General features: G+C 44.1%; 2 protein-coding genes across 8 annotated transcripts; one reads left to right on the forward strand and one right to left on the reverse strand.

Annotated features, from left to right (window-relative positions):
• The first annotated feature begins 7,257 nt into the window (after positions 1-7,257).
• bsdc1 (BSD domain containing 1) lies at positions 7,258-50,790 on the forward strand. 7 transcript variants are annotated; one of them, XM_072246930.1, is made up of 11 exons: positions 7,258-7,294; positions 11,106-11,169; positions 18,514-18,645; positions 23,417-23,584; positions 26,903-26,957; positions 29,057-29,172; positions 30,834-30,902; positions 32,172-32,253; positions 35,553-36,071; positions 41,850-41,953; positions 48,406-50,790. In XM_072246930.1, the coding sequence occupies exons 1-11, from the start codon at positions 7,284-7,286 to the stop codon at positions 48,436-48,438; spliced, it is 1,353 nt and encodes a 450-aa protein (XP_072103031.1). In that variant the 5' UTR covers positions 7,258-7,283; the 3' UTR covers positions 48,439-50,790. The 7 variants fall into 7 exon arrangements, with proteins under 7 accessions (XP_072103031.1, XP_072103033.1, XP_072103030.1 ...); XM_072246929.1 differs by lacking the exon at positions 7,258-7,294 and adding an exon at positions 7,886-7,956; XM_072246926.1 differs by lacking the exon at positions 7,258-7,294 and adding an exon at positions 9,933-10,198.
• A 2,460-nt stretch (positions 50,791-53,250) lies between these two features.
• LOC140189887 (testis-specific serine/threonine-protein kinase 3-like) lies at positions 53,251-60,692 on the reverse strand. The gene is made up of 2 exons (XM_072246226.1): positions 60,548-60,692; positions 53,251-53,918 (listed from the first exon to the last, which is right to left on the reverse strand). Exons 1-2 carry the CDS (start codon positions 60,690-60,692, stop codon positions 53,251-53,253), a joined length of 813 nt encoding a protein of 270 aa, XP_072102327.1.
• Between the last annotated feature and the right edge of the window lie 11,397 nt (positions 60,693-72,089).

Here is a 72,089-nt window from a genome sequence, read left to right on the forward strand (position 1 = left end):
ATGGGCTGAGTCCTGAGGACAGAGCAGACGGACTGGTGGCAGGTAGTGAGTGGACCAGACCAGGGATAAACCAGCCCGAATATGTCATGACCCGTCTCCAGGCACGTCTGTCCAGGATAGCAGCAGATAAAGTGACCATGACACTGTCCATGTGGAGACACACTAACCTTCACATGGGGATCACACTCCATTGGGCTGTGTAGAACAATAGACAGACTGAAGGTGGGAGGCACAGACACGGGGCATCTCGGTCTGGGTGTCCCTGAGGTGAGAGGGACAGACGGACGGGGCAACTCAGATGGGGTGTTCCTGAGGTGAGAGGGACAGATGGACGGAGCAGCCCAGACTGGGTGTTCCTGAGGGGAGAGGATCAGACAGATGGGGTGGCTCAAACTAGATGTTCCTGAGGTTAGAGCCTCAGAAACGGGTGTATCTGAGGGGGGAGGCTCAGACAGATGAGGCAGCTCAGTCTAGGTGTCTCTGAGAGGGAGGCTCAGAAATGGACATGGCAGCTCAGTCTAGACGCCCCTGAGATGAGGCTCAGAAATGGGTGACCCTGAGGGGATTGGCAGCTTAGAAATAGACATTCCTGAGATGCTGTGGAGCATCAGAACAGTTGGCATGAACATCAGCGCAGTCTGTAACCTTGTTTTATCGCAGGTGTTACTGTGATGGCGATAACCTGACTGGCAGACCACAGTACGTGTGCTTGCAACACTGTGTGTCCGACAGAGTGATCAGCAGCACTGGGGCTCCACAGGGGACTGTCTTGTCTCCCTTTCTCTTCACCATTTACACCTCGGACTTCAACTACTGCACAGAGTCTTGTCATGTTCAGCAGATTTCAGATGACTCTGCCATAGTTGAATGCATCAGCAAGGGAGATGAGACTGAGTACAGGGCTACGGTAGGAAACTTTGTCACATGGTGTGAGCAGAATTATCTGCAGCTTAATGTGAAAAAGACTAAGGAGCTGGTGGTAGACCTGAGGAGAGCTAAGGTACCAGTGACCCCTGTCTCCATCCAGGGGGTCAGTGTGGACATGGTGGAGGATTACAAATACCTGGGGATATGAATTGACAATAAACTGGATTGGTCTAGGAACACTGAGGCTGTCTACAAGAAGGGTTAGAGCCGTCTCTATTTCCTGAGGAGACTGAGGTCCTTTAACATCTGCCGGACGATGCTGAGGATGTTCTATGAGCCTGTGGTGGCCAGTGCGATCATGTTTGCAGTTGTGTGCTGGGGCAGCAGGCTGAGGGTAGCAGACACCAACAGAATCAACAAACTCATTCGTAAGGCCAGTGATGTTGTGGGGATGGAACTGGACTCTCACGGTGGTGTCTGAAAAGGGGATGCTGTCTAAGTTGCATGCCGTCTTGGACAATGTCTCCCATCCACTACATAATGTACTGGTTGGGCACAGGAGTACATTCAGCCAGAGACTCATTCCACTGAACTGCAGTATAGAGCGTCATAGGAAGTCATTCCTGCCTGTGGTCATCAAACTTTACAACTCCTCCCTTGGAGGGTCAGACACCCTGAGCCAATAGGCTGGTCCTGGATTTATTTCATAACTTACTGGCATAATTTACATATTACTATTTAACTATTTATGGTTCTATTACTATTTATTATTTATGGTGCAACTGTAACGAAAACCAATTTTCCCCGGGATCAATAAAGTATGACTATGACTATGACTAAGGAGAGTGGGGGAAATTTGTCTACCGTAAGGAGAAATCAATATTCATGCCAAACAAATCCACCTCCCTTTGAGCCAGTGAATTTTCACCTTAATGTTTAGCTTCACCGAGGCTCCTTGCTGCCACACTTGTTCTGTGGGCCATCAGTATCGACTCTCTGAAGATTGGCTCTTTTTGGCCAAGGTCTGGCACCTGGATGGCGAGGACCTCAGGAGCAGGGGTTCCCAAACCTTTTTGGATGCTGTGGGCCCCTACCATTGACTGAGGGGTGTTTGAACCCCAGGCTGGGAGACCCTGTGCAGGAGGCAGCCTGGTGAATTGTTCATGCAGCATCTGGAGAGGCATGCGGTTGTGACTTTTTAGACTGTTCTTTAACAAATACTGGCCTCACCGTCACTGAGAATGGAGCTGGCTTGCAGTTCTTTCTCGTGTTACCGGTTTGATTATCTGCCACCATTTACAACTAGATGTGGCACTGCTGGAGAGCTACACTCTAATTTATTGTTTCCTCCTTCGCAGGTCTGTTGCACACTAATTTTGCATTTTACCATGCATGCAGCCCTGTACTGCAGCTGGGCCCTTCACTTTCTGTCCTGCTTGGCTCAGCTTTAGATGTGTTTGCTCATTGAAGTTGGGTTCAGTGGATTGAGGGGTGTTTCTGGCTGTGACGTTACAGATGCTAGTGTACAGTACTGCTGATGCTGGCCCAATTCTCAGCTACACAGATGCTCTGAGTCCTTCCCATTCACCTCGAGTGTATCTACTTCACTGGCACAGTGGTTACGGGGACCCAGTAGATTGGAAAGTGTCCTTTTGTGCAGTTCTCTGTTTCTTTATTTGTCAATCTTGTGAAAAATCCTGGATTGTTTTGCTAAGCTAAAGTTCAAAGTACATATGTTATCAAAGTATGTATACATTATACAACCCTGACTCCAGCCTCCTCATGGGCAGGCCCAAAACAATGAAACCCAGAAGGACTCATCAAAAACAAGACCATCAAACACCCGATATGCAGAGAGAACAACACCAAATTGTGCATCAATAAAAGTAAGCAAAAGGAAGTAAATGAATAAATGTTACTGTAGTTTGAGGGTAAGAATTTGCCATTCACACTTTCACTGAACTGTTGTTGAATTCAGAGAATAAACAGCCAACCATATGAATCCTGATGAAGGGTCTTGGCCTGAAACATCGACTGTTTATTCATTTCCATAGATACTACCTGACCTGCTGAGTTCCTCTAGCATTTTATGTCTGTTACTTGGCCTGAAACATTGACTATGTATTCCTCTCCATAGACGCTGCCCGACCTGCTGAGTTCTTCAAGCAATTGTGTGTGCTGCTCTGGATTTCCAACATTTGCAGAATCTCTTGTCATTATGAATTATTATTATGTTTAAAATGTTATTTCATACCACTGTAATGGACCAATGAAAGATGACTGCTTCACCCATTACCCACAGGGGATTTCCACAAGGAAGGAAATCAAACACAGGATAAGAATTTACCTTCTTCCTTCGTTCAATCTGATGTGTTCAGATCTGAACTGGATAGAGCTGTAAAGCTGATAAATTATTCTGGACTGGGTCACTTTACTGATAATCCCTTTCACAGCTGAATTCTTCCTGACTGGGGCACTTTGCTGATAATCCCTTTCACAGCTGAAATTTAGTGGTTATAATAATCATGAGAAAGTACCTCTAGACCAGGAGTTCCCAACCAATACCATTTAGCAAGGGGTTAATGGATCCCAGGTTGGGGATCCCTGTTCTACTTCAACTCTGTTTCATTTTACCTTATGGTTTTGGTCTTATTGAAACAATTCCAATTCAATTTACCAGAGTTTGATGTGGTTTATTTCACTGTCAGCCTAGAACTTTTTACATAACCAGTCCAATATCTTCAAATATTTAATCCAATAATGGAAATACAAACACAGATCTGATCTGAAGTTACTGAGGTCTGTGACTTATACACAGAAATGTGGAGGCGATCAAAACCAGTCTGACTTACTGGCATCAATAGGAGTTAGGGGCAAGAGTCCGACATCTGTCCCTGAAACCTGCTGCACCATGCATCAAGATTCAAGATCGTTTAATGTTATTTCCTGTACACAAGTGTAAAGAAGATCAAAATCATTGTTACTCTGGGTCTGATGCAGCACAAAACACTAAAAGATAAAGAACACAATAATAAAGACACCAGATAGCTTATAGGCATTGATTGATTGTATGTACATAAAGTGACACTAGGTACAGGAGTGTCTGTACATAAGGTGACTGACAGGAAATGATACAATAGTGGTGGTTGGGGGTGTGGAGGGTTGGGTTAGTGGGTGGAGGTGTTGATAAATCTTGCTGCTTGGGGGAAAGCAACTGTTTTTGAGTCTGGTGGTCCTGGCGTAGATTCTACAAAGCCTCCTCCCTGATGGGAGTGGGACAAACAGTCTATGAGCAGGGTGAGTGGGATCCTTCCTTCCTTGATGGTGGGTAGGCTGGTGCTGTGATACTTCGGGCAGGTTTGACCTCCCCTCCACCCCAGTGCAGCTTGTGTGCCAAGTGGAGATGCAGCTTGCTCGAAAACTCTCTACCGTAGAATGATGTGAGTATAGATGTGCATATGATGGTACGACAGTACTCTCCTCCTGCATATTTCATGTTCCTAAATTCCCTTAACACCCAGAAAAACATACGTCTATATCTTAAATTAACTCACTGACTGAGCCTCAGCAGCCTCTGGAGTAGAGTAGTTGAAATATATACCATCCTGAAGAAATTCCTTCCCAAATCCCATCCCTTATGCCTATTCCTTATTCAGATGTACCATGGAGAGCGTTCTGACTGGTTACATCACCATCTGGTACAGCGGCTCTAACCTACAGGAACAGAAAAAGCTGCAAGAGGGTTGCAAACTCAGCCAGCTCTACCATGGGCACTAGCCTCCCCAGCTTCAAAGACATCTTCAAAAGATAATGCCTTTAGAAAGTGGCATCTCTCATTAAGGACCACCACCACCTAACACATGCCCTCTTCCCATTGCTACCATCAGGGAGGAGGTACAGGAGCCTGAAGACCCCTCTTCTCATCACTACCATCAGGGAGGAGGTACAGGAGCCTGAAGACCCCTCTTCTCATCACTACCATCAGGGAGGATATCTCTGTCATCATATTTTTGAATGGTCCATGAACCCAAGATCACTGTCTCACAATTTTGCTCTTTTTTTGCACGATTCACTGTAATTTATGGTAAATTTTATTACTGCACTGTACTGCAGCTGTAAAACAAATTACATGACATATGTCAGTGATGAGAAAGCTGATTCGGATTCTGACTGTGACCCCAGTGCTAAACTCTCAATACCCTCTCTGCAGGTTATGTTATGTAAGAGTTTCCTATGTTTCAGAGAGATCACCCCTCATCTTGTTAAACTCTAGAAAATATCCACTTAGTCCACTTCCTCTCTCCTCAGGAGGTAAGCACAGTACCTCTTCTGTGGTGTGTAAACTGCGTCTAAAGTCTGGAAGTGAGTGTGACTGTTTCGGTTTAAAACGGAAAGGTTATTGTAGTCCACGGGCCGTGATCGTACATTTTCAACTCAAAGAGAAAACTAGTGCGGACACGACCCAACCTGCAAGCTGCCTTTTCCGGAAGTTCCCTTCTCTTTAATGGCACTATAGGGCTATTTAAAGAAAAACTTCACGCCATCTTAGAGGTTTCTTCTTCAGGCAGTTTAACTAATCAACCATTGCAGTTGGCTCTGCCACCCCCTCTATCTGTTATCTCCATCACTGCACTGCACTATAAAAACTAAACCACTTTCTATAATGGTTGTTACATGCTAGTGTTTGTATATTCATACACATTCCTTTCCACATACACATATGCTTCCCTACTGTCATGGATTCTTGATTACCTGACTGGCAGACCACAGTACGTGTGCTTGCAACACTGTGTGTCTGACAGAGTGATCAGCAGCACTGGGGCTCCACAGGGGACTGTCTTGTCTACCTTTCTCTTCACCATTTACACCTCGGACTTCAACTACTGCACAGAGTCTTGTCATCTTAAGAAGTTTTCTGATGTCTCTGCCATAGTTGGATGCATCAGCAAGGGAGATGAGGCTGAGTGCAGGGCTACAGTAGGAAACTTTGTCACATGATGTGAGCAGAATTATCTGCAGCTTAATGTGAAAAAGACTAAGGAGCTGGTGGTGGACCTGAGGAGGGCTCGACAGAGATGGTGATAGACAAGAGCTCGACAGAGATGGTGATAGATAGAGCTCGACAGGGATGGTGATAGAGCTCGACAGAGATGGTGATAGACAAGTGCTCGACAGAGATGGTGATAGAGTTCGACAGAGATGGTGATAGAGCTTGACAGAGATGGTGATAGGCAAGAGCTCGACAGAGATGGTGATAGAGCTCGACAGGGATGGTGATAGACAAGAGCTCGACAGAGATGATGATAGATAGAGCTTGACAGAGATGGTGATAGAGCTCGACAGAGATGGTGATAGACAAGTGCTCGACAGAGATGGTGATAGACAAGTGCTCGACAGAGATGGTGATAGAGTTCGACAGAGATGGTGATAGAGCTTGACAGAGATGGTGATAGGCAAGAGCTCGACAGAGATGGTGATAGAGCTCGACAGGGATGGTGATAGACAAGAGCTCGACAGAGATGATGATAGATAGAGCTTGACAGAGATGGTGATAGAGCTCGACAGAGATGGTGATAGACAAGTGCTCGACAGAGATGGTGATAGAGTTCGACAGAGATGGTGATAGACAAGAGCTCGACAGAGATGGTGACAGAGTTCGACAGAGTTGGTGATAGACAAGAGCTTGACAGATATGGTGACAGAGCTGGGCAGAGATGGTGATAGATAGACACTTATGTAGTTTCAGCTTTTAAATTGAGTGTTACAGTTGAGGTGGTGTCAGATTCTGTAAAATCTTCTTCTACAACTTTATGGAAGCCAGGGTGATGTCTAGGGTGCATGTGGCTGGATGAACTGGGTGGAGAGAGTGCCAGTGTGGGTGATGCCAGGTCAGGACGTGGGGGTGGTGGTAGAGTACCTGGTAGGCACTGCTGGTGCTTGGCCAAAATCATCTTCTCGTAGGTAAGCAGGATTCAATGGAAAAACCAGGGCACGGGGTGAGGGCAGTGGGTCTGTCAAGATCATAGCAGGGCGTGTGTTTAAAGCTCAAAGCAAAAATTATTATCAGAGGACGTAAATGTTACCATATATTGAGATTTATAATCTTTCAGACATTTACAGGAAAAAAACGAAATAAAATAGAAATAATGCAAACTATACATAAACAACGACTGACAAGCATCCAATGCGCAAAGGAAGATGAACTGTGCACATAAAATATACACAATTACCTATTCTGCCTAATTTACATATATCAACATAATTTACGTACAGTACACGAAAAACAAAATACGGTGACGTCCAGTACCTAGGACTATGCGCAGGCGCAATCCGGCCTGAATTGAAACTCCGGGGGGGGGGGGGAGCACGTGACGTGGGGTAAAAGGTCAAGTTGTCAATGACATCATCTAGGGAAGATGGCGGACGGGTGAGTGAAAAACGTCAGAAGTCGGGGAATTCCCCCTCCGTCTGAGGGAGGAGGGTAGGAAGGGAGGGATAGGTAGGGTTGGATATTGAGGGGAAAGACGGGAGGGGAATAGAAGGGAGGTAGTTGTGTGGGAGGGTTATGGAAAGCGGGTAAGGAAGGAGGGTTTGGACGGAGGGAGTGGAAGGAGAGTTCTGGAGTGAGGGGGACGATGGAGGGTTCTGAGGTGAGGGGTACGACGGAGAGTTCTGGCGTGGGGGGATGAGGGAGAGTTCTGGAGCGAGGGGAACGAGGGAGGGTTCTGGAATGAGGGGGGCGAGGGAGGGTTCTGGAGTGAGGGGGCGAGGGAGGCTTCTGGATTGGGAGTGCGAGGGAGGGTTCTGGAGTTGGAGGGAGGTTCTGGAGTGAGGGGGAGAGGGAGGGAAAGAGGGGTTCTAGAGCGATGTGGTCAAGGGAGGATTCTAGAGTAAGAGGGTATGAGGGAGGGGTTCTGGAGTGAGGAGGATGAGGAAAGAGAGTGATGTAAGTGATGTAACAGAGCGGGTGAATTAAATCATAAATTTTGTTAGAAAATTATATGGGTAATGACTGAAAGGTTCTCGTCTTCAGATGGAGAATCTGCAAGTGATTGGAGGTCTGGCAAGTGAGAAGCTTTTAAAAATGAGGTGAGGGTGTTCAGAAACACCATGTTGCTGTTAGAATGAAAGGCAAGGCTGGGCTGAGTCAGGACTCCTGTTTGAGGAGGTGGCCTGGAAAATGAGCATGCTTATCAGAGATTGACAGCTGGGATGAAGCGAATCCCTTCTGGAGTACAAGAGATGTAGGAATTCACTTGACAGGGAAATCGGAAGGTCACAGGGAGTACGTGAGATTGCTTTGACAAATAAAATAAAGGAGAATCCTGTGAGATTTAAAAAATTATATTACGAGCAACAGGGTTACTGGAAATTTTGGAATTGGAATTTATTTATTATCGTCATACGTGCTGAGAAACGGTGAAAAACATACTATTTGGGCAGACTGGGCCATACATGCGTACATCAAGATAGTAAGAAGGATTTAGCTCAGTAGTTACAGAGAAATTGTAGTGCTGTTAAACAATATACTTCTATGGCCTTGACTAGTTAAACTGGGAGATCTCTAACGTATGAGGTCTGTTCAAGGCTCTGAAAGTAGCAAGATGTAGTCTGGTGATTAGTGCTTGTAATCTGCCGGACAGGAGGGGGAAGAAGATAGAATGACCAAGTCAGGAGGGAAGAACTGACCCCTGTAGGATCAATCTGGTTGTTTATGTGTGGTGCCACAGAAGACTGGCAAAGTTTGAAGTGAATATTTTTCATCTGTAGTTCTATGGAGAGGGTCATGGAAGCTGAACAATTGCTGGAAGGAATAGCAGTGTACTGGAACGTATTCCCATTACAAGAGAGGAGGTGCTGGTGCTCTTAAAGCACAGTTAGTGGAGAAATCTATGGGCCTTATCAATTGTACCCTATCCCTTTCTGAGAAGCTAGGGAAGACATTTGAGGGGCCCTGGCAGAGGTAATGGGATTATCTTTAGCCACAGGTGGGGTACCAGAGAATTGGAGGGTGACGAAAGCTGTGGCTTTATTTAAGAGCCTCAGGACCACACTAGGGAACTACAACTGCTGAGTCTAATGTCAGTGGTGGGGAAGGAACACTTTGTGATGTTAAACAGTAGGATTCATTTGCGGTAACATTTAACAAAAATAATCTCCCTTTATAATAAACATTCGATATTATTTTTATGAACAGATTGTGGATGGTGTTGACCAGCTCAGCATTTAATACTATTTTCAAATTTGTTTTGAGAAAGTGTGAAAGTCTTTGTTGTAAAAGAGACAGGATTGCAACTAGAGAAGTGGATCTGATTGCTTTCAAGTGAGCTGTTGAATCCACTGTTTCTTTGCTTTCAGCAATCTTCTTTAAGCCCTTGAGCACTTGTTTGCAGGAATAACAGAACAGGTTGTAACAGAACCTTATAACTTAAACACTGTTTACATTTAACAATCGTGTTGTCCTTGTGTGTAAAACCATGTGCAAGCTCCCCTTCAAAACACATGCCACCTTTCCATGTAAATACATTGCATTTGGTTATCACTGGGAATAAATCCTATTATTCCCAAGACAGCCGAATGTGGGATTACTTTACCAGAAAGAATTAGCTTTTCATGTGTCAGCTTTGTAAGGGCAAGTTTAATCGGGCCTTGCTGGCAGTGCTTACTCCTGAAAAATACAGAAATTGAAAAAAAAATTGGATTTCCACTTTGTTTGATGTTGGTGTGCTGCGGAAATCTGTGGTCTGTAGTTTTCACAGCATCACCTTGAGCGTAATTAGAATCCGGATACTTGCCTGTCTGTGTTGGTTTCACATTGTCACCGTGCTGCTGGTTATTTGCTGTTTGTCCGCAGTAGTGTTCAATATCACTCTTGATACTCTTGTACCTTCAATAAGAGTGAGAGAGACTTCCACTTATACCTTAATGCTAGGTGCAAAACATAAAAAAGTGCTGGTCTGAGTGGTTAAAAAACGCATTCAAGATGCTACAGCTTCTGTGGTGAGGAATAAACAGTTGACGTTTCAGGCCAAGACCTTTCATCAGTACTGGAAAGGAAGAGGGCGATTTGATCTGCTGAGTTCCTCCAGCATTTTATGTGTGTTGCTCAAGATTACTCACCACCAGGTTCAGGAACAATTAATACCACTCACCCCATCACTGATCTGTTCTCACAGCCTCAGGACTCGCACCACCTGGTTCAGAAACAGTTTTTACCCCTCAGCCATCATGCTCTTGAACCGAAGGGGATAATTTCACTCAACTTCACTCACCCATCATTGAAATGTTCCCGTAGCCTACGGACTCACTTTCAAGGACTCTTCATCTCATGGTCTCGATATTTATTGCTTATTATTTATTACTATTTATTTTTGTATTTGCACAGTTTGTTTCAGGGCAGTAGTTTCAGTGCAGTGCTGCCTTTTGCGCTCTGGTTGAATGCCCAAGTTGGTGCGATTTTTCATTGATTCTGTTATGGTTAGTATTCTATTATGGATTTATTGAGTATGCCCACAAGAAAACGAATCTCAGGGTTGTGTATGGTGACATATATGTACTTTGATCACCTGCAGAACCTTCTGTCTCAAGTTTAAAATTGCATTGATTTGATGCTTAAATGTCTTTGTTACAAGTTTTTTTCATTTTTAAGGTATAATGAAATGTTTTCTGATGATTTGAAAGTTTTTGCTGTGATTTTTTAAAATCTTGAAGTCTCTAAGACTCTGAAGAGCTGTCCATAACTCCTTACGAACTGGGTGTATGGTCAGCAATTTGAATACTGTATAACATGGGGAATGCCCTGTCCTGGCACTGTACGCAGGTGCACAATCAGATTTCTGTTTTGTTTTTGCTTTGCTCTCAGTTTTAACTTGGTCTTGCTGTTCATGGATGCACAGTTAGTGATTTGATTCTGGATTTTCACCATTACTTTGGGTTTTGGTTCAGAATGCTAAAATAGTTTTGACTTTACTGTTTTCCCTTAGTATTACTTGGATTCTTTAACTTCCCTACGTAGTTTTGCCAAGATTCTGAATCTGGTAAATGAGGGTTCTAGCTGCAAGTTTCTCTCTTGTTCTGTAGTGCATTTCTAAAATATACATGACGTGCATTTTTTCATGTCGTGGTTCAAAATTCAGTTTCCAAAAGAAAATGTGATATAGGATATTGCAAAACACAGGAAAACATGTTATCTTTTATTTTACTTAAAATTTGAATTAGAGGACTCTCTTCCCTTGCAGGGAATCCGGTGGGAGTTGGTGGGGCAGCTGGATACAAGAAAGTCTCCAATCGGTCAAAGAAAAGGTAAGTGAAGAAGCCTCTTTAATGTTATAATAAATATGGTTGTAAGAACTGTAAAGATTGTTTTTTTCCCTGCTGGCGGTTTGATGTTTATCTTTAGAAGCTTTTTGTAATGATGCCTGGCTCCGGGTTGTACACCTAATGGGGTTTTTTCCCCACTCTTTCTGCTTAGTGGGTTTTTTATTATCACCAAAATTTTTCAATCCTTAAAATAATGTTTTTTTTTCCTTGAGACACTAAGTGTTGTTTACTTTGATGTACTCATGTTATTTTTCAATAATATAATAAAAAGATTTAAAAAGAAAGATTTTTTTTAATATATAAGTTTATGAAAGAAGGTAAATGCGTGTAAACTTTTGACCATTCATAGATTGGTTTTATTTGTCACGTGTACATTAAAGCTTCAAAGCATCCAGTGAAATGTATTGTTAGTGCCAAATTAACTCGGTGAGGATTGTGCTGGGCGGTTCACAAGTGTTGCCGTGCTTTCAGCACCAATGTAGCATGCCCACAATTCACTAACCCTAACCCGTATGTCTTTGGACTGTGGGAGGAAACTGGAGCACTTGGGGAAACCCACAGGGAGAAGACACAAACTCCTTACAGACCTTCACCTGGATCGGTGATTGCTGGCTGGCTGCTGAAAGCAATGTGCTGCTGCTACACTACCATGTCACCCTTGGAAGAAGCTTTTTTAATAAGGCATTTTTCTTCTGGTGGTCTCAGTCTTAGAATAAGGTTGGAAGAAAGCAATGAAGGTCATGCTGTCAGCAAATGTGTGAATGATCTTTCAACAGCTGCCAGTTGTGCTCCAGCGATTTGCTGGAGTCATCATTGCATGTGTGCGTGTGGCCTGTCAAATCCAAATTGGCTGTGTGCTTGAATATTATCCACAAACTGGCCTTTTATCAGGGCTAATCCAGATCATTTTTAACTATCATTGGTGAAATCAGATCCAACATTTTATTTGCTTTAAAAGGCCTTTACTTTTTCAGCTGTGAATTTAGAATATAAGAATTAGGAGCAGAGATGGGTCTCGCCTCCTTGAGCTTCTGTTATTCATGGTTTTTCATCAAAGCTATTTTCCTTCCCTCTTAATTTTTGACTCCTCTTCAATCCGTGATCTATTGATCTCAGTTTGGAGTGAAATGGATGACAACTCTCCACTGTATTCCACAGATTCACACTGTCTGAGTGGAGAAGTTTCTCCTCATTCTGTGTTCAGTCAGGCAAACATCCTCCCCATTCTGGACAGAGAAAATGTGGGAAGCACTGAGCAGGTCACACAACACTGCAAATGTTTCAGGTGATGACCATGTGTCACAACAAATAATTAGTCTATATACTACTAAAACTCTCATGCTCTGTCTGTTTGTCCAATTAGTGCAAATGGTGCATTACAGTGGCACTTTTTTGGCTAAATAGAATTAAAATGTGCTAACTTACAGAATGCAGGCAAAGTTCAGGGTTATATATTCATATAAAATTGCTCATTCGCCAAAATGAACAGTTCTCCTTTTAACCTGAGACCCGATCGGCCATCATGGAAATCGGGACGCAACAGCCCGACGCATGCGCACGGCAGTCTCAGCAGCGACACCTACCGGAGCAAAAGGGCAGGGCAGCTCTGTTTCGCAGGGTCACATTCTGCTAATCACCATCAGCATGTGCAGGATTGGGACAGGCCTAACTGCCACCCATCGATAAGAGATAATTAAATCTTATTGTAATGACATACTTCGAGACACCCATAAAACCCTCTGCTGCAGTCAAAAGACAGCAGTGACTATATCACGTCCGTTTAGGAGAGCGCCAACCACATCATCAAGAATAATCAGTATCCTTTGGTGTTACTGCTTCATATCTTCTATCCAGCATTAAGGTTAAAAAAAATGGTCAGCCTAATTATGCTGCGTGGAAAGGGAAGGGGGACATTATGGTCAAGAGGTGATGCCAAATGTCATTGGGAAGCAGCAAGGAGAGGGAGAGAACAAGAATCAAATGAGGCCAGGGCCGCACGACTCCAGGATCAAAGAGTCAGGACAAAAAAAGATGAGAGAAGAAGAGACAGAGGAGGAGAGGCATGCACATCTCCAGGATCAGAGACAAACAACAAACAGAAGAAGAGCTGAAGAGACGTGATGAAAAGGCTGCATGTCTCCAGAATGACAACGAGAGGCACAAGGGTGGCAGATAAACCAGAAATAATGCCATCAAAAGTGTCCTTCATTAAATGAGGATCGGCTGTATTTGCTTTGCTACGCGTCATTCTTCTTTAATAAACTGATGTTTTCTACTTCAGTTTCCAAAGCAAAGCGATACAAATAGCATTCAGGAAAATTTAATCTTCATTCTGGTCACATCAGACTGCACTACCCTTCTCTCAAAGGGTGCCCCAACGGGTCACCCCGTTGTCTAATTGTAACTAAAGGTCTTTGACCCAAATATGAACAAATTCCTTCTCCAGAGATGCTGCTTCACCTGTGCATCTCCATTTTCTGTTTTCATTTCAGATTTCCAACATCTGCCTTTCTTCTTAAATTTTCATCTTTTTTCTAGTCTGAGGAGGAAGAATCTCTTCTACAATTAAGTTGCCAATAATGTGTATTAGGGTTAGGGATTGTATTAAAAGTTATATACAGCTGAAAATGTTTGCTTATGCAATATAAATATTAGTTTTTGTAAACCATTAGTACTGATAGTAAAAATCAAAGCAGGAGCACTTCCAAATGCAGTGTAGAATAGGGAGGAGAGGCCTTCATTTTCTCAAGCTCTGAACAGTGACTCCACCAAACAAGGCATTGTAATAGGCTCTGCGTACAATCTTTATTGATCAAAGTGCGAGTTGTAGCCTTGGCCCTTAGGCTTGCAATAAAGATGTCTCTATATAAATTATACATGAACTTTTAAAATTTTTAGTACAGGCTGAGTACCCCTTGTCAGAAATGCTTTAGGGATGGAAGGGTTTTGGATTTTGGATTATATAATCAGATAGCTTGGGAATGCCATTATTTATGACTCAGAATTTATGTGCAACTGGTAAGCAGTCCTTGTCTTACACTTGTTCATTACACATATGTACTTAACAATAAAAGCTTTTAGATACCATTTATAGAATGAAAATATAAATTCTGCAGACTAACAAAAGCAGTGGTGTCAGGAGAATTCCTGAATCAACTGTTGAACAACAACAAATAATGGCAGACCTGCAGCGTCCACATACGATGTTTGTGTTTTGATTAAAAGATTACAGTGCACTATACAGTTGCAAGAAAAAGTTTGAACCCTTTGCAATTACCCGTTTTTCAGCATTAATTACTTATAAAATGTCTGATCTTCATCTAAGTCACAATAATAGATAAACACAATCTGCCGAAACTAGTAACAAAACAATTGCACTACTTCTCATCAATACTGAATACACCATTTAAACAATCACAGTCTGGGTTCAAAAAAGTGTAAACCTCTGGGGTAATACTTTCTACACAATCTATTTGGAGTCAGGTGTTCTAATCAGTGAGATGAGATTAGAGGTGTAGATTATAAGGGTGCCGTGCCCTATAAAAAGACACACAAAGTCAGGTAATTAACAGAGCCTGCTCTTCTCAAGAAAGATCTGTTTTTGTGCACCGTGCCTCAATCAAAATAACTTTCAGAGGACCTTAGAAGAAGAATTGTAGAGATGCATGAAGCTTGAAAAGGCTATGAAATCATTTCTGAAGATCTGAGTGTTCATCAGTCCACAGTAAGAGAAATTGTCTATAAATGGAGGAAATTCAATAGTTAAATATTTCAATGGTTTCATTTAATATCAGAGAAATGTATGCAGTATACATCCTGAAATTCTTTTTCTTTGAAGACATCCATGAAAACAGAAGAGTGTCGTAAAGAATGAAACATTTAATACGTTAGAACCTCAAAGCCCCCTTGCACACAAGCAGCAGCAAAGCAACGACCCTCTCTACCCCCCCACTTGTTTCAGCATCCGCCAAGCATGCAATAGCAAAACCCCCAATAAAGACCATGATCTGCAGTACACCAAAAACGAATCATTCACCAGATAATTCAACATACCACAGGCTCCACCTCTTCCCAATAAAGGGACAGAGACGTGCCACACAGTGAGGGGAGACACAAAAAAACAACTCGCTGATTTACGGTGTAAAAATTGTGTGTCGTGCCGCTTTTTTTCCCCTGAGTTCTCCAATTGGAGAATCTATGAACTCCGAAAGTGCGCTTGTCTTCTAGGCCACTTCTTTGGAATCTCAGAAAGTGCCTGGTCTTGAGCCCCTGGGAGTGGGTCCCACCACTGCAAAGTGTAACTCCAGGTCAGAGTATTCAACTGAACCCCATCCACCCTGACAAGGAAAAAGAGAGACATCAAAGATAGAAATTCAGCAATTTCCATAGATGAGCTTGAGGGAGTCGCTGTTGAGTGCTATTGTAACTCTGTCCCGGATTCAACTCTCGTTTTCTACTCTCTCTGGGCGTGGGCACCATGCAAAGATCACACTAAGAGCACAATGTGCAATGCTGAAGGTGGTGAAAAAGAACCAAAGAGTAACGGCAAAAGACCTGCAGAAATCTCTAGAATTTACTGAAGTCTCTTTTCATATGTCCACTATAAGAAAAGTACTGAACAAGAATGGTGTTCGTGGAAGGACACCACAGAGGAAATGACTGCTCTCCAAAAAACACATTGCTGCATGTCTCAAGTTTGCAAAAGACCACCAGGATGTTCCACAGTAATTCTGGAACAAGCAACACTCACAACACACTGGAGGAACTCAGCAGGTCGGGCAGCATCCGTGGAAATGATCAGTGAATGTTTTGGGCGGGAACCCTTAGTCTGGAACAATGTTCTGTAGACAGATGAGATAAAAGTTGAACTTTTTGGCAGAAATGCACACCGCTATGTCTGGAGGAAAAAGAGCACTGCACACCAACACCAAAACCTCATCCCAGCTGTGAAGCATGGTGGAAGGAGCATCAATGTTTGCGGCTGCTTTGCTGCTTGGACAGCTTGCAATTATTGAGGGAACAATCAATTCAAAACTATATCAAGGCATTTTACAGAAGATTGACAGGGTAGCGGTCCATCACCTGAAGCTTAATAGAAGTTGGATGATGCAGTAAGACAGTGAAACATGAGAGTAAATCAACAACAGAATGGTTGAAAAAGAAGAACATTTGTATTTTGAAATGACCAAGTCAGAGTCCAGATCTTAACCCAATTGAGATGTTGTGGCATGACCTGAAGAGGGCTGTTCATGCAAGGTATCCCAGAAATATTGATGAACTGAAGTGGTTTTGGATGGAGGAATGGTCTAAAATTTCTCTGCTATTGTGCAAGTCTGATCAGCAGCTACAGGAAACATATAAAGACATGAAGAGTGCAGTTGTTTGTGTATTATTAGTTTACTCAGATTGTGTTTGTCTGTAATTGTGACTTCGATGAAGATCAGACCACATTTTGTGAGTAATTAATGCAGAAAACCTGGCAATTGCAAAGGGTTCACAAACTTTTGCTTTATGTAGTGATTTTCTATTTTTCATCAGAATCAGGTTTATTATCACTGGCATGTGTCACGAAATTTGTTAACTTAGTAGCAGCACAATGCAATACATGATAACATAAAAAGGAAAAAAATCAGAAAATCGTTGACAGTAAGTATGTACATTAAATGGATTAAAAATAGACTATAACGCCCTGGTTAAGATTTTTACTGCTGTGCTGTAGCTATTTCATTTTAGCAGTTCTGTAAGAGCAGTCTGTTCTGCTTTCAACCTGTTTGGGTTTGATCTGAGATAAACAGCTTTGTTGTTCAACTTCAAAATGTTGTGTTAGCGAATCAAGATGGGGGAATTGGGTGAAGGTTCTAGAGAATTCTGGGCAGAGAGGTGTTTGTGACGAACACTGGTGGGGGTTGAGGTCTATTTGGTGGGAGCTGGGAGAAGACAGGAGGGAAGATGGTTGAGGAAGCCACCATCCCTGTTGCACAAGGTGAAAGGCTTGCAGGAGAAAGGACCAGTATTCTCGTGCGGCAGCCCATTTGTTTGAGATGGATTTTGAGCAACATTCCGAAGGTCGTGTGTGCTTTCATGCAGACTGAGGGTCCAGCACATGAGTTAAAGACAACTTCAAGATGAGTTTCAACTTATGTGCACATTTGACTGTTTAATTATGATGGGCCCCATTATTTTTTTCTTTTTTTTAATAACTGGTTAAACTAACATTCTTAAATATACTTTCTTTATAATTGTACACAGTGTACAGCCTGTTATTTCTTGCCGACGGCCGATTGCATGGGAGCAGTGAGTTACACAGCATTCACACTAGTCGGGGTTCGGGTGGGCGAGACATCCCAACCACAACCCAGGTCATACCTGTCCTAGACATACGGAGTCTGGGAAAGGTGGTTTTCTCACCGCTGAGTCTGATGGCTGTTAGCGAGGAGCTAACGAGCTGCATCTCTAGAGATTTCCAGTTAAAAAGGGTTTCAAGTGCAAAAACAGAAAGCATTTATGGGTTCAGTGCCCATTTAGGAATCGTATGGCAGAGTGGAAAAAGCTATTCCTGAATTGTTGAGTGTGTGCCTTCAGGCTCTCGTACCTCCTTCCTGGCGGTAACAATGAGAAGAGGGCATACCCTGGGTGGTGGGGGTCCTTTATAATGGACGTTGCCTTTCTGAGGCACAGCTCCTCAAAGATGTCTTGGATACTCTGGAGGCTAGTACCCAAAATGGAGCTGACTAATTTTATAACTTACTGCAGCTTCTTTCAGTTCTATGCAGTAGCCTCTCTCCCCCCCCCCCCCCCCCCACCATCAGACAGTGATGCAGCCTGTCAGAGTACTCTCCATGGGACATCTATAGAAATTTCATTAAATATGTGAGGTCACTTCTCAGAACTCTCTATGAAGTGCAGAGACTTATGTGACACCTGGGAACATTCCTAGTGCCTTGTGGAATTTTCCATTTGTGAGTTCAAAAAAATGGAGGATTTTGCAGATTTTCGAATAAGGGGTACTCAACCTTTAGTATGAACTGGTTTTGGATTTCAGTCCGAGGCAAATGACAGCATGCTGACTGCATTTCATCCCAATCTCATTTTCTAAAACTGAATATCTGTCTGTAATCTAGCTCTGTTTATTGTGGAATTAAGTGGAATAGATTATTTGTAGGCTGAGGAAAGAAAGTGGAAAACAAACTACTTGGCATGTATCTGATATTCAGAATATCATGGGTGACGGGTGCAGACCCAATAGTCTGATCACAAGAAGCTGAGCTAGTTTAAAAAAGTCTTTAGGAATTTAATGTTTACATCTTTCACTTCTTACTCTGGCAGTCAACTGAAGCACTGGAATTTATGAAGCGGGACCTGGCAGAATTCTCACACGTAGTGCAACATGATACAGCTTGTACGATTGCTGCCACTGCCAATGCAGTGAAGGAAAAGCTGAGTGTGAGTGTACAACCCGTAAGTTATTGAACACCAATTCTGAAGCCTCCATCTTGAAACCAGAAAAATCTGTTCCATCTACTCCATAGCAACCTGGGAATTTAAATTTGAGGAATTAAATTTGGATTTTCATTTTAAAAGCTGATACCATCATTATAATGTAAATCCCTCTTGGTTTATTGATGCTCTTCAGATGCAGGAACATAGAACAATACTGACCATTTGACCCACAATGTTGTGATGACCCTTTAACCTACTCCAGAGTCAATCTAACCATTTCCTGTTATATAGCCCATACCCCTCCATTTTCTTTATATCCATGTGCCCAACAATGCATCCTCTAAGTGTTTCGATTATATCAGCCTCTACTACAACTCCAGGAACTTGCCACTCTTAACATAAAGTCTATAGTGCTGTGCAAAAAGTATTAGGCGTATATACTGTACCTATAAAAAGTATTCACCCTCGCCCCCCAGAAGTTTTCATGTTTTGGCTTTTTATGACATTGATCAACAGAAAAAGACTCTTGTGTCAAAGTGAAAACAGATTTGTACAAAGTAATCTAAATTAATTACAAATATAAAACACAAAATAATTGATTGCTTGAGTATTTATCCCTTTTAATATGACACACAAAATCATCACTGATGCAGCCAAATGGTTTTAAAAGTCGCACAATTAGTTAAATGGAGATCTGGTTTTGGAGACCTGTTTGCAGTCAAGATGCTTCAGTTAATTGCAGTAAAAATACTGAAGGTCCAACTGCTGGTGAGTCATTATCCTGGCAAACACAAGACCATGAAGACAAAAGAACACTCCAAGCAATGCCGCGAAAAGGTTATTGAAAAACACAAGTCAGGAGATGGAAGTGGCAAAGAGAAAGCTGCTGTTGGGGAAAAAAAGCCTATGAAATCTCGGCTGGAATTAGCCAGAAGACATGTGGGAGACTCTGAAGTCAGCTGGAAGAAGGTTCTATGGTCTGGTGAAACCAAAATTGGGCTTTTTGGCCATCAGATTAAATGCTACGTTTGGCGTAAGCCAAACACCGTACATCATCAAAAACACACCATTCCTACTGTGAAGCATGGTAGTGGCTGCGTCATGCTCTGGCAGTGCTTCACTGCAACAGGCCGTGGAAGGCTTGTGAAGGTAGAGGGCAAAATGAATGCTGCAAAATACAGAGAAATCCTGAAGGAAAACCTGATGCAATCTGCAAGAGGACTGCGACTTAGGAGAAGATTTGTTTTCCAGCAGGACAATGACCCCCAAGCATAAACCTAAAGCTACATTAGAATGGCTTAAAAACAACAAAGTTAATATCCAAGTGAGTCCAGACCTCAATCCTATTGAGAATTTGTGGTTGGACTTGAAAAGGGCTGTTCACTCATGATCCCCATGCAATCTGACAGAGTTTGAGTAGTTTTGTAAAGAAGAATGGGGAAAAATTGCAGAGTCCAGATGTGCAAAAATGATGGAGGCCTCTCCACACAGACTCTAGCCTATAATTGCTCCAAAGGTGCATCTACTAAATACTGTCTTGGAAGCTGTGAGTAATTATGCAATCAGTTATTTTATGTTTAACAATTGAAATAAATTTAGACCAATTTGTAGAAATTCGTTTTCACTTTGGCATGAAAGAGTTTTTATCAGTGTCAAAAAAACCGAATTAAATCCACTGTGATTCAATGTTGTTAAACAGTGGTCCCCAACCTCCGGGCCGTGAGGGAACGATATGATTTGGCGATATGAAATGATATGAGTCAGCTGCACCTTTCCTCATTCCCTGTCATGCACTGTTGAACTTGAACATCCCCCCCTCCCCACCCCCCGTTGGCCGGTCCACAAGAATATCATCAACATTAAACTGGTCCGCGGTGCGCAAAAGGTTGGGGACCCCTCTTATAAAACAATAAAACATGAAAACTTCTGGGAGTGGGAATATCTTTTATAGGCACTGTATATAGTTAGGGTGCCTAAGACTTTTGCACAGTACCATATTTGTCAACATGGAGCGCAGAGCGAGTTTGTAAATCTGGCGGGAGCAATGGATATTGGGAATGGCGAGGGTGAAGTGCTGTGGGACAGGTGGCAGCAGTGAGGTGGTGCAGCCCTGAGACACCAGGCAAGATCAATTGGTTTATTGATCATTACAGAATGATTCTCTGGTGCTTCCCCTCTCCCTAACCGTGATTCTCCTCTCCCTGCCCCCTTTCCACTCTGTTTACTATAGAGACCCATATCAGAATCAGGTTTATTGTCACTCACATACAGTATGTCATGGTTTTTTTTTTTTGCAGCAGTACAGTGCAATGCTTAAAATTACAGTACTGTGGCAAAAGTTTTAGGCAGCCTAGCTCTATCTATGTATAGAGTTAGGGCACAGCCAAGTTGTCCTAGATTCCATGCCTCCTGGCTTTCCGAATGATCCTATCATGAGGAACCTTGTCTAACACCTTATTAAAATACAAATACGCCACATCCACTGCTCAGCCTTCAGTTGTTTTGTTACCTACTGAAAAATCTCGATTAGGCTAGTGAGGCACAACCTCCTGGGAGGCAACATATGATCTGGAACAACACACATAAAATGCTGGAGGATCTCAGCAGATCAGACAGCACCTATGAAACTTAACACAGTGGTCCCCAACCTTCGGGCCGCGAAGCATGCAGGGGTGCAGTGGTAGCCAGAGCGCATCCAGCACATCTTTAAAAAAAAAAAATCTGAAATAAGCTAATTAATTAGGTGCCGCCTGGCATGTAAATGTCAGCCCAGATCAAAGGTGATTGCCGATTTCACTTGCTCTATGCGATGTTCACTCCTCTTTCTAGGGCGCTGGAGCCTTTAGTTGTTCCATTATTTGGTCAATTTAAATGCCAGCCCAGACTGGCTGAAAAGACAGGGCTGTCAGGACCGAGGTGACATGTTGAATCTACACAAACTTCAATAAAGTATAGGCGCTGCTGTGCTTTCTTTGTAATGACAGTTACGTGCTGGTCCCAGGACATATCCTTTGATACTTTTCAGAGAGAGAAACGTCGATCCTTAATGCCGAAGAATTTAAAGTTATTGACCCTCTCCACCTCAGTTCCTCTAATGAAGACTGGCTTCTGGCGGCATCTAATTAATTAGCTTGTTTATTTTGGCTTTTTTCTTAAAGATGTGCTGGGTGCGCTCTGGCTACTGCTGCACCCCAGCATGCTTCACAGCCCGGAGATTGGGGACCACCGACTTAACATGTAGTCAACATTTTGGGCTGAGACCCTACTTAAGACTATATGATCTGGGAATCTTTCACATTCACATAATCTCCTGTCTATACCCCTACCTATTGAATCCCCTATCTATACCCCTACCTATTGAATCCCCTATCATCGTGGCTTTCCTTTTCTTCCACCGTTCCTCCCCCTCCACCCACCAGACTCCGACTCATAGATCTGAGTTGGTAGGTCATTCCCCTTAACAGTATACAAAGTTGTTTGCCTGTTATTGAGGGGAAAGACCACAGTGATGCCCTGCACTGACTTCCTATTAGTCTTTCCCTCTCCTGATTGTCATCCAGCTACTTGCATCTTGCAACCTAGTTGTGGCTACCTCTTTGTAGCTCCTTTCTATCAACCCCTCAGCCTCCCGAATGTTCATAGATCATCTAGCTCCAGATCCCTAACACAGTCTGTAAGGAGTTGCTGCTGGATGCATCTCCTCACAGGTGTTGCTTTTATCAGGGCTACCTGATTTCCTGTGTCCTGCAAGAGGAGCATACCCCAGCCCTACCTAAAACCCCATCTCACCACACCAAAGCCTCAGCTATCCATTCAAAAACAGCCTCTCTGCTTGGCCCTAACTTTTTATTGGCAGCTGCCAATTAGCCAATCAAGTGTAAACTAACAATTTCCAAATGTGCTCTCCAGGAAATCTGTTGGCTTTACTCAGTCAAGCCTGTATTTGGCTCTTAACTGCCCTGTGAAATTGCCCAACAAGACCTTACTTTGAATATGGGTATCCAGAGAAAGTGCATGTGTTCATTATCCTGTTAGAATCTAGTCACCTTTCTGTCCTTTGCATTTGAGTTTCCTGTGCTCCTCTCCAGCTTTTTTCTTTTCAAACTTTTGCTTTGGTCTACATTGTTTACTTCTGTCTTTCTGCCTGGATTCCCAACCGCCTGCCATATTAGTTTAAACTTACCCCAACAGCACGAGCAAACAATCCTCCTAGGACATTGATCCTGGTTCTACCCAGGTGTAGAACAGGTCCCACCTCCCCCAGAACCTGTTCCAGTGCCCTGGGAATCTGAAACCCTCCATGCTGCACAACTGCCCCGGCTGCTGATCCATCCTAACTGTGACGATAAAGCTCCGACATTTGTAACCATCGCCTGAGAGCCTGACTTTCTTATTAGAGGTTGTGACGTGATGGGAAGGGCACACACACTAACTTAGCATATTATATGGAGGGTGGTGAAGTGGAGATGGCACTCCTTTTCTCCGCTGGCCTACAGATCACCCTTGGGCAAGGTGTAGTACCCGCTTAGCCCTCCGATCAGGGTCACATGAAGCCGTAAGAGCAGGTGATGGATGGCCATGTGAGCAGCAAGTCCTGGTTATGCAACTATTGATGCCAGGGAAACAATCTCTGAAGAGTAGAGATGATGGCTGGGGTCACCTACCTCGTAAAGGCACTGTTCAGAAGAAGGCAATGGCAAACCACTTCTGTGGAAAAATTTGCTAAGAACAATCGTAGTCCATGATGATGATGAATTATATGGATGTTTTCTTGATCTCCCATTTGTAGGCAGAAACCTCTACAGGAGCGGGGCAGCAAGTCAAAAAAGGATTATCCAATATTCTTGGAGTCCTCTCAGACACGTTTGCACCTCCTCCAGACAAAACAATTGACTGTGACGTTATAACTCTGGTTGCAACACCCTCTGGCACCACAGAACTCTACGATAGTACGAAGGTACCTTGAGCGGTTTCCAATGTTCGCATTAAAGAAGCTACTTGGCTTCAGGACTTTTTAAGGCTGGAGTACTCAAGTATTTTTGGGAGGTGGGGGGGATGTGTAAGGGAGCGAACCAAAATATCTGGCAAACTCTGGTAATAATTGAAAGTGCAAATGGGTGTCTGCTAATTTGTGCAATTTTTATGAATGTAGCTTGTTCAAGTGTTCAAAAATTGATCAATTTTAGCTATACTGTATTCAGTGCTGAGTTTCTGTAACCTTTTGTTCTAACTTATGTTTTTGAATCTGACCCCTTTCCCCTGAAAACTGACAATACCAGTAGACAGGTGAAGATTGTTTTTTGGCCTTCATCAGGCAGAACACTGAGTACAGATATTGGGGTGCTGTGTTGCAGTTGCACAAGATGTAGATTGAATTGGAGTTGTTTGTGCTGAAATTTGGGATGCGTTTGGAATACTGTTTTTAGTTTTGGTCACTGCTATAGAAATGATGCTAATAAACTGGAAAGAGTGCCGAGGAGATTAATGAAAATGTCAGGATTTGAGGGACTAGGTTATGGAAAAAGGTTGAACAGGTTGGGACTGTTTTCATTGGAACTTATGAATATGAGGGGATGATCTTACAGAAGAGTATAAAATTACGAGGAACAAAGATGGGGTCAATGTGCGCAGTTGTTTCCCCAGGGTTGGCGAATCAATAACGAGAGGGCATAGATTTCAGGTGAGAGGAGAGAAAATTATAGGAACCTGAGGGGCAGTTTGCTCCCAGAAGGTGGTCAGTATATGGAGTGAACTGCCAGAGGAAGTGGTGGGGCAGGCACATTACACATGGACAAGAAAGGTTTAGACGGCTATGGGTCATTTTGGGCTAATGAGACTGCTTAATGAGGCTGATTAACAAGATAAAATCCTTTGGTGTTACAGGAACTATACTGGCATGGATAGAGGAATGGCTGACAGGCAGGAGGTGGCGAGTGGGAACAAGGGGGCCTTTTCTGGTTGTCTGACAGTGACTAGTGGTGTTCCTCAGGGGGCAGTATTGGGACTGCTACTTTTCACACTGTCAATGATTTAGTTAGTGAAATTGATGGCCTTGTGGTATAGTTTGCAGATGATACGAAGATGTGTGGAGGGGTAGGTAGTGCTGAAGAACCAATGTGATTGTAGCAGGACTTAGACAAATTGAAAAAATGGGCAAAAGTGGCAGGTAGAATACAGTGGGAAATGTATGATAATGCATTTTGGTAAAAGGAACAATAGTGCAGACTACTATCTAAATGGGGAGAAACTTCAAACATCAGAGATGCAAAGGGACTTGGGAGTTCTCATGTAAGGCTCCCAGAAGGTTAATTCACAGGTTGAGTCCGTGGTAAAGAAGGCAAATGCATTGTTGGCAATTATTTCAAGGGGAATAGCATACAAAAGCAAGGAAATAATGCTGAAGCTTTATACAACATTTGTCAGGTTGCACTTGGAGTATTGTCAACAGTTTTGGGCCCCTTATCTATGAAAGGATGTACAGTAGCATGCAAAGGTTTGGGCACCCCAGTCAAAATTTCTGTTACTGTGAATAGCTAAGCCAGTAATAGATGAACTGATTTCCAAAAGGCATAAAGTTAAAGATGACATACTTCTTTAATATTTTAAGCAAGAAAACTTTTTTATTTCCATCTTTTACAGTTTCAAAGTAAAAAAGGAAAAGGGCCCGAAGCAAAAGTTTGGGCACTCTGCATGGCAGTACTGAGTAACACCCCCTTTGGCAAGTATCACAGCTTTTAAACTTTTTTGTAGCCAGCTAAGAGTCTTTCAATTTTTGTTTAGGGGATTTTTGCCCATTCTTCCTTGCTTCTAGTTCTGTGAGATTCTTGGGCCATCTTGCATGCACTGCTCTTTTGAGGTATATCCACAGATTCTTGATGATGTTTAGGTCGGGGGACTGCAAGGGCCATGGCAAAACCTTTAGCTTGTGCCTCTTGAGATAGTGCACTGTGGATTTTGAGGTGTGTTTAGGATCATTATCCTGTTGTAGAAGCCATCCTCTTTTCATCTTCAGCTTTTTTACAGATGCTGTGATGTTTGCTTCCAGAATTTGCTGATATTTAATTGAATTCATTCTTCCCTCTACCAGTAAATGTTCCCCCTGCCACTGGCTGCAACACAAGCCCAAAGCATGATCGATCCACCCCTGTGCATAACAGTTGGAGAGGTGTTCTTTTCATGAAATTCTGCACCCTTTTTTCTCCAAGCATACCTTTGCTTATTGCAGCCAAAAAGTTCTATTCAAAAAGTTCAAAGGAACATCTAAACAAGCTTGAAGCATTTTGGAAACAAGTCCTGTGGACTGATGAAGTTAAGATAGAACTTTTTGGCTGCAATGAGCAAAGATATGTTTGACAGTGCATGCAAGACGGCCCAAGAATCTCACAGAACTTAGAAGCCTTTTGCAAGGAAGAATGGGCGAAAATCCCCTAAACAAGAATTGAAAGACTCTTAGCTGGCTATGAAAAGTATTTACAAGCTGTGATACTTGCCAAAGGGGGTGTCACTAAGTACTGCCATGCAGGGTGCCCGAACTTTTGCTTGAGGCTGTTTTCCTTTTTTGTTATTTTGAAGTGTAAAAGATGGAAATAAAAAAAGTTTTCTTGCTTAAAGTATTAAAGAAATGTGTCATCTTTAACTTTATGCCTTTTGGAAATCAGTTCATCTGTTACTCGCTTAGCTATTCACAGTAACAGAAATTTTGACCGGGGTGCCCAAACTTTTGCATGCCACTGTATTATCATTGTAGAGGGTCCAGAGGAAGTTCACGAGGATGATTCTGGGAATGAAGGGTTAACATATGAGCACTTGGCAGCATTGGGCCTGTACTCACTGGAATTTTGAAGATTGTGTGAGGATCTCATTGAAACCTACCGAATGTTGAAAGTGCTAGATAAGGTGGATGTGGAGAGGATGTTTCCTCTGGTGGGGGTATCCAGAAGTAGAGGGCACAGCCTTAAAATTGAGGGGTGATCTTTTAGAACAGAAGTAAGGAAGAATTTTGTTTTAGCCAGTGGGTGGTGAATCTATGGAATGCTCTGCCACAGACTGTGGTTGAGGCCAAGTCCGTGGGTATATTCAAAGCGCAAGTTGATACATTCCTGATTGGTTGGGACATGGTGAGAGGGGTTGAGTGAGATCCGAGATCAGCCACGATGAAATACCACAGTGGACTTGATGGGCTGAATGGCCTAATTCTGCTCCTTTGTCTTCTGGTCTTATGGGATTACTGATTGACATTAATACTTTCTCTAAATCTATGTGTTTTGGTTTTCAGGCTCGACTTTACACTCTTCAGGCTGATCCAGCCACATATTGCAACGAACCAGACGGTAAGATTCTCTTTGAGATGCTAAGTTGCATCTTAAGAATTTTTGTGGGTATGTGTAAGTGTACTGCAGTACAGTAGGTGTCAAATACTCATTGAAAGTCCAGGTAAGAAAAGTGCTTAACCGGTAAAAGACAACATCATCCATTTGGTCAGTCCCAAAGCTTGATTGATGTCCATCTTGCCTACTTTCCAACTGACCTTCTGATTTGCTTTTGTTCCAGTTTCTGCTACTTGATGAAATCAGTTCCATATTTTCTACCTTGCTTAGTGCAATGAAACTGAAATAATCTCTGCCACCTTACTATTCTAATGTAATCATTTATTGCTTCATAAATCTCAAACTGTTAAATGCTGTTTCCCAAAGCATTCTGTTTGAAGGTTTTGAGCACAGTTGTATTATGGTGCTGTTGAATTCTTTGCCATACCATTATGGTTAAATTTGTGCACATCATTCCCACACTTGGCTTTTCTGTACTTGGGTTTCTTTGTGTGGTGCTTTATCTATCTGGCTATACATCATAAACCATAAGGCATAGGAGCAGAATTAGCCATTTGGCCACTGAGTCTGCTCTGCCAAACAATCATGGCTGATCTTTTTCCCTCCTCCTCAGCCCCACTCCCCACCCTTCTCCCTGTAACCCTTGATGCTGTGTCTAAGAACATATCAAGCTCTGCCTTAAATTCACCCAAAGACCTGAACTCTACAGCTGCCTGTGGTAATAAATTCCACAAATTTACTACCCTCTGGCTGAAGAAATTTCTCCACATCTATGTTTTAAATGGACACCTCTTTATCCTGAGGCTGTTCCCTCTTGTCCTAGAGTCCCTCACCATGGGAAACATCCTTTCCGTATCTACTCTGTCTAGGCCTTACAGCATTCAAAAGGTTTCAATGAGACCCCCATCATCCTTCTAAATTCCAGTAAGAACTATCCAATGTTCTCCCTATGATAACCTTTTCATTCCTGGAATCATCTTTGTGAACCTCTGAACCCTCTTCAGTGCCAGCACATCTTTTCCTAGATGAGGAGCCCAAAACTGTTCACAGTACTCAAGGTGAGGCCTCACTAGTGCCTTATAAAGCCTCAATATCGCATCCCTGCTTTTGTATTCTGGGCCCCTGGAAATGAATGCTAACATTGCATTTGCCTTCCTCACCACTGACTCGACCTGCAAGTTAGCCTTCAGGGTGTTCTGCACAAGGACTCCCAAGTCCCTTTGCATGTCAGATTTTTGGATTTTTTCCGTGTTTCAAAAATAGTCTGCACATTTATTTCTACTACCAAAGTGCACGACCATTCAGTTTCCTACATTATATTTGCCACTCTCTTGCCCATTCTCCTGTTTCCTCAACACTACCTGCCACTCCACCAATCTTCGTATCATCTGCAAACTTGGCAACAAAGCCATCGATTCCATCATCTAAATCATTGATATACAGCATAAAAAGAAGTGGTCCTAACACCACGCCCTGCGGAACACCACTAGTCAACTAGAAAAGGATCCTTTTATTCCCATTCGCTGCCTCTGACCAGTCAGCCAAAGCTCTAACCATGCCAGTAACTTTCCTGTAATACCACGGGCTCTTAACTTGGTAAGCAGCCTTATGCGTGGCACCTTGTCAAAGGGTTCTGAGTGATAGTAAAATCTATTAGGAAAAGAAAACTATAATTACTATTCAGTGAATTGTTGCATGGCAGAATGTAAAATAAATATTTAATTTTACCAGTTGAGCAGACTGTCAGCTTGTTTCCTGCCTTCCAATGTTTTGTTTTCTGTTGTTTGTGTCTGGATTTGTTCTTGCTGAAATTTGGGAATCGAAAATTCTTGTAGGTAACAGAGAGGACCAAGTTCTTGCATCCTCTGCAACAGCAGCACATGACATGCGGTTTTTGCCCAATTCCTGTGCCAGTATTCTTGCTCAGTGATATTCAAATCAGGCCCTTCACTTTGGATTTGGAGTTAATTGGGCAGATCCATTGGAAACATTGTGAATCAGACATTGATGCTAAAATAATGGTGGTCACTTACTGTGTTGAGTATATACTTTGGGTTGTAGGTAGTATGTTTGTATTGTCAGCTTGTTCTGTTTCTGTTCAGGACCTTTGGAACTCTATGATGAGTGGGTAGCTAGTTTTAATCTTGATGATCAAAAAGGGGAAATCTCAAATCTGTTGGTGAACAGCCCTTCAGTCCGTGCGCTTTACACAAAAATGGTAAGTACTGTGTCTGTTACACACTTTCGTCTTTCTGATCCTATTACTGAGACTGCTGGAAAAATCCCATCTTCTGCTTTGTGGCTTGAACAGGATTAAAAGGGTTACCTGCAACTATAATAAAGGTTGTAATTACAGTATTAAGGAAATGCTGACTAATAAAATTAATTTTCTTTTAAGTGTTGACTATAATTAAGGGAACATGTTCATGATCTCTGCAGTTGTTGATGGAGTTTTATTTCCCTCCTGGAATGGCATGATATTACACGGAGTCTGCAGTTTCCCTTACAGTGTTTGCCTTGTAAATTCCCAGCGTGCTGCCTGAGCTGGAAGGATGATTTGTGGTAATCAGCCAGTAGCTCAGATGACTGAGTGCTGGAAGCAGACCTGTTGAATCTAGCCTGTTGAATGCTCTTGTAATACACACAAGGCCAAGCCACTATGAATGCTTTAATAGGCTCTCTCTACCAAATCTCCACTCACTCTGAAACTAATTGAACCCAAATAGAGTCACTGAAGTCTGTACCCGTCAATTCTACGCTTATCAATTGTAGTGGTACCAGTTTGACATAACTCCCCCAGGTTCCACCTACACATGAGGAAGAATTGAGGCCATTCTGTTTTGTGTAGATTCTGGAATTGTGAGTTGAAGGGGTCAGGTGTGAAGCGAGGAATAAGGGAGTATTGGTGGTTTGGAAAATATTGGAATCTATAATGAACAATGCCATTGTGGAACACTCGTAAAGAATGATACGATTAAGCAGAGTCTATGTGGATTTATGAAAGGAAAGTTATATTTGTTTAATATGCTGGAATTTTTAATGATGTGATGATTAGAACAGTTGAGGGATATTTAGAAGGCTTTTGATAAGGTCCCACACAAGCAATTGGACCCCAAATTGAAAACAGGCAGGATTATGGGTAATATAGCCACAAGGATTGAGAACTGGGATTCGAGAGAAAGCAAGAAGTGAGAATGTGGATCCCTTTCAGGTTGGCAGCTTTGTGACTAGTAGGTTTTACAGAGATCAGTGCTCAGGCCTTAATCTAGATTGACGGTTTGGCTGATAGGATTAGATGTTACATTTCACAGTTTGTTGAAGTTACTGAACTTGGTGGAATTGTGAGTATGGAGGAGAGTGTAAAGAGGCTTCACAGGGGATGTGGACAAGTTAGGAGCCTGCTCAGAACTGAACTGAGGAAAAATTTCTCTATCGAGTGGTAAATTTTAGAATTTACTACCATGGAGTTAATTTAAAATACATCAACAGATGTCTGGATGTTTATAGAAATGAAAGAACTTGGTGGTAGTGCAGGAAAATGGTGTTGAGGTGAAGAAGAAATAGTAGAGCAGGTTCGATGGGCTGAATGGTCTACCCCTGCTCCTTTTATACTTTTAGTGTTTTGTGGCCTTGTATTACCATAGAACTTTGCCATGAGCATTGTGTGAGATTTGACATCTCAAGATGCATGCAAGCACCAAGGGCACAGGGAATAATTTTAACTCCCAGAATTGGGGTAGGTCAATATGGAGATGCATAAAGGCAGCAGGGCAAAAATTTGAATCTTTCCTTTGTTAAATTAGTTACCCATTTGTTTGTTTCAGTCAGCCGGCTAAGTGTTTGTGCTGTGAATAGAAATGTCTTGTTTTCCCTAATCAGGTGCCTGCTGCAGTGTCACATTTGGAATTTTGGCATCGGTACTTTTATAAATTACATCAGCTGGAGCAGGTTAGTAACTACTACAAATTCAGTACACTTCTCTTGCTGCTTAAATGTTTTGGATTGCTGTGTTGCTCTGTGAACGCAGAGAAATTTAGACCAGAATGAAAATTGGTTGTAAATTACTTTACTCTTAACCTGAAATGTCTGCTTCACACCAACAAAATGATACAGTTTTTTGTTCCGGGTAATAATTCTGATTCCCAGTGTACAACTGTGCTGTTTGTTAGAAACAATATGGTTTTGGCTTTACTAATGAAAAGTGCAGTGCACTTTCTGTGTCACCATTGGAGCACAGGAGGAGGTCTGTGTCAAATCTGAGCAGAACAATCTGGCTTCTTCCTCTAGCACTGTGACCTGTGTGTGCTCCTTCACCCATTGACTCCCTTTTGTTTGCCATTTGTATTGGGGAATTAGCAGCAGCCAGTTTATTGACCAACATCTGTGCAGGGTGTGGATGGGGTATGGGGAGGATTCTGGAGGTCCCAGAGGAAGTCATACAGCTGTGAAAGAGCATGCAAACCACAGACAGACATTACCTGTGTCTGGAGCTGTGAGAGGAGCACTAACTGCTACACTATCATCAGTGGAGGTGTGCAGGTAGGAGTGGCTCTCTGACTACAAAGGAAGTGGGTGTGAATGTCCTGCAGCTGACCAAAACAGTCCCACCCAGGCCTGCCTTTTGTACCTAATACATTCCAAGCTAGGGAAAGAGTAGGTCCCCTCACAGGCCAGTGGAGATGGAGGATGTTGGTGAGTTCCTCAACGGAGAGATGGATTGTGTGCAGTACTGGGGTAGGTTAACGATAGGGGAAAATGCTGAAGGGACAGTACTGGGGTAGGTTAACGATGGGTAGGGGAAAATGCTGAAGGGGCAGTACTGGTGTAGGTTAACGATAGGGGAAAATGCTGAAGGGATGGAGTGGTACTAGGGTAGGTTAACGATGGGTAGGGGAAAATGCTGAAGGGACAGTACTAGGGTAGGTTAACGATAGGGGAAAATGCTGAAGGGACAGTACTGGGGTAGGTTAACGATAGGGGAAAATGCTGAAGGGACAGTACTGGGGTAGGTTAACGATGGGTAGGGGAAAATGCTGAAGGGGCAGTACTGGTGTAGGTTAATGATAGGGGAAAATGCTGAAGGGATGGGGCAGTACTGGGTAAGGCAAGTTAATATTCAGTTCTGCTTCAGTAACCTGTCCCAGTGGTTTACTATCAATAGGATAATTTCCAGTGGCATTTTTGGTACATGTTAAGTAAAACTGTGATTGCTTGCAGGAGGAAAGCCGGAGGATAGCACTGAAGCAGAGAGCAGAGCAAACTTCTCATTCAGAGGAGCTCAGATGGGAGGAGGAAGAGGGTAAGAACATATTTACTGTGGATAATAAGCTTGTAAGTTGTAGGTTAGAAATAAATACTTTTTTGAGGTCTAATTGAAATTTCAATGAATGTAAAGATGCTCCTGATTGTTTGTGCTGATGATTGAAAGCTGTTATTAGCATGTTTTAAAAAAAAACGTCTGGGGATCATTTGCATTGCTGTTGTGTCACACCAGGTTCCTCTCAGATTTGTAAGTTTTGAAGCTTCCTTTCATCTGCAATTTGATTGCTTTGTTGGATCTGTGTTTATTTTCTGATCCTTGAGGTTCTTCTAGGAGTCAAGCGTGGTGAGCAGTCTTAAATTCTTAATGATTGTTTATTTCAAAGTACAGGCAAACATACAAATACTAAGCAAACTAAATAAAGACCTGAGAAACAAAGCTAAGATGAATGAAAAGCAGTCAAAAGCTGAAGATAAAATAAAATAAAGACCATAAGACCATCTGGCCCATTGAGTCTGCTCCACCATTTAATCATGGCTGATCCTGTTTTTTCTTTCCTCCTCAACCCCAGTTCCTGGCCTTCGCCCCATAACCTTTGGTGCCATGTGCAATCAAGAATCTATCAATCTCTGCCTCAAATACACCCAATGACCTGGCCGCCACAGTAGCATGTGGCAACAGATTCCACAAATTCACCACCCTTTGGCTAAAGAAATTTCTCTGCATCTTTGTTTTGAAAGGGCGTCCCTCTATCCTGAGGCTGTGCCCTCTTGTCCTAGACTCCCCTACCATGGGAGACATCCTTTCCACATCTACTCCATCTAAGCTTTTCAACATTCAAAAGGTTTCAATGAGATCTCCCCTTCATCCTTCTGAATTCCAGCGAGTACAAACCTAGTCATCAAACGTTCCTCGTATGATAACCCTTTCATTCCTGGAATCATCCTTGTGAACCTCCTCTGGACCCTCTCCAATGCCAGCACATCTTTTCTAAGAGGAGGAGCTCAAAACTGTTCATAATACTTAAGGTGAGGCCTCACCAGTGCCTCATAAAGATGGCGCCTGTGAAAAATCAATCAAATTTATAACCGACATAAGAAGAGTTCCTTAGATAAAATAAACCAATCACCAGTTGCACAATTACATCACGTGGGTAATGTGCTAATACTAGCTAATGAAAAGTGAGTTTAGCTGCTATACTACTTTCTGCCAATGATTGTGAAAAATACATGAGTTTGTTAAAAAGTACAAATCTTATAAAAAGCATTATGGAAAAAAGTGTTTTCCAGCACTTCCCACAGATGCTGTCTGAAATAGAACGTAGAAGCTTTGGCCCACAATGTTTTGAACTGAATTAATTCAAACTAGTAATTGATGGTCTATACCAGTGGTCCCCAACCACCGAGCTGCGAGGAAACGATATGATTTGGCGATATGAAACGATATGAGTCAGCTGCACCTTTCCTTATTCCCTGTCATGCACTGTTGAACTTGAAATAAGCTACCAAATCATACCAAGTAATACATAAAACCTAAAATAACACTAACATATAGTAAAATCAGGAATTATATGATAAATACACAGCCTATATAAAGTAGAAATAATGTATGTACAGTGTAGTTTCACTTAACAGAATGGGGATGTTTAAGCCAAAACCGATTTGTAGAGAAAAAAATCGACATGTACACACATGCGCACACTGGTGCCCGCGCAAGGCTTCGTGGTCATGGTAGTCTTTCTCGGGGTAAACACAAGTGTCCCGTATTTGACTGCTACTTTTGTCCCTTATTTGGGAGTGAGAAAGTTGGCAACCCTACTTGAACAACACCCGCCCCCCCCCTTACTGTCGGTCGGTCCACAAGAATATTGCCGATATTAAACCGGTCCGCGGTGCAAAAATGGTTGGGGACCCCTGGTCTATACTAGTCTCTGCTGCTTACTCTCTTTTTTTATATATATGTATATATATATTAAAAAAAAACTTGCACGACCCAGCACATCTCTTTTGAACATATCCTCTCACGTTAAATACACGCCCTCTGGTGTTAGTCATTCTGACCCTAGGGAAAAAGTACTGGCTGTCTACTCTTATCTATGCTTATCATAATTTTATAAACTTTTATCAGGTTTACCTTCAGTCTTCACTGTTCCGGAAAAAAAACAATCCAGGTTTACACATTCTCTCCTTATAGCTCATGACCTCTAATCATGGTGAGCATCTTCTGACCCTCGCTAAAACCTCAAAATCCTCCCTGTAATGGGCACAATCAGAGCTGAATGTAATACTGAAGATGCGACCTAACTAGTGTTTGAAACTGCAGCATTACTTCCTGACTCTTGAACTCAGTGCTTTGAATAATAAAGGCAGTCTTGCTGTAAGCCTTCTTTACTACCATACTTGTGCAACCACTTTCAGAGAGCTATGGACTTGTCCCCAAAGATTACTCTGTACATAAATATCCTGCCAATAACTGTGTACTGTCCTTTACATTTGATCTCCCAAAGACTTGGCCGGACTGGCCAAAGGTTTCCGGCATTTTCTGTTCTGCAATCGGTTGATCCTTCCAAGTGTACACATTTCATCCTTTCTCCCGTACTGGATCTTCAGTTTTTTATTCCCGGATCGTTGTTATTTGAATACTTCCTACTTTTTATCAGAATTATTTTATTTCTTGAAAAGTGCTTACAAAGTCACAAAACCCACTTACAGTAAGTCTGCCTTTGTGTCTCCCAACATTTAGCAATAAATTGCCTGCACTTTCGGCATCTCTGAGTTACAAGTATTCTTTTCAGTTATCATACTTTATGCAGTTAAATCAATAGTAATCCCTGCGAGCTAATCTGTGTTGCATTTGTTGCTTTACCATTTAGCTTCCTCTCACAGAGCTACTTATAGAATCATTTTCTCAGGAAATTTCAACGGCCTGAGAAATAGTGCACCAATCTGATATTCTGCTGATGGAACTGATTTTATTGAAAGAGCTTGCATTACGGGAGGAGATCACTTGGTTTCTCAGCCATTACGAGTACCTCAAATACAGTTATCATCTTCTGTTTAAATGTGGGTGGAAAACATTCTGGAGTACTCAAAACCAGACAGTTTTACAATTATAATATCTCAACTTGAAGAAAAGCTGATAATTGTAAAATTGTGTAAATAAATGCCTTAGTGTAAGTCATCAAGTCAGTAAATGGCATTTTCATAATGACGTTTTACTTTGTGCAGTGAATCTCGGCCAGTAATATGACCTGGGAATACTTACATTTGCCATGGTTAAAATTTGGTTGCATATAATGAAAGAAAGAAATGATCCTATTCATGATTGTACTGTTGCAGATGAATTTGTCGGGGCTTTGCCTCAAACCACGGACCTTCACCGTGTGGCAGTATTACCTGTGCAGTCTCCAGTGTTGTGCTCCAGCACAGAGAACTCAGTTGAGCTGCAGAGTATCGATGCCACAGATGTTGGGCAACTATCACTGAAAGACCAACCTGTAACTGCTGAACAAAGCCTTGTAGAGCTCCAACTGAAAAGCCAGATCTCCACTTCCAGTGAGACGTCAAGGTCTGAGGACACTGTGAAAGAGTTTGCAGAGGACATAGGGGAAACCACTGTGGCTGAGCAGGAATTGAAGCCCAAGATTCCCAAGACCAAGGACAGGCTTTCTACCTTGGCCAAAGATGTAAATGGGTCCACAAGCGATCAAAAGACAAAGGACGCTGATGGAATGGTAACTGAAGCAAAGACGACAGTGAGAATGGAAAATGCTAAAGAGGATGGACCAGTTGATTTGAGAGTCTATGAGCTCAATTCAGACAGTGGAAAGTCAACACCTTCTAATAATGGAAAGAAAGGTAATTATTACAAATGTGTCTAAATGTATAAGGAGGGATAGAAGTGGGGGAGAATCAGAATAGAAAATTACTTGATATACTAAATTAAACTAAAAAATGTTAAGGTATATTTAACAGCAGTGACAGTTCATTTGAATGTTATTAATTTTAATAATATCACCAGATCAAGTGGAATTTCTTGCTCTGATCTTGCATTTTAAATAATTGTAATCAGTGGTTTATTTGTTATGTGAGGTACAACTGTATTATCCAACCCAGTTAAACCTGAAAGAATTGTGTTTAAATCTCACTCTGCAGCTATATGAACCATTGAGGTTCAGGATAACACTGCAGCAAGGGAAGCATAAACTTGAAAATGAACAGACCACATTCTCTGCCCTTTTTGGTGTGTTAGGCAGCGATCAATGGTTGGGCTCCAGCTATTCAAATCATTGTGATATTGAGGATGAGGAAAGAACATGACGAATGTCTAATTTTGGCATTACACTGGAAATTGGGACAAACTGGGTGTGGATAGACTGGATGGGCTGAAGGATCTGTATCCATCTATAACTTTTGATGATCATTAACTCTACAGTAAGTAGATTGGAATTGTGAGTAATGTGCAGAAAGGTTTCATGGGGATTTACACAAGTTGGGTTCTGAGTGGCTGAAACATGATGTAAAGTGGATAAATGTAAAGTTCACTTTGGTGGAAATATCAGAAAGGCAGGATATTGCTTAAAGAGTTATAGACTGTGGGCTTCTATTTTTCAGAGGGACCTAGGTGCCATTAACAACACCTGCTGAAAGCTAATGTGGGTGCAGCTTGTTAAGAAGGCAGAGGTTTTTTGGCCTTCAGTGCATGAGGTTGTGTGTACAGGAGCAAAGATGTGGTGGCATCCATTAGTCTCGGGAAACCATGGATCTGCGCCTGGAAAGTCTTGCTTCAGTCTGTGTTAGAGTCGTGTCTGTTGTGGCTCTAGAGGCCCACACGGGAGTGACAGTCTCGGCTGCAGCCACTGCACTTGAAGGCACTGTCCCTGGAGCAAAGATATCTTGGGACAACTCAGAGCCAGATTTATTATCACTGACACGTGCTGCGAAATGTGGTGCTTTGTAGGTCCTTGGTGAGACCACACTGGAGTTTTTGTTTTCTCACCCAAGGTGAGAGATACTGTATGTGTCAGACTAATTTCTGCAGTGGCAGGTCTGTTGTAAGAGGTGAGATTCAGTTGACTAGAGGTTTGGAGAAAAAGAGTGGAGATATGCAAAGTACTGGGGAGGCTAAACATGCAGGATGCAGGGAGGGTATATCTCCTGTCATGGATCTGGATTCTAGAGCAACACCCACAATCTGATGGAGGGACACCTGGTCTCACCTATCACTTGTCAGCTTGTACTCCCTCAGCTCCTCCCACCACCTTATTCTGGCTTTTGCCCCCTTCCTTTTCAGTACTGATGAAAGGTCTCGGCCTGAAATGTTGACTGTGTACTTCCCTACATCAATGCTGCCTGACTTGCTGAGTTCTTCTTCCATTTTACGCGTGTTGCTCAAGATTTCCAACACTTGCAGAATCTGTTCTGTTTAAAATGAATTTAAATGGCAGGTTATCCTTTCAATCTCATTTTACAACGGAGGAGGAATTTTTTTTTTAGTCAGAATAGCGTATTCTCTACCACTGAAAGTCATTGAGGCCAGGTTGTTGTATGAGGGGATTGCTTTCCAAGCATGAAAAGACAAGAAGAGGCGCAGAGAGAGGGGAAATATACTATTGAGGTCACGGATCAGTAGCATATTGAGTGACACTGGGTGTGGAGGTTTGAAGACAGGGTTTCTGAGCTTTAAGATCCATAGAACATTGAAGCAAGAATTTCAACATGGATTCAGTGGTATTTTGTATTAGAACTCTCCCATCACTGGGATCCAGAGACAGATCCAGCTGCAACAAATAATAAGCCTTTGCTATCAAAATGAAATGCTGGAAATCCTTGGAAGTGTTTGGGACAAGAGGAACAGTTCACAGTCCATTGACCCTGTGAGAGTGAGGAACAAGGACGTTTTAATGAAATACTGGAAGTCCTTGGAAGTGTTTGGGACGAGAGTAATATTTCGCGTTCCATTGATCCTGGGAGAGTGAGGAATAAATAAGTTTTAAGTTGCAGAATGGCAAAGGGGTAAAAATCAACAAAAGCAGTATATTCTCTGACCAGAAATAAGGTGCTAGGGAAGATATTCTCTGTAACTCTTACACTTTGTTTCTTGTTTTACCTTGTACAATCCCAGTGCACTGTGTAATGAATTGATCTGTATGAACATTAGGCAAAATGAATTTTTACTTGGTCCTTGGTACCTGTGACAATGAGTATCCAATTCCAATTGCAGAAGACATTAGGAGAGCAAGCGAAGTGTCTTCATTCATGAAAAGCAGCATAGATAATGCCAGGTATTTACAGGCCAGTGAGTCTAATGTTTAGTGGTAGAGAAGTTATCAGAGCTAATCACAACTAATCTTTATAAGATATTGGAACACAATTACTCCATTTGGCCAATTGAGTCTCCTGTGCCATTTCATCATCACTGATCCATTTCCCTCGCAGCCTCAATCTCTTGCCTTCTCCCCGTATCCCTTCATGCCCTGACTAATCAAGAATCCATCCATCTCTGCCCTAAATTTACCTGATGACTTGCCCTCCTCAGTCACCTGATTTTTTTTAATATGTGGATGCTCCAAAGTTGAGGCAGTGTGGTTGATGTAGATTATGTGACCGTCAGTATGGCCTGTGATAAAATTCTGCTTGGAAGCTTGTTCCAAAAGTAAGAAAGAGCTTTGGGTCTCTCAGGCAATTTGGCAAATCACATCCAAAGTTGGCTGAGTTACACAGGTAGAGTGTGATGGGGGAGGATGGCTTTTGTGATTGGACGTCTGTGACCAGTGTTGGAACATCTGATGTTTGTAAAACAAATTCAAAGTAAAATTTATAATTAGAGTACATGCGTGTCACCACGTACAACCCTGAGATTCTTTTTCTGTGGGCATACTTGGCAAATCTATAGAGGAGGAACTGTTAACTGTAAGCAAACTGCATATGGAGATATAAATAACTAATGAGCATGAAATAACAAATTAACAAAGTCCGTAAATGAGTGAAGTTATCCCCTTTTGTTCAAGAGTCAGATGGCTGAGGGGTAGTAACTGTTCTTGAATGTGGTGGAGTGAGTCCTATTGCTCCTGTACCACCTTCCAGATGGCAGCAGCAAGAAGAGAGCGTGTAAGAAGTATAATTGATAACTTTGCAGATGAGAGGAAAGTTAGGGTTATTGTTGGTGAGGAGGGTAATCTTAAATCTGATCAGCTGGTGAATTGAGTAGGACCCTGATAGATTTATTTATTTGTAAAACAAGACGGAGTAGGCACTACCGGCCCTTTGAGCTGTGCTGGCCCAGCAACTTCGTGACAACCCTGATTTAGCGCTAACCTAATCACGGAACAGTTTACAATGATCATTTCACCTACCGATATGTCTTTGGTCTGTGGGAGGAAAGTGAAGTACCTGGAGAAAACTACGCATTCCATGGGAAGGACGTACAGGTGGAACTCAATCCTAGTAAGTGTGTGGTTATGCATTTTGGGAGGTCTCATAAGGTGGTCGTATCCCATGGGTGGTGGGACTGGAGGTGCAGAAATCTGACCACGCGTTTTCAAAGGGAATAGTAAAATGTATTAAGGTGTTCATTATGTTTGCAGCTAGAGTCTGTGGTGAGGAAGGCAAATGCGATCTTAGCATTCATTTCAAGAGGACTAGAATATCAAAGCAAGAATGTAATGTTGAAACTTTAAGCACTGGTGAGGCTTCACTTGGAGTATTCAGACCAAACTGCTCATAGAAAGGATGTGCTGAAACTGGAGAGGGTTTAAAGGAGGTTCATGAGAATGATTCCAGGATTGAATGACTTATCATATGAAGAGCGTTTGATGGCTCTGGGCCTGTACTCACAAGAATTCAGAAGAATGAAGGGTGTCCTAATTGAAACCTTTCGAATGGTGAAATGCCTTGATAAAGTGAATGTGGAGAGGATGTTTCCTATGGCGGCAGAGGGTGCAGCCTCAGAATAGAGGGGCATATTTTTAGAATGGAGATGAGGAATTTTCTTAGCCAGAGGTTGGTGAATCTGGAACTTGTGGCCACAGGAAGCTATTGGGTATATTTAAGGTTAATAGATTTTTGATTTCTCAAGGCGTGAAGGCATATGGGGAGAAAGCAAGGGGATTGGGACTGAGTGGGAAAGTGGATCAGCCATGATGAAATGGTGGAGCAGACTCGATGGGCCAAATGGCCTAATTCTGCTCTTGTATCTTATGGTCTTAAGTATTAATTAGGAGAAGAGTGAATATTAAATAAATTAGATAGTTGTATGTTGAGTGGGTAGCTATAGAAAGGGATGTTTCTGAATCAGAGATAAATAGGTTTACAGACTGTTGTCAGTTCCCTTTGTAGCCTGGGAACTATTTATATTGAAAGTGGAAAGACCTCGATGTCGAAGTCCTTGCAGGCAGGCACTCTAGGAAAGTGATGTAGGTTGCAGCTGAGATGCTGGCCTTCACTAGCCAAGATGTAAACCATTGTAAAGCCTTTGTTAGTCACTGCCGGAGTATTGTGTGTGAGTTTGATTGCCAGGGAACACAAAGGCTTTTACCGCACCGGAGAAGGGCAGAGTTGCCTGCGATGGAACACTTTGGTTATGAGGGGAGACAGGATTGACCGAGTGTTTTTCTGGAGTTGAGGAGGCTGAGGGAGGTGTGATTAAGGTATATCAAATTATGAGGGGTGCAGACAAATAGACTGTAGGAAACATTTCCTTAAATCGGTGTAGATAAAACTAGAGAATATATATTCAGGGTAAGGGAGGTAAGTGATTTAGAGGGGGTGAGGGGGGAGAACATTTTAACCCGGAGAGTGGTGAGTATAGGGTAGGGGGGGAATAGGTGATTTAGAGGGAGTGTGAGGGGAGGGAGACATTTTACCCCCAAGAGTGGTGAGTACAGAGTAAGAGGTGAGGGGTGACATTTTGACCCGGAGAGTGGTGAGTATAGGGCAGAGGGGGAATAGGTGATTTAGAGGGGGTTTTGGGGGGGGAATATTTTGACCTAGAGAGTGGTGTAAGTATGAGGTATGCACGGAGAGCAATGGAAGCAGAATCATTGACATCATTGGAGAAGTGTGGAGACAAGCATTTGAATCAGCCAGGCTGATGGAGTGACTCCGTTTGAATCAGCCAGGCTGATGGGGACTCTGAATGAGTGCTTGTTGGTTCCATGTTCCATGCTCTGTCCCAGGGGCTCCAGTGATTAAAGGAGCTGCCGACACACGTCCTGATTCAGATGCACGAGCTACAAAGAGTGGTTGACGCTTGTGGAGACAAAACGCAGGCGTAATTCGGCACATTAGGAGCACAACAGGTTCTGCAGACGCAGGAAATCCAGAGGGGACACACAAAATACTGGAGGAACTCAGCAGGTTAGGCAGCATCCGTGAAGTGGAATAGAGTCAATGTTTTGGTCCTGATGAGACCCTTCACAGGACTAGAAACAAGGAAATTTGGTACAGAAAAGTTGAACAATAAAAATTGTTCAGTGCTAATCTAATTTGAGGAGATACTTCTGTGATTTACTAAAGATGTTTGAAGTTTTGGAATTGATTTTCCTTTCAGTTGTTCATCATATAGTTGTTTCCTTTAAAAGAAAATTAATTTCCGGAGTTTTGATTGCTTTTATTCTAAATAGATATTTATTTCAGGGTCGAGCACGGACATCAGTGAAGACTGGGAAAAAGACTTTGATCTGGACATGACTGAGGAAGAGGTTCAGTTAGCATTGTCCCGGGTGGATATGACAGATCAGGTACAATACCTTTGCCTTGTGTCTGCTGTGCATGTATGTGGAACTGAGTCCTGTCTGCCGTGTGCTTTTCTCAAGCTGAGCATCTCCAATAGGGGATGCCATTCAGCTCTTCCAACCTGATGTACCTTTTAATAAGAACATGCCTTATCTAATTCATCTATTGCTGAAGGTCCTGATATCAAACTGATAAATGTTTTCTACATTACCCAGGAGAGCTGTTGAAGCTGGGTCACTGACAGCATTTATCATTGTCCAGGTGAGAATTGAATCACCTGTATGGACCGTGTGCCATGAGATGGGATTAATGTGGTAGGGTGTCCACTGGTCGGCACGGATGAGTTGGATCAATTGGTCTGTTTTCATGCTGTGCAAATCTATGACTGGATTGAATTTACACCACTCTGTCTTCTGGTGGTCCCACTGTGTGCTGCAAGACCTGCCCTGGCATTAGGTAGACAGAAAACCATATGGGACACTTGGTCCTGTGGACATCTGTCCCTTTGATTATTGAATCCCCTGCAACTTCCAATGTGCATTTCTCCACCCCTCCCTGCATCGGGCAGTCTCCAACTCCAAGCTATGGTCATTATTCCTGCTGTTCTTTTGAACTTGTAGAAGGAAGCGTGACCTATTGGACAAGATTGTCTTCTGTGGGTCTTACTTTCCTATTGCATTATGAGTGATAGCATTACTGTTCTGACATCATACAAAGGACAGAGAAGAATGTTTCAATATTGCCCTCCAGCAGAATGCTTCTCAGAGAAATTTCAGGACGTATGCTTCTCTGTGACTATCCGCAGAGGCTCCACTTCCAACCATCTGCAGCCTGCTCTGTTGTGCCTCAGTCGTTATAAGGTTTTTGCTTTTTGGATTGTGTTTTTTTTTCTGCAAGTACTAGTTTACACCTAGTTGAGTCGCTAGGAAAATTAGAACACTGAGGAAGCAGTACTTTTACAAACTGATTTTGATTATTTTGTTTATTTTATCTGTCTGCTATCAGTGTCCAGATGAGAATTGAATCACCTGTATGGACCGTGTGCCATGATATGGGATTAATGTGGAAGGGTGTCCACTGGTCGGCACGGATGAGTGGGGGTGGGGGTGTGTGTGAGTGTGTATATCACTCCTTCCCTTTGCTAGCCTGCAGGTCACACCTTGGGCAAGGTTTAGCACCTGCTTAGCCCCCCGATCAGGATCACTTAAAGCCATGGGAGTAGGTGGTGGATGGTCATGAGCAGCTGGTGCACATAAGACCATAAGACATAGGAGCAGAATTAGGCTATTCAGCCCATTGAGTCTGCTCTGCCATTCCATTGTAGCTGATCCTGGATCCCACTCAATCCTATACACCTGCCTTCTTGCCATATCCTTTGATGCCTGACTGATCAGTAAACCATCAACTTCCACCTTAAATATACCCACGGACTTGGCCTCCGCTGCAATCTGTGGCAGAGCATTACACACATTTATTACTATCTGGCTAAAAACATTCCTCCTTGCCTCTGCTCTAAAGGGTCGCCACTCAATTTTGAGGCTGTGCCCTCTAGTTCTGGGTACCCCTCACCAGAGGAAACATTGTCTCCACATCTACCCTGTCTAGTCCTTTCAACATTCAGTAGGTTTCAATGAGATCACCCTGCATTCTTTTAAATTCCAGTGAGTACAGATCCAAAGCTGCCAAATGCTTCTCGTGTGTTAACCCCTTCATTCCCAGAATTATCCTTGTGAACCTCCTCTGGACTCTTTCCAATGACAACACATCCTTTCTGAGGTAAAGGGCCCAAAACTGTTGTTGGTATTCCAAGTGCAGCCTGACTAGTGTCTTATAAAGCCTCAGCTTTATCTCCTTGCTTTTATATTCTATTCCCCTTCAAATAAATGCCAACATTGCATTTGCCGCCTTTACCACGGACTCAACCTGTACATTAACCTTCAGGGAGTCTTGCACGAGGATTCCTTAGTCCCTTTTCACCTCTGATGTTTGAATTTTGTCCCCATTTAGATAATAATCTGCACTATTGTTCCTTTTACCAAAATGCATTATCATACCTTTCCCAACCTTGAATTCCATCTGCCAGTTTTTTGCCAAGTCCTACTGCAATCGCATTGGTTCCTCAGCACTACCTACCCTTCCGCCTATCTTTGTATTTGGGCAAACTTTTCCACAAAACCACCAATTCCATTATCCAAATCATTCGCAAACCATGTGAAAAGTAGTGGTCCCAATACTGACCCCTGAGGAACACTACTAGTCACTGATGGTAAGCAGAAAAGGCCCCTTTATTCCCACTCACTGCCTCCTGCCTGTCAGCCATTTCTCTATCCGTGCCAGTATCTTTCCTGTAACACCATAGGATTTTATGTTGTTAAGCAGCTTCATGTGTGGCGCCTTATCAAGTGCCTTCTGTAAATCTAAGTAAATGACATCCAGTGTCTCTCCTTTGTCTACCCTGGTTGTTACTTTCTCAAAGGACTCTAACAGATTTGTCAGGCATGATTTCCCTTTACAGAAACCATGCTGACTTCGAATTATTTTGTCATTAGTCTCCCTGAAACCTCATCCTTAATAATAGACTCCAACGTATTCCCAGCCACTGAAGTTAGGCAAATTGTCTTATAATTTCCTTTCTTTTGCCTTCTTTCCTTCTTAAAGAATGGAATGACATTCTCCAGTCCTCTGAGACCATGCGGGATCAAGTGATTCTTGAAAGATCATGAGCAATGCATCCGTTATCTCTTCAGCAAACTCCCTCATGTCTCTGGGATGTAGTCTATTTGGTCCAGGTGACTTATCCACCTTAAGACCTTTGAGTTTGCCTAGCACTTTTTCCTTTGATATAGTAACAGTACTCACTCCTTCTCCCTGACACTCACGGACCTCTGGCACACTGCTAATGTCTTCCACAGTGGAGACTGATGCCAGGTACTTATAAAGTTCACCCGCCATTTCTTTGTCCCCCATTACTACCTCACCAGCATAATTTTCCATTAGTTCAATATCAACTCTTGCACTTTTTATATAACTGAAAAAACTTTTAGTATCCTACTTTATATTATTGGCTAGTTTGTCCTCATATTCAGTCTTTTCCCTTATAGCTTTTTTTAGTTGCCTTTCGTTGGATTTTAAAAGCTTACCCATCACCCAACTTCCCACTCACTTTTGCTACCTTGTATGCCATTTCCTTGGCTTTTATGCAGTCCTTGACTTCCCCTGTCAGTCACGGTTGCCTACTCCTGCCACTTGAGAACAATTCTGTGGGACATATCTATCCTGCACCTTGTGAACTATTCCCAGAAACTTCAGCCATCTCTGCTCTGCCACCATCCCCGGCAGTATTCTTCTCCAATCCATCTGGGCAAGTTCTTCTCTTGTGCCTCTGTAATTCCCTTTATTCCATTGCAATACTGATACAGTGAGTTAGGCTTCTCCTTCTCAAATTGCAATATGAATTCAGTCATATTATGATCTGCCTTCTAAGGGTTCCTTTACATTCAACTTTGAAATAAGATCTGGGCTATTACACAACACCCAATCTAAAATGGCCTTTCCCTGACCAAGTAGGCTCAAGCACAAGCCAACCAATTTCTAATTGTGCCACGAGTTTGCCAACCTTATTCCAAATGTTACATGCATTTGAATACAGCATCTTCAGTCCTGCATTCTTCAGTTAGATATTCAGTGAGTTAGATATGGCCCTTGTGGCTACGGGGGTCAGGGGGTATGGAGGGAAGGCTGGGGCGGGGTTCTGAGTTGGATGATCAGCCATGATCATAATAAATGGCGGTGCAGGCTCGAAGGGCCGAATGGCCTACTCCTGCACCTATTTTCTATGTTTCTATGTTTCACCCTTTTGAATTTTGCCTCTGTGGTCCAATTTAACTCTTTGCTCTGTCTGCATTTGTACCCAGTCATTGGCTTGTTCTTCCTTACATTCATGTTACACCCATCATCTACTTGTAAACCTGCTACCTCATCCTCAGCTCTACCCTTCTGGTTCCCATCCCCCTGCCATATTAGTTTAAACCATTCCCTATAGCTCTAGTAAACACAGGTCCTGGTTATGTGACTTCTAGCATCAGGCAACCTCTGAAGAGCATTGATGACTGGGGTCACTTGTCTTGTAAAGACACTGCCCAGAAGAAGGCAATGGCAAACCACACCTGTAGAAGAATTTGCCAAGAACAGCCATGATGAAGTCTGGATTCGCCCAGGTCATACGACATGGCACATAACAAATGAACAATATGGCTGGAGGTGGGGGTGAGGGGGTCTGCAAATGGACGGATACGAATGATGTCAGATTAAATTACAGGTTGGAATTTTGAAATAAAAGGGAATTTTGAAAGTAGATCAGGTAGTGACTGGGGAAGGTGATTGGGTTAATAGTGTTGCTGGATTAACCAGTTCTGACAATATAGGAAAGACAGGTTGTTTGAAACTGTTGAGTTCCAGTTCTGAGAAATGCAACAGAAATAGATGGAAAATGAGTGTTGGGTATGTGGGACGAGCTGCCAGAGTAACTGATAGAGGAGGATACAATCACAATGATTTAAAGAGATTTGGACAAGTTCATGGATAGGAAAGGTTTAGAGCAGGGGTTCCCAACCTTTTTTATGGCATAGACCCTACCATTAACTGAGGGGTCCGTGGACCCCAGGTTGGGAACCCCTGGTTTAGAGGGATGCAGGCCAATAGGACTAGCTCAGGTTTTAGTGCTGTTCAACTATATAACTGAAGTTTCTCCCACCAGGTTTCTTTGAGAGAATGTAAGAGACCATAGAAAGAGGGTGGGGTTGACAGGTGCTTAGAAGGTCAGAATTGACCAAGGTAGACGGAATGGAATTTGCATTTGCAGGAGGACCATGTGGGTGTGGAATTGGAAGAAGTGCAAGTAGGTTTGTGCTCCTCCTAGAAGGACCACCTTGATCCCTGGATGGTGGGAAGGGACTGGTCCATTTGGGAAATCTGAGGAGGAAGGGGTGATGAGGGGTCTGGAATTAAAGGTTGAGAAAATTAAGGAAAATAATTCCTTGGATATGGAGGATGGGGAAAGGGAAGATAAGAGGAGCCCTGTTGTCATGGGTAATAGATGGGGACAGGGCAGCAAATATGGTTGAGAGAAAACCATGGTTAAGGTAAAAGGAAGACATCTTAGAAGCACTAGTGTGGGAAGTCTTGTCAGTTGAAAAGACGCAACGGGGATAGAGAGACATGGAAGGCTATGTTAGGTTTGCTGTGGGAACTTTATTTTTTGTGTGACTGTATTTACTGCTATCTTGCATGTGCTCGCTATCTTATATGTGCCTTGTGCTGTGTATAACTGTTGCTATTGTGTTTTGCGCCTTGGCCCTGGAGTAACACTGTTTCATTTGAGTGTATTCGTGTATGGTTCAATGACAATTAAACTTGAACTATGAACTAGGAGCCTCTGTGCATGCAACAATAGTTAGACAGACTCTGAATTGGCAAGGTAAAGGCAGTGGCCTGAGGCTGGCACTGGGTGGCACGGTAGCGTAGTGGTAGGCATAACACTATTACAGCACCAGAGACCTGAGTTCAATTCCCACCACTGTCTGTAAGACGTTTCTACATTCCCCATGTAACCAGGGTTTTCTTCTTCCTCGTCTTTCCCAAATGTTGAGTGTTGAACACAGTACCAGCTTTGGTTACCCTGCAGTCATGTTTCCGAGAAGACAATTACATCATGGTTTTATTCATACCTTATCTTGTTGTAATGCTCTCTGCATTTACACAGAAAACCTGCACTTTACTCCTTTAAGATTTTTCTACTACCCACTTATTTATGAGACCTTTTTTTTTAACTTCGGTATTTCCTGAATTTCTCTAACCTGCTAGTTTTGTCCTTTCCCCAAACTCCTTCGCAACACTCTTTGTCGAAGGTTGGTGAAGGCAGCAGTTGGTAAGGAAGAGATGAAAGGTTACTGGGCTATGTGAAGTTGAGATCGCTGTCAGTAGCCACGTCAACTCGAGTGATCTGCTGCACTGATCTGTACACTCGTATTCATCGGGGTACATTTTGACTGCAGAGGTGATATAACTTTTATAAGCCAACTTCATTTTGTTTTTGTTTGTGTTTTGTGTGGTTAATACTAACATAGTTAGGAGAAGACAGCTGAAGAAGCCTGTTCTTGCAAAGTGTCAGTGTTAAAGTTATCTCCAAAAACCACACTCTAAAGAGCAGATGAAGGATGAAGGGTCCTGGCATAAGATGTCAACCGTCCATTTCCCTCCACTGATACTGCCTGACCCACTGAGTCCTTTAGCAGTTTTGTTCTGGATTTCAGCATCTGGACTGTATTCCAGAACTCCTGTGTGCTGTTTTTACATGTTCCTGTTTTGGGAATTTCTCTGATTTGGAATTGTTCAGATTTGTGGACATGCTTTGCTTGGCCAGTTCTAATTTCTAAACCGGTTTTGTTTTGTGTTCCAGCTGGAAGATGAGGATTGGGAGGATTGGGAATAAATGCGATGGCACATTGCCTTTTCCAGCTCCTTTCTTGAACTGATTATTTTCTGATCTAATGGACACGGTGTTTATATTCTCAGCCCGTAGTGTATATACAGGTACTGTATGCCATTGGTTCAGTAAGCTGTGTAACATCTTTTATACTGCATGCTGTCGTATCATACACAGGCTTTTTAGCATGTCATTCCAGAGAACTTTGAGCATGGTTTATAATTGTTCAGACTAAAGTGAGAGACATTACTGTTTCTAATGATGTTTTGTTTCCTCGTAATTAACGGCTGGTTGGTTGTGCAATATATATTTTAAATTATACATGCATTTTCTAGCTTTCAGAAATGGAAAACCATTAGTTTTGTAATTCAAATTCCCTTAGATCTTTTACAGATTTGCACTTGCATCTATGAAACTTAAATTATACAAAGTTAATTCACTAATGCATTCTCTGTCAAAGAAGCACTTTTTAAATAAAACCAATGTCAGCTGAAGTGCTGACAGGAAATTGAATTTCTCCATTCAGAGTAACAATGAAGCAAATGCTCTTTTGATAGTGGAGCATTCCAAAATAAAAGTAAAAATGATTTTGATGCTCGAACTGCTGGCATTGAAATCCTGTGAGTTTACTGTTTTTAAAAAATCAAGATCCTTGCAGCTTAACATGAAGTTTAAAGTTCAAAGTAAATTTATCAAAGTAAGTATGTCACCATATACAACCCTGAGATGCATTTTCCTGTGGGCACTTACAGTAAAGACAAAAACACAATAGAATCAATGAAAGACTGCACTGAACAGAGCGGACAACAACAGTACGCTAAAGGCAACAAGCTGAAAATACAAACGGGAATAAAAATGAAACAACAATAATAAATAAGCATAGATATCGAGCACACGAGATGGAGAATCCTTGAAATTGAGTGCATAGATTGTGGGAATGGTTCAGTGACGGGCAAGTGAAGTTCACACAAACTTGTTACTCTTAAGTTTCAAATGGTCTAGACTGAATTGGGTCTTTAGAACCTATTCCAACTGAAATTGTCACTGTGTTGGTTGTATGTCTAAAAATGCAGCTGGTTGTAATGTCAGCCAGATGGTTATTAGACAGTACCCACAGCCTAGTAGGAGCAAGAGGTTGTAGAGTAATGAGAAGGTGCAGAGCTGTGGTGTTGCTGCCGTTCCCGGGGTGTAAGGCAAGCATGCAAATAGATGGAAAACCTCTTTACTCCACGTACCTTCAGATTGAGGCTGGAGTTTTGTGACAGGATGTGGAGAAAGTTATAAATGCAGTCACCCACTGTGAAGATCTGCATCTGATAGAGTTTGAAATACAAAGCACTGGAGCTACTTATTAGCAGGTTGTGCAGGAAGATTAAATGTTTCAGATCGATGGTGAACAATCTTCAACCTGAAGCATCAACTTTATTTCGCTCTCTGTGGAAATTGCTGAGTATTTTCAAAGTTTTTTGTTTTATCTTAATTCCCAGCATTCCCAGTTTTTTTGCCTTTTGAGCCAATATGCACTCAGTGGCCACTTTATTGGGTACACCTTGTTAATGCAAATATCTAATTAGCCAATCATGTGGCAACAACTCAGTGCATGAAGCATGCAGACATGGTGAAGAGGTTCATTTGTTGTTCAGACCAAACATCAGGATGGGGAAGAAATGTGATCAAAGTGATAATGACCGTGAAATGATTATTGGTGCCAGATGGGGTGGTTTGAGTATATCAGAAATTGCTGAACTCCTGGGATTTTCACACACAACAGTCTCTAGAATTCAGAGAATGCTGCCAAAAACAAACAAACAAAAACTGAATGGCATTTCTGTGGGCGAAAACGCCTTGTTAATGAGAGGTCAGAGGAGAAAGGTCAAATTGGTTCAAGGCGACAGTAACTTAAATAACCACACATGGTGTGCAGAAGAGCTGCTCTGAACACACAGCATGTAGAACCTTGGAATGGATGGGCTGCACCAGCAGAAGACCACAAACATACACTCGGTTACTTTATTAGGTACTGGAGGTATATAATAAAGTGGCCGTTGAGTATATTCACTATGCTACATCCTGGATGTGCCTTTGCTACGGAAATGTACCATCACCATTGTTTCTGAACCTACTGTTGAGGTTTGAATAGGTAAATACAAATTGGTGGATTTTTCTTTTTAAAAAACATAGAGACTGTAAATTGGGAACAAAAGTTGAAAATGCTAGAGATACTCTGACATTCAGGTGCCATCTGTGAGTGACTGTTACACAGCAGGACATTTCTTCACATAGCTTGTGCCATGAATGTTTCTTGACAGATGCTGTCTGACTTGCTGAGTATTTTGATTAATAAACTTCTGGTTGTACTTAAGACCAAAGAAATTTTCAGTGAAGTTTGAAGATTGTTTTTGAAGGCACACAGGTTTATTGGAACAGTTTCCAAGTGTCTGTAGGGAAGTGATTGTTGACACTACAACTGAAGGATGCGAGGCTGATCTGCTGGGTGCAGTAGGGATGCTATTTTGTTCCTCCGCCAACACGATCACAACCTGAACCCAGACTTCACCAACACACATACAAATTCCATTAGAGAGATTTTGTTACAAAGCTTTAAGAACATTAAGCAATATAAAAATCAAAGTCTTGTTGTACAGAGTGCATGGCCTGCCAACAAGTCAGTTTCCATGATTATTAGATTAGATTATGAGGACACGCAATCCTCTTTTATTGTCATTTAGTAATGCATGCATTAAGAATATCCCCACAGCAGCTCCAGCCTTACCCGGCCGGAGATATTCCCTGTCCGCTCCATCCCTCAAACAAACCTATTTTCTCTCTTTCTCAGTTCCGTGTGGAAACAATGTTTTGTTACTGATTTAGGACATGAAGTTTGTTTTGCAGCAGCAGTCCCGTACAAAGATGTGAAATCACTAGAAATTACAGAGTAACTAGTGGAAAACGGAATAGTGAAGTAGTGTTCCTGGGTTCGTGGACCATTCAGATATCTGATGGTGCAGAAGAAGAAGCTGTTCCTGAATCATTGATTGCCGGTTTTCAGACTCCTTTACCTCCTCCCTGATGGTATTAATGGGAAAAGGCATCTCTTGGATAGTGAGTGTCCTTAGTGATGGATCACACCTCTTGGAAAATGTGCCTTCTTGTTCCCTCCTGCTCCATCTCTGGGGGTTTAGTTGGTGACTGGCCTATTTGCAGGGATAGTTTAACAGACTCCTGGCCAAAGACACTTCTGTGGTTGCTCTATTTTGTATCAGCTGTTCTGTACCTTCCTCACCTTCCTCACCAGCATTTCTGCAACTTGCCCTTCTCCTTGCACCGCAAATTTCTCCTCCACCCCTCCCCATCAATCCCCTTCCTCCTCATTGCACTCAGAGCTTTCCCGTGACCCATCCTCACGCACCCTGCGGTCTTCCGATGTGAACTGGCCTTCGTCAGCGTCCCCTTCGCCACCAACTCTGCAGGGCTTTGTTCCTTCTGAGCCACTTGTGTCCATCCCCCATCTCCCCTGTTCCTCTCTCTCCTCCACATATGCACTCACTCGCTTCCCTCATTCCCTCTCACCCACCGGAAACTGTTGACTTGAGGTGACCTCCCTGCAGCTTTCGCCTGTTCCAGAAGTTTCACCAGGTAAGGTGGCTGGTGTCCGGCCGTGTGCCATCGGATGTAAGAATCAAGAGTGTTAGTGATGGAGCCCAGGCTGTCTGTGTCCAAATCAGAATCAGGTGCGACAGCAGTACAGTGCCAGATATAAAAATCTACAATAAGTTATAACATAGAAACATAGAAAACCTACAACACAATACAGGTCTTTCGGTCCACAATGCTGTGCCGAACATGTACGTACTTTAGAAATTACCTCGGGATACCCATAACCCTCTATTTTTCGAAGCTCCATGTACCTATCCAGGAGTCTCTTAAAAGACGCTATCGTATCCGCCTCCACCACCGCCGCCGGCAGCCCATTCCCCGCACTCACCACTCTGTCTTTTTAAAAAAAACTTACTCCTGACGTCTCCTCTGTACCTTCTTCCAAGCACCTTGAAACTGTGCCCTCTCGTGTTAACCATATTGTTTATTAACAAATAAATAGATATTGGAAAAAGGAATACGTGGGTTCATGGGCCGTTCAAAAATCCGTTAGTGGGGAAGAAGCTGTTTTGTGAATCGTTGTATGTCTTCAAGTTCCTGTACCTTAACCCTCCACCTCCTCTCCCCACCACCCCAAAGAAGGCATGTCCAGGATAGGGGAGGGTCCTTAATGATAGATGCTGCCCTCTTCTGGGACACAGTCATTAACGGCAGCGTTGGTGCGGTGTGTGTGTGAATGTCTGTGGAGACTTTCTCTCACAGGCCACTCTGCCAACCCCCCCCCCCCCCCCACCACCACGCCATAGGAAGATCCTTGCCTGGGGTTTGGTGCCTTGAGTTCCCAGAGAAGAGAACAGTTGTCGACAGTGTTTAGTTCCAAGGAACTCATGTTCTAACCCCCGCGGTTACCTCCTGGTGGGTATTTACAGGTGGCACTGACTCTCCAGGGTCTGATGGAAACTCCGCTGTCTCCTGAACCCCCACCTCCGCACCAGCCTCTCTCTCCCCCCCCCCCCGCACCCCCCATGAATGAAATCATTCACTCCAGCGGATGGCGATATTGTTAAATGTTTATCTGTGAGAGCCAGGAACTGGCGGAGCGAGCATTGTGCGAAAGCCAGTGGGCGCAGCTCCTGCCGTCCCGGCCTCTTCTGCGGAGACAGAGTGCACACTCCACTGCACCTGCTATAAAAATGTAAAGCACCACTGTGAAGAGCACCTTTATTGTGTGTCTGCTAACCAGGGATGGAAGCAGACGTCATGGATCAGAGGTCTCAGGTTGGAGTCAGGCTCCAGCAGCCGGCCCACCAGGTCGCGGCAATCCCGGCTCAGTTCCAGTTGCTGCGGAAACACCACCCCGTTCTGCTGCAGCCACAACATCTTAGGGATGTTGGAGTCGTCAAAGGGCAGGTGCCCGCATAGGATGATGTACAAAACGATGCCCATACTCCAAATGTCGCTCTTGACGCTATCGTGTGGGACCCCCTGCAGAACCTCTGGCGCTGCGTACGCGGTGCTCCCACAGAAGGTCTTGCTGAGCTCCCCCGTGCCACTGCGGAAGTACTTGGCGAAACCGAAGTCGGCCAACTTTACGTTGAAGCTTTTGTCGAGCAGTGTGTTCTCGCACTTGAGATCCCGGTGTGCGATGCCGCAGTCGTGGCAGTAGCGGATAGCCTGGGCCAGCTGGCGGAACAGGGTTTTGGCCAGAGACTCCGGGAGCGGACCCTCCCTCCTGATGTGTTCAAGAATGTCGCCGCCCTCCGCCAGCTCCATCACGATATAGATGTGGCCATCATCCGTCTCACAGATCTCGTGGACTTTAATAATGTTCTTGTGGTCCAGATGTTTCACGATTTGTAACTCGCGCGGAAGAAACTTCTGAATGAAATCTGGAAAGGAACACAGTGAACACAGTTTAAACAATGGCGTTGTGGCCAATTATAGCACAGGGTCCTGGAGAATTGGGTACCGGAGAACCGAGGTACGGGGGAGAGGATGTGGAGGGGAACAGAACCGAGGAATGGGTGCAAACGCAGCCTATGCGGGAAACTTGATGGAATGGAATGCCCCTGCCAGTTGAGAGAAGGGGAGAGTGGGCGGGGGTGGGGGTGCAAAACGAGGGTTGTGGCCGCTATTTAGCGGGAGATGCGCGTTAACCCTTTCAAACCCTTCAAGATTTCGATGCACAGTACGGATCCATGGAGTCACAGGGTGGAGCAGGCCTTGCCAGCCATCCACACTAGAGACGCCAGAGACCGTAGGTGTTGGATACTCCAGCCGTAACACACCTGCTGAGGAAGTCGGTGGGTCGAGCTGCGTGTGTGGATGGAAAGGAATTTCTGCAGAGCTTCGATTGGAAATACCAGTTTCTTTTCCCTACTCGACCCAGGGGCTCCATGCTCAGCTTGTCTCTTTGTTCCCCACTGGTCCCTCAATCCCCTTCATTTAGAGATACAGCATGGTAACAGGCCTTTCCAGCCCAACAAGCCACTATCATGCACGTCTTTGGAATGTGTGAGAAAACAGGAAGAAACCCACATGGTCAGAGGAGAATGTACAAACTTCTTACAGACAGCGGTGGGAATTGAACCCGGGTTACACTACCATGCCAGCCATTATTAATGACTTTAATCTGCTAATGGAATGATTCTGGATGTTGCTTAATCTTGCCCCCTCATCTCCCTCATTGCATTGTAAACACTTCCGCACCGCCCATATTCCCTGCGACCTGGGAAACCCAGAACAATCACGTCAGGCATAAGTCAGATTCTTTACTCAGTGGGGTTCCTCGGAGCTGTCTCCTTACCTTCACCAGTGTGGGAACACATTGGTCCATTAACCCATTGTGACCACCCACAGCTGTTCCCACGTTCACCAATCCATTATGTGGTTTTGTGGTCACATTAACTCTTCACTGTGGAGCCAATCCCACCGCATCTCCTTCTCTGATCAGCTCCCAGGTCTGGGTTTGTTCCTGTGTACCTGCGGTCCTATCTCCTAGGTAATGGTTACCCCTTACTCCCGCTCCCTAAACCAGATGTACAGGAGCATTAGTGGGTACATTAGCCACCCTTTCTTGTACAACTGTGATCGCACCACAATAATACCACAAAGCCATAAAACACCAACATTCAAAAGTTTTGTTTAAAGTTCCAGATTTCAAAAGACACAAGCTGGGAGGTAACCACAGTTCTGTAAAGATAAATGGAGCACGCACGGTGAACCTGCAGAGAGGGGGGATCATCAGATACTATTTTCTAAATGGAGAGAAAATTCAAAAATCTGAGGTTCAAAGTTACTTGGGAGTCCTTGTACAGGATTCCCTAAAGGTTAATTTGCAGGTTGTGTCTGTGGTTAGGAAGGCAAATGAGGTTAGCATTCACTTCAAGAGGACTAGAATAAAAAAGCAAGTACGTAATGTTGAGACTACGTAATGGTGAGGACTCACTTGGAATACTGTGAGTAGTTTTGGGCCTCATCTTAGAAAGGATGTGCTGACATTGGAGCGGGTTCAAAGGAGGTTCACGAAAATGATTCCAAGATTGAATGGCTTGTCATATGAAGAGTGTCTGATGGGGCTGAGACTATATTGACTCGAATTCAGAAGAATGAGGGCTGACCTAATCAAGACCCATCAAATGGTGAAATGCCTTGATAGAGTGGATGTGGAGAGTTTAAGACCAGAGGGCACAGCGTCAGAATAGAAGATGTCCTTTTAGAATGGAGATGAGGAATTTCTTTACAAACACTGGTGAATCTGTAATTCATTGTCACAAGCGGCTATGGTGGCTGGGTCTTTGTGTGTATTTAAGGCCGAAGTTGATAGATTCTTGATTGATCAGGGCATGAAGGGATATGGAGAGAAGGCAGGAGTTTGGGGCTGAGGAAAATCAGATCAGCCATGATGATATGGCGGAGCAGACTCGATGGTCCAAATGGCCTAATTCTGCTCCTTTGTCTTATGATCGGGTGAATCACAGTTTCTATTGCTGTGCAGGATGCTGGAGTGACTGGGAACAGACCTGATGTCTGTACTGAAAGCTGCTGTGAATTAAACAGATTGATAATCAAGTTCATCGGGGTATGAGACCCCTGCACTCCAGGTGTTGGGTGAAACTCCCAGGTCGAAGCAGGCGACCAGGACCGACTCCGTTTATAGTCGTGGAGCACTACAACACAAACAGGCCCTTTGGCCTGGCTAGTCCACACTGACCTGTTCCATCTACTCACAGCTGGATTGTAGCCCTCCTCTCCCCCTCCCATCCATGAACTAATCCACACTTCCTTTAGATGTTGCAACTGAACCCACATCCAACACTCGTTCCACACTCTCACCACCCTCTGACTCAGGAAGTTTCCCCTCCTGTTCCCCTTAAATATTTCACCTTTCACTCTTAACCCAGGACCTCCAGTTCTAGTCCCACTCAACCTCAGTGGAAAATACCTGCTTGCATTTACACTATCTATACCCCTCGTAATTTTTAAGCTAATAAGATTTTATTTTATTTAGAAATATGGCACGGTAAGAGACCCTTCCAGCCCAATGAGCCCGTGCTGCCCAATTACACTTGTGACCAATAACCTACCAACCCACACAAAATGCTGGAGGAATTCAGCAGAGCAGGCAATACTGAAACTGTTCATCAGGACTGCTGATGAAGTGTCCCAGCCTGAAACGTGATCTACTCTTTTCCATAGATGCTGTCTAGAACATAGAATAGTACAGCACAGTACAGGCCCTTCGGCCCACAATGTTGTGCTGACCCTCAAACCCTGCCTCCCATATAAGCCCCGACCTTAAATTCATCCATATACCTGTCTAGTAGTCTCTTAAACTTCAGTAGTGTATCTGCCTCCACCACTGACTCAGGCAGTGCATTCCATGCACCAACCACTCTCTGGGTAAAAAACCTTCCTCTAATATCCCCCTTGAACTTCCCACCCCTTACCTTAAAGCCATGTCCTCTTGTATTGAACAGTGGTGCCCTGGGGAAGAGGTGCTGGCTATCCACTCTATCTATTCCTCTTATTATCTTGTACACCTCTATCATGTCTCCTCTCGTCCTTCTCTCCAAAGAGTAAAGCCCTAGCTCCCTTAATCTCTGATCATAATGCATACACTCTAAACCAGGCAGCATCCTGGTAAATCTCCTCTGTACCCTTTCCAATGCTTCCACATCTTTCCTATAGTGAGGTGACCAGAACTGGACACAGTACTCCAAGTGTGGCCTAACCAGAGTTTTATAGAGCTGCATCATTACATCGTGACTCTTAAACTCTATCCCTCGACTTATGAAAGGTAACACCCCATAAGCTTTCTTAACTACTCTATCCACCTGTGAGGCAACTTTCAGGGATCTGTGGACATGTACCCCCAGATCCCTCTGCTCCTCCACACTACCAAGTATCCTGCCATTTACCTTGTACTCTGCCTTAGAGTTTGTCCTTCCAAAGTGTACCACCTCACACTTCTCCGGGTTGAACTCCATCTGCCACTTCTCAGCCCACTTCTGCATCCTGTCAATGTCTCTCTGCAATCTTTGACAATCCTCTACACTATCTACAACACCACCGACCTTTGTGTTCTCTGCCAATTTGCCAACCCACCCTTCTACCCCCCACATCCAGGTCGTTAATAAAAATCACGAAAAGTAGAGGTCCCAGAACAGATCCTTGTGAGACACCACTAGTCACAACCCTCCAATCTGAATGTACTCCCTCCACCACGACCCTTTGCCTTCTGCAGGCAAGCCAATTCTGAATCCACCTGGTCATTCTTCCCTGGATCCCATGCCTTCTGACTTTCTGAATAAGCCTACCGTGTGGAACCTTGTTGAATGCCTTACTAAAATCCATATAGATCACATCCACTGCACTACCCTCATCTATATGCCTGGTTACCTCCTCAAAGAACTCTATCAGGCTTGTTAGACACGATCTGCCCTTCACAAAACCATGCTGACTGTCCCTGATCAGACCATGATTCTCTAAATGCCCAGAGATCCTATCTCTAAGAATCTTTTCCAACAGCTTTCCCACCACAGAAGTAAGGCTCACTAGTCTATAATTACCCGGACTATCCCTACTACCTTTTTTGAACAAGGGGACAACATTCGCCTCCCTCTAATCCTCCGGTACATTTCCGGGGACAACGAGAACGTAAAGATCCTAGCCAGAGGCTCAGCAATCTCTTCCCTCGCCTTGTGGAGCAGCCTGGGGCATATTCCATCAGGCCCCGGGGCTTTATCCGTCCTAATGTATTTTAACAACTCCAACACCTCCTCTCCCTTAATATCAACATGCTCCAGAACATCAAGCTCACTCATATTGTCCTCACCATCAAGTCTAGCCCGCTGTATTCCTCCAGCATTTTGTGTAGGTTCCAGTAGCTCCAGATTTTCTCTTGTTTGTGATCGAACTTACTAACCTGCACATCGTGGGAGGAAACGAAAGCATCAGGAGGAAACCCACGTGGTCATGGGGAGAAAGTACAAACTCCTTACAGACGGTGGCAGAACTGAGCCTAGATTGCTGTTGCTGTCCTAGTGTTACGCTATCTGCAAAAGCCTCTGTGCCTCCCGTCATTCTCAGAATCACTGAGCATTGTTGTCCAATTTGTTGATTTGCAGCACAGTAACATTGCAATACATACAAATGCTGCAAATACAATAAGAAATGTTAAAAAGTCATGCAAAAAGAGAGAATGAGGTCCTAACCTATTCAACCTTTCAGCTCCTCAAATCCCAGCAATCTCCTTTTAAATTTTCTCTACACTCTTTCAACCTTATTTACATCTTTCCCGGAGGTAAATGACCAAAACTGCACACAATACTCCAATTATGCCTCAGCAACGTCTTAATTTCAACATAACATCCCATCTCCTGTACTCAATACATTGCTTTACAAACGTCATTGTGCCAAATGCTCTCTTTATGATCCTATCTACCGGTGACACCACTTCAAGGGATTATGGGCCTATATTCCCACATCCCTCTCTTCACTCTTCAGTACCCTACTGCTTATCGTGGAAGTCCTTGGTTGGTCCTCAACCCATTTTTCCAGCTGGTCCAGATTCTGCAAACTTTTATAGTTTTCCTCCCTGTCCACTGCGCCCCAATCTTGGTGTTGCCCTAAATTATTCACCCCCATGCTTGATGCAGTTTAAACCTAGGTCGGGACTGCGGTGAGTCTGTCTTCTAGAGTTAAACCAGAATCATCAGCCCATGGTCTCTGCGACTTCGCCGTCACATTAAATGTTAGACTCGGCCTCTCCCGCAGCTGCCTGACCTGCTGAGTATCTCGCACATTTAAATCAGAACGCCAGCAGCTGCCGTATTTTACATTTTCGTCAGGGACGGGCTGTGTTGAAGCAATGGCCGGCGCGCCGAAGCTTGGCTAATCACCGCACGAGGAATTTCATTAAAGCTGCCGTCATCGGCGGAAATTCTTATTAACCAAACTGACCTGGTGACTGGAAGCTGCCGAAATTTAGTGTTGTGGAGGCGCTGATGTTGTTTGTTGGGTCTAAGTTTTGATCACTCTGCACAACGGTCAATGGTTTCGTCCTAGTTGTGTACTTTTTTTTTGGTAAATGTAGGTATAATTTCATTGAGCAACACACACAAAATGCTGGAGGAACTCAGCAGGTTAGGCAGAATCTATCGGGCAAATGAACAGTTAACGTTTCAGGGTGAACCCCTTCATCAGGGTTGGAAAGGAAGAAGGCAGAAGCCCTACTGTTAATTCCCCTCCATGGATGTTCCCGGACACGCTGAGTTCCTCCAGCATTTTGAGTGTGTTGTTCAAGATTTACAGCATCTGGGGAATCTCGTGTGAAAAATCTCTCAAGGCTGTTGCCCTTGACTGGACGACCTGAGTTATAAGGAAAGTTTGAATAGGTTAGGATTTCATTCCCTAGACCGTAGAAGTTCGAGGGGAGATTTGATAGGAGTATACAAAATTATGAGGCATATAGACAGGGTAAATGCAACCAGGCTTTTTCCGCTGAGGTTGGCTGGGAGTACAACCAGAAGTCATGAGCTAACGGTGAAAGCTGAAAAGTTTAAGGGGAACCTTTGGGGAAACTTCTTCACTCAGAGGGTGGTGAAAGTGTGTGACGAGCTGCCAACGCAAGTGGTGCATGCGAAGTCACTTTCAACGTTTAAGAGAAATTTGCAAAAGTACATGGATGGTAGGCCTGTGGTTCCGTTGCAGATCATAGAGGAGTACAGCACGGAAACAGGTCCTTCTGCTATCTAGTCCATGCCAACCCATTTGAACTGCCTATTCCCATCGACGGGGTGAAGCTTAGATGGTTCGGCACGGACTAGATGGGCAGAAGGGCCTGTTTCTGTGCTGTACTTCTCTGTGACTCTAGTTTAATTTATGACACTTTTCTTGTGAATGCTGCTTATCTGACGCCATGTGCCAGTGATGCTGGTGCAAGTAGGTTTTTCATTGCGCCTCTGCCCACATGTACAATAAACTCAGCTTTCCGAGCTCGCCGGTAAATTCTTACCCTTGGGCGCAGTCCGCTGGTTGATGATTTTAATGGCCACTTTGGTCTGCAGGCGCTTGCTGTAAGCTTCCTTGACTTTGGAGTAAGTTCCCTCCCCGATGGTGTTCCCCAGCTGGTATCCTTTCGACAGCAGCAGCTTGTCCATCGCTTTTCATCCACTGTCCTACCAATTTCAGCGATCACATTCCTCAGTTACCCAGTTCCACAGAACCTAACCAACCCTTTCCGGCTTCCTAAATTATTTCTAAAATTGAACATTATTAACAAATATCCAAACCCGGACGTGGCCACTCAGCAAAACAACCCCGGCAGGTAAAATATGCCTTGATTGTGATGGCATAATTTCGCTGTTACGAAGGAGACTTTATGCTGAAGCTGATTTACCGATATTAATGTTTTAACTGTATTACAGAGATAATCGTGGACGTTAGTTTTCAGCTCTCGCTGTAAGGGAGCGACGCTCGGTTTGTTTCCGTTAACCCGTTAATTCAACGCTGGTAGCTTCTCCCTTCGATTTCTCGCTGTCGGGAGATCACCCAGGGCAGCTCCAAACCTTCCCTGGGACCGAGGACACATTACTCCCGACGGGGGGTGGGGGGGGCCTTCTGGCTGAAGTCGTCTCATTTTCGTCCGATAGTGCCGCTTGAAAGGAAAATAACATTTCCTCATAGAGTTAATGTAATGTTTATTAAATCATTTCAAACCGGCGTGTCCCACAGGTTCGGAATGGTCTGGCTTGCCGACCCTACACTGGACAAGATGTAGGAGCGGGATGAGACCGCTCGGCTCTCTGGCCCGACTTTCACTCGCCCATCTTCCCTGTCTTTCTGCCAAACCCCGATCGCCTTCCCAGTTAGAATCTCGTCTCAGCATGAATTACACCCAAGGAAACTGCCCCATATTTCCTGGAGAGGAGATCTCAGCCTCCCAGGGCCCCGGGGGGTTGTCCTCGATCTTCAAGGACACTACTGTACCTCGTTCCGGGTCCATGCCCTGACCCAACCCAGAAAACATCCTCCTCGCATTTTCATAGTTTGCAGCGGGATCTGGACCAGCTGGAAAAATGGGGTGAAAAATGGCAGATGGAATTCAATGCAGACGAGTGCGAGGTTTTGCACTTCGGTAGGACCAACCGGGATAGGTCTTACACAGTGAACGGTGGGGCACTGAGGAGTGCGATAGAACAAAGGGATCTGGGAATACTGGTCCATAATACGTTGAAAGTGGTGTCGCAGGTAGATAGGGTCATAAAGAAAGCTTTTGGCACATTAGCCTTCATAAATCAGTGTATTGAGCGCAGGAGTTGGGATGTTCTGTTGAAGTTGTATAAGACAGTGGTGAGGCCGTATCGTGTGCAGTTTTGGTCACCTACCTACAGGAAAGATGTAAATAAGGTTGAAAGAGTACAGAGAAAATTTACAAGGATGTTGCCGGGTCTGTAAAACCTGAGTTATACGGAAAGATTGAACAGACCTGTAACAAGAGAAAATCTGCAGATGCTGGAAATTCGAGAAGACACACAAGATGCTGGAGGAACCCAGCAGGCTAGATAGCATCTATGGAAAAAAGTACAGTCGACATCGGCCTTGCCGAAAGGTTTCAGCCCGAAACGTCGACGGTACTTTTTTCAATAGATGCTACCTGGCCTGCTTAGTTCCTCCAGCATTTTATGTGTGTTGTTTGAATAGATCTGTATTTTATTGCTTGGAACCTAGAAGATCGAGGGGAGATTTGATAAAGGTATACGAAATTATGAGGGGTATAGATAGGGTAAATGCAAGCAGGCTTTTCCCACTGAGGTTGGGTGGGGCTATAATCAGAGGTCATGGGTTAAGGGTGAAAGGTGAAAAGTTTAAAGGGAACCTGAGGGGAATTTCTTCACTCAGAGGTTTGTGAGAGTGTGGAATCAGCTGCCAGCGCAAGTGGTGCATGCGAGCTCGAGTTCACTGTTTAAGAGAAGTTTGGATGGTACATGGATGGTAGGGGTACGGAGGGCTGTGGTCCCGGTTCCGGTCGATGGGAGTAGGCAGTGGTTCGGCACGGACTGGATAGGCCGAAGGGCCTGTTCTCTATGACTCTGTGGCTGCTTATCGCGGAAACTCACCTCGCCGATCACCTGGTCCCGATCTATCCGATCTTTGCCCGATCACCCTCAGATCTCCACACTCGGAACCCCCGGCCTTTCCTGGGCCCCTCCACACTCGGAACCCCCGGCCTTTCCTGGGCCCCTCCACACTCGGAACCCCCGGCCTTTCCTGGGCTCCTCCACACTCGGAACCCCCGGCCTATCCTGGGCCCCTCCACACTCGGAATCCCCGGCCTATCCCGGGCCCCTCCACTCTCCGGACCCCGGCGACTCTCGCCATGAAGCCGTTGCCGTGAGGGGAGGAAAGGTCCATGAGAAGAGCAAAAAGATCTCGGGGTTCAGGTCGCCCACGCTTCATCAGTTACTGCTGAAATGTGAACGGGTTCTCTTTCCGGACTGTGCTGCGGAGATCGGACATCGTAAAATACTATCCGGTAACATTTTGACAGTTTGTTGGATGTAAGCAATTGCACCCATCGGTTTGCGAACACTGAGAAGGACTACTGTCGCAAATGCAGCCGGGCGCCGCGTCTTCCTGCAACTCTGCGGCTTTCGGTGCAGCTGGCGCGGTGCGGTCCCCGTGTCCGGTGAATGTTGGAGCGCCCCACAACAGCGGAGGAGCCGCGGCCGTTCTCCTCCGGAAATCGGGAACTCTAATCAAACCAACACCCAAAACGGTGGCACAGAGTCAATGAATGTCGAATTTCGGCAGTGCGCACGGCAGCCGGATCCACGGGCGAAGGTGCGTGAGAACACACAGCGTGCCTCGTCCACCCGTGAACATCAAACTCCGCCAGTTACGTGGCCCGTCTATTTCATGGCTCGGTATTGTGACGTCTCCAGCCTGACCCAGGGGTAACGGGATGGTCGTTAACACATTCTGATCAATCTGACGGGAGTCTACCCCTCCATCTCCTCATTCCAGTGAGTAGCGGCCGTTTACGAAACTTCTTCCCTTCGTGTGTCACTGCCCGGCGGCTGACCATTGTCTGTGTCTGTTCCCAACAAGGGATGAGCTCCCCGACAGACCCCGAGCCCAGGAGGTTCCCCATCGAAGCAGGCGATTCCAAGGGATCTGTGTCGAGGCCACGAAACCTGGAGTCCGAGACGCCAAACCAACCTGCCGCCAGGTAAGTGTGATCATCCCGACTTGGTAACAGACTCAGACCAGGCCCGACGGCTCTGACCTTTCCCCGTTGATCTTAACGGGTGGACGAGGGCACCAGCAGAATTCCCCCAGAGAGATGTTGAAAATGCTTTTACAAATGTCTTCATCGGCCGGCGTAGTCTGGAGAGAACTGTCGGCCGGGTCTGGGAACTCACCGCTCCCCAAACTTCGGGAAAAATTAGCTTTCCGAAATGGTAAAATACACCATCCCTCAAGATCTCACAGAACCCTTTCAGTGAAGTGTCTGTGACCTCACAGTGCACGGACACTCCACAATGTTTCAGGGGCAGGAGCGCCGGCGCGATGCCAGTTGGTTTTCATTTACAATTATATATATATATAATTGTAAATGAAAACCTATATATATATATATATAATATTAAATCAGTAGCCCAAATTAGAAATAAAAAGTAGTGAGGTACTGTTGATAGGTTCAGTGTCCATTCAAAACTCGGAAGGCAGAGGGGAAGAAGCTGTCTAAGTTGACCAAGTGGACTAAGTTTACAATTCTCTGCCGCTTATTTAAATCCTGGGAGTAGCCCACCCCCCACCCCCTCCCCATACCAGGTGGTGATGCGGCCAGTTACATCTGCCACGCTGCATCTGCAGAAATTCGCGAGTGTCTTTTGTGACATGCTAAATCTCTTCAAACTCCTAATGATGTATGGCCGCTGTCGTGGCTTCCTTGTAACTGCGTGGGTATGGTGGGTCCAGGTTAGGTCCCCGGAGATATTGACACTCTGGTACCTGAAATTGCTCACTCTTTCCACTTCTGATCCCTCTACGAGGGTGTTCCCTCGTCTTGCTCTTTCTGCAGCCCACAATCCAGTTCTTTGGTTTTACAGACGTTGCTGCGATACCTTTCAACTACCTGACGTCTCGCTGCCGCACGCCCTCTCACCACCTGAAATTCTGCCAACAACAATTGTTTCACTGCTGTCAGCTGTGGGCGCAGGAGCGGTCGCTACTCTGTCTACACCGATGGGAATTGCGGACTTAACAGCAGTTTGGGAGGGTCCCCGAGCTCCCCCTGTTTCTGGGGCAGAGTCACTGGCCCAGCCGCACGCCTGTCTCCTTCCCCCCGCCGCCGCTGCACCGCTCCACGATCAGAGTGAGTCCCGAGAGGAATTTACTGGTGGGGACGATAATGTCAGGGGTGAATTCGGGAACAGTCCCGATTAGGGAACTGGCGATCAGGATTCCGTGATCGGTTCCCTGGAAGAAAATCACCGGCGCCGAGCGATGCCAGGAACCCGGTGTGGATTCGGACCGTCATTATCTGCCAAATCCAGGCGAAAACAGCCGGCGCCAGAACTTCAGTTCCAGCCGCGAAAGTGCCGCTGTCATACAAATTCATGAACGTCCCTCACCATCGGGATTGGTGGAAGTGCTAGGTTAATGTAAATTAGTGATAGTTTTGTGTAAGGTTAGGTTAACATTGGTGCAGGTTTTAACAGTGGTGTAGTATTAGTTAGTGGTGACTAGTGTATTAGCCTTGCAGCGTTGCCCTCTATGCAATGTGGTAGTTACAAGTTGCCAGTGTTTTCCCTGAACTTGATGCTGACGTGACATTAATCAGGTTTTTTTCCTTCCCTGTGCAGACAGCTGAGAAGATGTCCGGGTAGTCACTGCCTGACCATTCCTCACGTTTCCATCGATGTTTATATTGCAATGGACAGGAATCCTCCGACACGTGCAACGTAGCCAGCCACTAAATATTAGTATAAAATGCAAAAATATGGGAGCAGGTAGTGGAAGACTAGGCTATTGTGGTGGCTGCCTCAGAAAATGTCTCTGTACGATGCAATAAAAGTAGTCTTCAAATACCTCTCATTCACGGGGGCCGACCCTTAACTCAATGAATTCTATCACCTCCCTCGCTTGCCGCCCCGGCCGGCCGCTCTAATAAAGTAATTATGTCGGAGTGTGACTTCGATTAAAATAACAATTACTCTGGTCTCTGAGAGAACTCTGTTCCTGGTACCCACCGGCAAGAAACGGTTCCCCAGAGTAAAAATAGAGTCAAGTCCCAGAAATAATATTGGGAACATCAATACCTCACTAGATCGCACCTGGGAGCAAGATCTTGGTACATCGGCCTGTTCTTCCCCAGGGGCCGTTCCCAACAGCTACAGGATCTTTTTCCCAGGGCATAAATGGCTAATGGGGGGGGGGGGGCAGAATTTTAAAGTGATGGGTGGGGTTAAATTCTTAACACAGAGGCTGATGGATTCATGGAAAGTTCTGCTAGGGCTGGTGGTGGAGGAGAGTTGGGTAGGAGGGAAGGGTTAGATTAATCTTAGATTAGGTTAGGCCTGGTAGGCACAACATCTTGGCCTGAAGGGGCTGTACTGTTCTACAGTGGCATGCAAAAGTTTGGGCACCCCTGATCAAAATTTCTGTTACTGTGAATAGCTAAGCGAGTAAAAGGTGAACTGATTTCCAAAAGGCATGAAGTTAAAGTTGACACATTTCTTTAATATTTTAAGCAAGAAAGCATTTTTATTTCCATCTTTTACACTTTCAAAATAACAAAAAAAGGAAAAGGGCCCGAAGCAAAAGTTTGGGCACCCTGCATGGCAGTACTTAGTAACACCCCCTTTGGCAAGTATCACAGCTTGTAAACGCTTTTTGTAGCCAGCTAACAGTCTTTCAATTCTTGCTTGGGGGATTTTCACCCATTCTTCCTTGCTTTCAGTTTCTGTGAGATTCTTGGGCCATCTTGCACGCACTGCTCTTTTGAGGTATATCCACAGATTCTCTGATGTTTAGGTCAGGGGACTGTGAGGGCCATGGCAAAACCCTCAGTTTGTGCCTCTTGTGGATTTTGAGGTGTGTTCAGGTTCATTATCCTGTTGTAGAAGCCATCTTCTTTTCATCTTTGGCTTTTTTTTTACAGACGCTGTGATGTTTGCTTCCAGAATTTGCTGGTATTTAATCGAATTCATTCTTCCCTCTACCAGTAAATCTTCCCTGCGCCACTGGCTGTAGCACAAGCCCAAAGCATGATCGATCCACCCCTGTGCTTAATAGTTAGAGAGGGGTTCTTTTCATGAAATTCTGCACCCTTTTTTTTCTCCAAACATACCTTTGCTCATTGCGGCCAATAAGTTCTATTTTAACTTAATCAGTTCACAGGACATGTTTCCAAAATGCACCAGGCTTGTTTAGATGAACCTTTTGAATAGAACTTTTTTCTCCAAACATACCTTTGCTCATTGCAGCCAAAATGTTCTATTTTAACTTCATCAGTCCACAGGCCTTGTTTCCAAAATGCAGCAGGCTTGTTTAGATGTTCCTCTGAACCTTCTGAATAGAACTTTTTGGCCGCAATGGTCTTCACTGTAGAAGACACTTGCAGCATACCAGAAATTGGACGCACATGATAAAATAGCCTAAAGTCAGATGGTTAACTAAAGGGGAATCTTGCCTGACAAAATCTCTTGGAATCCTTTGAGGAACTAACAGGCAGGATAGACAAAGGAGAGTCAGTGGATATTGCATACTTGGATTTTCAGAAGGCCCTTGAAAAGGTGTCACTCATGAGGCTGCTTAACAAGATAAGAGCCCACGGTATTACAGTAAAGATACAAGCATGGGCAGAAGTTTAGCTGACTTGCAGGAGGCAAAGATGGGAATGAAGGGTCCCTTTTCTGGTTGGCTGCTGGTGTTCCACAGGGGCCTGTGTTGGGACGGATTCTTTTTACATTATATGTCACTGATTTGGATGATGGAATTGATGGCTTTGTGCCCAAGTTTGCAGACGATACAAAGACAGGTGGTGGTGCAGGTGGTGTTGAGGCAGCAGAGAGTCTGTAGAAGGACTTTAACTGATTAGGAAAATGGGCAAAGAAATGGCAAATGGATTATAGTGCAGGGAAGTGTATGGTCATGTATTTTGGTAGAAGGAATAGTGTAGACTATTTTCTAAATGGTGAGAAAATTCAAAAAAACAGAAGTGCAAAGGGACCTGGGAGTCCCCGTTCAGGATCCTCTAAAGGCTAGCTTGCAGGTTGAGTCAGTGGTAAGGAAGGCAAATGCAATGTTAGCATTAATTTAGAGAGGGCACGACTATAAAAGTGAAGATGTAATGCCGAGGCTTATAGGGCAATGGTGAGGCCTCACAGAGTATTGTGAGCAGTTTTGGGCCCCTTACTTAAGAAAGGATGTGCTGGCATTGGAGAAGGTCCAGAGGAAGTTCACCGAGAATGATTCCAAGAATGAAAGGGTTAATGTATGAGGAACGATTGATGGCTCTGGGCCTATACTCGCTGGAGTTTAGAAGAATGAGGAGGGATCTCATTGAAATCTATTGAATTTGAAAGGCCTTGATAGAGTGGCTATGGAGAGGATGTTTCCCATATTGGGAGTGTCTAGGACAAGAGGACATAACCTCAGAATTGTGGGACATCCCTATAGAACAAAGATGAGGAGGAATTTCTTTAGCCAGAGAGTGGTGAATCTGTGGAATTCATTGCCACAGATAGCTGTGCAGGCCCTGTCTTTGGGTATATTTAAAGTGGAGGGTGATAGGTTCTTGGTTCATCTGGGCATCAAAGTTTACGAAGAGGAGACATGAGAATGGAGTTGAGAGGGATATTTAATCAGCCATGATCTAATTGCGGTGGAGACTTGATAGGTCAAATGCTCCGATATCATATAGTCTTACTGCCTTAAAAGCAGTCTTATTGAAGGTGTCTGGAAACGAGTGATGTCTTCCCCGGTCTGTCTGGCTGAGGATCAGGCAAGATCACAGAACGTGCAGGATGGAGGGCTGAGGATAACACAAAAGAAGGAGAGGAAGGGAGGCTTACGGAAAGAACAATGCAATGCCGAATATTGAACTGTTGCTTCATTTGGGTCGTGGTCGAGTCTGCATACAACTGGGTTGTAGCTGGAGGGGGACAGCGCCGGAACGGATGGTGGGGGAAAGGGCTTTGGGCTTCCCTGTACAGTATTGAACTGGATGAGGATGTTGTTCCTGAAATGCTGGACGTCAGTCTGGGAGTTTAGTGAGGCTGAGGAAGATGGTCTGGATACGCTTGGTCTGTGGGGAAACTGACACTTTTTTTGGATAATTTTCACCACCTAGCAGATGCACACTTCTCTTCACCACCTTCGGGGAGGAGTTAGGGGAACCTGAAGACTCGCACTCAGTAATTCTTTCCCTCCTTTGAATGGTCCATGAACCCATGAACGTTTTTGAACAGAATATATTTAATTTTGTAATTTATAATAATTTAAGGTCATGCACTGTACTGCTGTCTGAAAACATCAACATTCACATTCTGTGTCAGTGATAAATAACCTGACTGTGGTGTGTGGATAGACAGCTGGTGGTCAGAGATAGGAAGGGCGCAGACAGATCTGGGAGAGACCGGAGATAATGGAGTGGGAAACTGAGAGAAGCTCTTATTCCTCGGCTTCCTGTATCCCCCTGCTGGTTCAGGCATGACTTGGAGAGTGGAATAATTCTGTCTGTAGCTCCTTATAGTGCCCTGAGACAGGACTATGGGCAGGCAGCACAACTCAGCTCCACTGCCCTGAGACAGGACTGCAGGCAGGCAGCACAACTACAGTTCCACTCTTCTTGAAGAGGTGTCAGCTGGGTTTTATCTGCCCCACAGGTGATAGGAAACATTCCAAATCAGAATGAAAGTCATTACATTTGTTGTTCTGTAGCAGTGGTACATTGCAATTCATAAAAATCACTACGCTTTAAGAAATATTATAAAAAGCATGTCAACATACCAAAACAAGCAGTTTCCCACTCCCGGAAATTTACCCAAAACAACAGAATGAAGCTGCAAACACGAGGAATTCTGCAGATGCTGGAAATTCAAGCAACACACATCAAAGTTGCCGGTAAACACAGCAGGCCAGGCGGCATCTCTAGGAAGAGGCCGGAAACGTACCTCTTCCTATAGATGCTGCCTGGCCTGCTGCGTTCACCAGCAACTTTGATGTGTGTAGAATGAAGCTGCACTGTCCAGTCCTATAACTGTTGGCTGTTTGTTAGATCAGGCTGTGCAGAAAGTGGCCTCTGTACTTTCCGATACCAACAATATGCTTTAGAAATCTTCACTGGCCTGAGATGCTTTGAAAGTTCAGGAGGTTGATGCCACAATTAACGAGGGTGCAGAGATGCCACGATTAACGAGGGTGCAGAGATGCCTCGAATTAATGAGGGTGCAGAGATGCAACGATTAACAAGGGTGCAGAGATGCCACGATTAACGAGGGTGCAGAGATGCAACAATTAACGAGGGTGCAGAGATGCCATGATTAACGAGGGTGCAGAGATGCCTTGAATTAACGAGGGTGCAGAGATGTCTCGGCAGTGGCAGATGTTGATCTCATCAGCCAGCACTTCAGTTTGTGGCAATCTCTTCTGCTTATACAATGTCCATATCCTTCAGTTTCCCTCATATCCATGTGCCTATCTAAATGTCTCTTAAAACCTTCCATTGTATTTACCTCTACCACCATACCAGGCAACACATTCCAGGCATCCAGCACTCTCTGAGTAAAATACTTACCCCTCACATCCCCTTTGAACCTACCCCCTCCCATCTTCAATGCCTGCCCTCTGGTATTAGACATTTCTACTCTGGGAAAAAGATGTCTGTCTACTCTATCTATGCCTCTCATAATCTCATAAACCTCTATCAGATCTCCCCCAAGTCTTCACTGCTCCGGAAAACCAACACAAGTATGTCCAACCTCTCGTGATAGCACATGCCCTCTCAACCAGGCAGCGTCCTGGTAAACCTCTTCTGGACCCTCCCCAAAGTCTCAACATCCTTCCTATAATGAAGAGACCAAAACTGAATGCAATACTCCAGATACAGCCTAACTAGATTTTTTTATAAAGCTGTAACAAAACTTCCTGACTTTTAAACTCATTGCCTATCTAATAAAGGCAAGCATGTCATATGCCTTTCATAACTATCCTATCGACCTACAGTATGTAGGCACTTTCAGGGAACTATGCCATCACGAAATATATGCATGAGAAGGTTCTTGGGTCTTATACCTTGGAGCATGCAGCCCTTGCGGTGAAGTTTAAATGGTTTGGCATGGACTAGATGGGCTGAAGGGCCTCCTTCCGTGCTCAAGTTTTCTATGACTCTATGAGAAGAAGGCAATGGCAAATCGTTTCTCAAGAAAGATATGCCAAGACACGGCGCATAATGATGATGTCATATGACACGGCACATAATGATGACGATGAGGAGGATTCCTGCACTACCGTTGGTGAGGGAAGTCCAGGATTTAGATGCAGGAATGATGAAGGATTGGTGGTAAATTTCCCAGTGAGGATGGTGTGTGACTGGAAGGGAAACCGGCAGGCGATGGCTTTACCCACACCTGTGCCCTGGACCACCTCGGTGACAGAGAACCTAAGACCATAAGACACAGGGGCAGAACTGGTCAGGGTTTTGGAGTGTTCTGTGTCAGTGGCCTGCTGTCTGACTGGAGCCACAATGTGATTGTGGGTAGGGGGACTATCAGCCCACAGATTCCATGATAACGATCAAACGTGCATTTACACTCAGGGTCCGGACTGTGGGCGTTGGATTTCCCAGTGAGGGAGCGAAGGGTCTGGATGGTGGGTTTTGGATTTCCCAGTGACTGTGGGTTTTGGATCCCCCAGTGAGCTTATTGAAGGGTCCGGACGGTGGGTTTTGGATTTCCCAGTGACTGTGGGTTTTGGTTTTCCCGGTGACTGTGGGTTTTGGATCCCCCGGTGAGCTTATTGAAGGGTCCGGACGGTGGGTTTTGGATTTCCCAGTGACTGTGGGTTTTGGATCTCCCGGTGAGCTTATTGACGGGTCCGGACTGTGGGTTTTGGAATTCTTGTTGAGGGATTGAAGGATTTGGACTGTAGGTTTTGGATCTCCCAGTGAGCTTATTGAAGGGTCCGGACGGTGGGTTTTGGTTTTCCTGGTGACTGTGGGTTTTGGTTTTCCCGGTGACTGTGGGTTTTGGGTTTCCCTGTGAGGGATTGAAGGATCTGGACTGTGGATGTAGTTTTTGTCACCTGGTTCCCAGCAGCTGTACATCATGTTAAAATTCTTCCTGGTATCTTTTTGGACATGTATATAATTCTTGCCTCAATTCCCTGGAGAGGTTCAGTGAAAATCTCAGGGTATTGACAAGTTGATTGATCAGCTTTACTGTTACAAACTGACTTGCAATGCCCGGCAGTGCCAGGCACTGAGCAAGTCTCAGCACGGACAGAGGAGGCTTTTACTGAAGACTGACAGGTTGCCAGATTGGCTGTAG

Source organism: Mobula birostris, chromosome 29 (assembly GCF_030028105.1).
Source record: "Mobula birostris isolate sMobBir1 chromosome 29, sMobBir1.hap1, whole genome shotgun sequence".
Lineage (NCBI taxonomy): Eukaryota > Metazoa > Chordata > Chondrichthyes > Myliobatiformes > Myliobatidae > Mobula > Mobula birostris.

What these genes read in the sequence shown, in the direction of transcription:
- LOC140189887 (XM_072246226.1), bottom strand. Translation starts at nt 60,692, where the DNA reads ATGGACAAGCTGCTGCTGTCGAAAGGATACCAGCTGGGGAACACCATC. An exon ending in CCAGCGGACTGCGCCCAAGG is followed by an intron (nt 53,919 to 60,547) that starts GTAAGAATTTAC and finishes GTTCCTTTCCAG; the next exon opens with ATTTCATTCAGAAGTTTCTT.
- bsdc1 (XM_072246926.1), top strand. Translation starts at nt 9,963, where the DNA reads ATGTGTGTTGCTCAAGATTACTCACCACCAGGTTCAGGAACAATTAAT. An exon ending in AATTACATCAGCTGGAGCAG is followed by an intron (nt 30,903 to 32,171) that starts GTTAGTAACTAC and finishes GATTGCTTGCAG; the next exon opens with GAGGAAAGCCGGAGGATAGC. An exon ending in TTCTAATAATGGAAAGAAAG is followed by an intron (nt 36,072 to 41,849) that starts GTAATTATTACA and finishes TATTTATTTCAG; the next exon opens with GGTCGAGCACGGACATCAGT.